A 72,089-nucleotide genomic window follows, 5' to 3' on the forward strand; every position below is an offset into this window, starting at 1 on the left:
ACTTATCTCTGAGTCACTGCCCTTGCCAACACTCAAGATAAGACAAGCTCGCATATTCCAAACAAAGAGGCACTTGCTGTTCATTCTGGGAATTGTAGTAAAGTGTGTTACCGAACTGTTCATATTCAATTTTATTTTTTAATACATGCATTTGATAATTCACTGTGATAGAGACAAAGATTTTCCTCTTTAAACAAGATTTAGATTGCTTTGAAGAAGAGACAAATATTAAACTATGTAGTTAACCATGGAATATGTGGATGTATTTACATCTTAATATGCCAATTTCACAAATCTGTGCAGTGAAATCCCGGCCCCATTAAGTCAATGGAGTACTTGTGGCACCTTAGAGACTAACCAGTTTATTTGAGCATGAGCTTTCGTGAGCTACAGCTCACTTCATCGGATGCATAGCATATTGTGGAAACTGCAGAAACTGCAGTTTCATGGTCTCTGTGTGTATATAATGTCTTCTGCAGTTTCCACGATATGCTATGCATCCGATGAAGTGAGCTGTAGCTCACGAAAGCTCATGCTCAAATAAACTGGTTAGTCTCTAAGGTGCCACAAGTACTCCTTTTCTTTTTACGAATACAGACTAACACGGCTGTTACTCTGAAACCTGTCATTAAGTCAATGGAAATTTTACCATTGACATCAATGGGAGCAGAATTAGGCCAGTGGTGAGTGGTTTTAAAAATCTTGCCTCTGGTGTCCTGTCAGCTTTTTCCCACTGACTCCGCTGGCTACCATTACACCAGGTACACTCCAAAACAGCTGTCTGGAGAGTAATTTGCACTTGAAATGTTTGCAGCTTATATGATTTAAGTGCTGATTTGGGTAGTATTATGTATTAGAAAAGAGTTTTTCACCACCATTTTAACACATTTATGCCCCATTCACAATGGCATCAAAAACATGACAACAGAAAGTATTTTTCCAAATGAGACTAGCTTGCTTTTTGTACGATAGGTGGGGGCAAAAACAATAAAGACAATGAGCCAAATCTTGGCCCTTCCCTGCTGTGCAGTGGAGCCACCAAGCATACAAGACCCACTTGGTTTCCTAGCTGCAAAGCTGCAATCAGCTCCTGAGATGGCAACTCTATATTCAGGTGAATATTATTACTCAGGTGAGTGCTAGAGGAAGCATATAATTTACATGAGGCCTCCAACCTGGAGTTGGTTGGCACTCTGCTTCCAAGGAGTGGAATGTGGTGTAACAGATTCCAGTGTAGGATCAGGGCATGTGGAACTTCTGAGCAATAATTAAGATTGACTTATTATAGGCTACCTCAGTCTTGGGAAAGAGATGGGGCAAATATTGTCCCTGTCTCATTTCCATGTATCATCCAACCCCAACAGTGAATAAAGTGAAAGAAATCTGGAACTCTGATCATTGTGTCTGGCCCAGCTACACAGGACCTGGATGGGACAAAGCTGACCTATCACCACCTTTTAAGTTCGTCTGACCCTAGGACTGACTGAGAGATGGTTTGGACTCTGACATGAGCTGGAGCAGCCTCAGAGTCGCTCTAACTGTGCCAGTTGGTGTAATATCTGGAGGTCCTGGAGCACAGCACTATGCCTGTTCACGCTCCTTCCCGGGACCCCTCCGCTAAGGACTGAAGGGTTGGTGTACCAGGGATTCTCCTTTGGCTGGGGGAAATCCTCAAGGGGTGACATAAGCCCCTGGAAGGGTACAGAGGGGTCTTAGCAGGGGCTAAGCATCTGGCCCCATTACCTGATCATACCCTTCCTCTGCATTATGGGGCAGCCTTTATCTTTTCGGTATCGACGCAGGAGGGCTCTGGGTGCTAGCCAAAACAAAGGGTGGCAATGCATTTCCCCGGGGCTGGGGTGGCCCGGATTCTTAACACGGGGTGGGGTGGGGTGGGAATGGTCGGGTTCAGGTGAAATCACACAAGTGGCGGTGACTTTGCCGGGTTTCTGTCAGTGCCTGGAGCCCCGCTACCCCCCCGTGGCTCTCTTGGCAGTACCCTTCCCCCCTCGCGGATTTACTCTCTGGCTGCTGGGCCCCTTCGCGGGGCACGTCCCCCCGCTCCAGGCTTGTTGTTGTCACGTGGCCGGGGGAGGGGGCTCCGGCCGGGGGGCGGGCCGGGCTCAGCGGGAGGAGGCGGAAAGTTTGTGGAGCGGCTGGGGCTGGCGGAGACTGCAGCGGGTTGGGCGCTGTCTGCTTCTCCCGGCGGCCCCGGGGCATGAGCAGGACCTGCCGACCGCACTGAGAGCCGGCAGGTTGCGCCTGGGCGAGAGCGGGGCGGCGGCCCAGGGAGCCCCGGCCATGAGCTGCCCGCTCCGCGCTGCCCCAGCCGCCGCGCTGGGCTTGCTGCTGCTCCTGCTCGGCCGCCTGGCGGGGAGCTCGGCCGCCGGCGGCCCCGGCTCCCCCTCCTGCCCGGCTCCGTGCCGCTGCTTGGGGGACCTGCTGGTCTGCAGCCGCCTCAAGCTGAGCCGGGTGCCCGAGCGGCTCCCGCAAGGGGTGGTGCAGCTGTGAGTATCCCGCGGGGCGGCAGGGGGACCCCGGCACGGCTCCTGCGCAAGGAGGGGGCTGGGCATGGCCGGGAGGGGGGGACCCTCAGCCCGCTCCGGGCTCCGGCAGGGCGCGGCGGCGCAGCAGCCCCCGAGTCCCCCCTCGGGGACTTGTTGCTGGGCTGGATTTGGAGGGTCTGACCCTACAGCTGCGGGGGGAGGGGAGCTGCCTCCAGCCCTCCACGTCCGTAGGGAGTGGCGTCCCCAGCGCCCCCCTCTGCAGCCCCTGCCCATCTGGGCATCGTCGGCTCAGCCGGGGCATGGGTCACCTAGGGGAGCGTCTCACCCCGTACATGTGACCTCTGCCTCCCTTACCCATCACCCCGCCGGCCTCCTCCCACGCACTTGTCCTGTCTTGGGGGGGACGGGACTCGGGACGGGGGGCATGGTCCTGATCAGAAAATTGTCCAAAGGAGAAGGGGTGCAAGGGCCTTTTGTCACTTACGAGGGGCTGAGTGTTTTTTTTAGTGAGGGAGAAAGTTTTTATAGAGGCGAATAATGCGGGGAACTGGAAGCTATTGGAAGTGACTTGTTCGTTCGCAAGTTGGGGCAGAGTCTGGTATCCTGCCAATAGGATGAAATAAAACTGATACTGAACTGAAATCTAGAAGGTTATGTTGGCGGGAGGGCTGGGGAGGAAGAAAGATGCTAAGATTGAATGTCTGTTTCTGTTTTAAGTATTAAAAAAAACCCAAAAACCCTTCTCTAAGAAAACTGATGGCTGATAGGCATTGAAAATAATTGGGCCCAGAAAAGTTGCATATTGTTGTTAACATCACCAGAGTGCACCCCCCCCCCCGCGGGTATCTAATGAATATTCTTTACAATTACATTTTTGCAAAGCATAGTGTGTCTTTTGTAGGTAGTGTCAAATTGCCATATTCGCTAGTATCATCTTTCCTATTGATCCTTTTTTTTCCTCTAGTGGTTTTAAGAAATGTATTAAGAAGACAGCGTATATCAGTTAATTTAGCAAGACAAACTTGAAGACTGCTTAGTAGCAAATATTAAAATGTCATATTTAGAATACTTAATTTTAGTAACAAACATTTTTGAACAAATCATAAGATATTGAAATTTCCTAAAAGGAAGAAAAAACTGGTACGATCTGGAACTTTTTTACATTTGACTTCTATATTTGTCTTATTAATTTTCAATTACATTTCAAAAACCGATAGAGATAAAGACTAACGTAAACAGGAAGGCTTTCAATTAGTTTTGACTAATTCTTTAAATTGCCTCATCTGGAGGTCATGCTTCTTTATTCATGAAACATGGATGGCTGTATTGACAACATATGGAACTGAACATATGAATGACTTTGGGAGGTGACTGTTTCCATGAGTAGTATTGGAAAGTATCCCTGAGAGAAAAGAAACTTAAGTTTTCCTTTTGGTTGATATGGTTAAGATGTTTCAATTATATACATATTCAGCAATTCATTGTGCTTCCTGTTGAATGTTAATCCTTCTGGTTCTTTTGAGTTGTCTCAGTAAGATAAAATAAATCTTTTGACAAAACTTGTTAATATGTCAGAAAGTTAACATTCCTTTACCTTAGTGCTGTTAACTTAACATTTAGCTTTAACATCATGACAAACTAAAACTAAGGGGAAAGCATAGAACCTTTAACTGGAATTTACTTCTAAAAGTTGTCTTAACATAAATAACCAAATGTGTTGCCTTTTGCAATTATTTTAGTGATAGACACTAAAATAAATTACAGAGGGTTTTCTGTTTAGCACAATTGGAAGTGTAAATTGTTTTTATGTAAGTTCACATTCCTTTAAAGAAGTGAGAGAAAATAAGTTCCATTTGTATAAATAAATACTGGGCCTGTTGTAAGACATCCTGCTGTGATCACTCATTGGACAGCTGTGTCATTTGGTCTTAAACTCACAGGAGTACATCTTTGTAGGTGTCACCAAACCATGTGGTTTGGCTGCTTTTGTGTAAATGTTTCTTTTGTTTGTGTGAAATGCCTTAGAAGTACCCATGTTTCTTTCTTCCTTCCCTTCCCCTTAATAAGAGAGTGCAGAAACATGTGGCATTGTCTGTTACCTCCTCCTGTTCAGTATTTGGAATTTTGACTGCTCACGGTGCAAGATAATGATTTTCAGCTTCAGGTAGTCAATAAAGTTTGAGTTAATGTGATGATTGTTACTCCAAACTATTTACTTACAAATAGTAACAGATTTTGTGTATTTTGTTGACAAATAGAGGGAAATATATATAATCTTGAAAGGCAGTAATTTAGTTGAAAAAACTGCCAAGCCTTATTGGAAAATATTGTAATATCCACTAGACCCAATTCTTAAGACCTTACTAAGGCAAGAACTCCCTTGTGGTTTGGTGGGAGTTCTTGCTTGAGTTAGAACTTCAGGACTAAGCCCATTTTGAATGTTTTCCTCTTCTCTTCTGTCTCCCTATCCCCCAGTGCCTCCAAAAAGTCTGATATAAAGTAATATCTAGCATTATGAAGTGATGGCTCGGTCCTGTCTCATTCAAAGTTCTCACAAAATTAATTGAATGTTGTGGGTGTGCAAAAAATGCTGGATCGGAGCAGGCCTTATGACTACAGACAGTGAAATTAAGAAAATGAGCTTCATTGTCTGAAGGTTGAGTGTTTGCATTCTGTTACTGTGCTGTCAGTAGTTGCTCCATTGATCCAGAAGCTGTCTCATGAAATATAGTGTAAATAGGGAATTTTGACCAGCTTTATTGGGGATTTAGAGTAAAGTGCATCTTCCTTAGTGCCATCTTCACATAATGTAATGGAAGTCCATTGAAAACTGAAAACTGATAAATATTTGTAGTGGCTTTGTATATAAATATCCTTAGATTTCAGTTTACTTCTAGCATATGTGCTCTGAGATTGAAAGAATGTTGCTTTGTTAGAATTAATGTTTCAGAGCCAGAATTGGGGGAGGGAAAGCAAATACTTGCCAGTGCTTTCAGTATTTTTAAATTCTATTGGAATTTTAGAATATGTCTTACCAGGTTCACCTAGGAATGCCAACGCTGTCAATGAGACAGAAGGGAACATCTAAAAGATGATTTCAGCTAGTGTTTGTACTGCATCTTTAGTATTTACATTTTATAAATCCTCTAGTTCTTTACCAGAATTGCCAGAAAAAAATTCCTTATGGTTTTCACAGCTGTTTTTCAATATTTTCCAGACTAAAACTTTAACATAGCAAGCTGATTTATGAGTCACTTTGGATCAGTGTCTTAAAACAGCTACAGCCTGGCTTTTTGTTTTTTAGCTTTCCTGATTTCTGCTGAATTAGCAGCTCTAAAGGCCCCAGTGGGATTGATTAAGAAGCTGTTGCTGGATTTGCATTTTAAAATTGCACTTGAGGCTCAGGTTTCTGAGTTCTCTAAGGGAAGAAGATGATAATTGCAACTAAGTGTTGTAAATTAAGTTAGGGTCTAAAAATTGTATTTATATAGTGTGTGAAAATGGAGAGGTACCACCTCTTCTGTGTTAGGCCTTCTCTTTGGTTTTTCATTACATAACTATTAACACTTTAAAGTTGCAGTTCAGCTTTTCAGTGAAGAAGCACCGTATGAAAGATTGTTAATGCAAAAGTAACTGAGTATGAATAATTTTTCTTTCAGATGTTTCATAAAATAGGTTCCTAAAGGACAGTGTCAAAAAGGCTTGAAACACTGCAGCACATTATAAGTATTACTGTTCTGTTGCAGTATACATTTTTAAGTGAAGAGTGGACTATATAGTTTCTACTGTCTAGTAAGAATTTCTTACATGTAAATTTGGTGTCCATAAAGTGTCTTAATTTAGTCCCCATTATATCTTTCTTGGCTCTTAGAACTCCAGTAGTAAAAGTAACCATAGGAGAGATTTTCTTTCTCCATTTAGTATGGCTTTAGTGTGGAGGAGTTAGATTTGGGAGGGAGAATCAAAAGTGGAAAATATTTTGCAACCTTAGTATTTAGTTTTCAGAGTAGCAGCCGTGTTAGTCTGTATTTGCGAAAAGAAGAGGAGTACTTGTGGCACCTTAGAGACTAACCAATTTATTTGAGCATAAGCTTCCGATGACGTGAGCTGTAGCTCACGAAAACTTATGCTCAAATAAATTCCTTAGTCTCTAAGGTGCCACAAGTACTCCTTTTCTTTTAGTATTTAGTGTTGCCCACTCCTATTTCTAAGTAGAAATAAAAAAAATAAAATAAAAAAACCCAAACAAACCCAGTCCACTTGCACTTTCTTATAAGTGGATTTTAATTCAAGGGCGGTAGTTAGATTTTGTGGGGTTTTTTAAAGTCTGTATCTTAAATTTTTACACCTAGGGCTCATGAGAAACTATAGGTTTAAATTTCACTTAAAATACATTTTCTAATTGCTGATTTTTCTAACTGTAGTTGATTCAAATTCAGAAGTTCTGTCTTCACTCATAGTTCACCTGCAAGGAACAAACTTCCCCATAACATTTCTAAAAAAAGATTAACGTTGAAACTGTGGCCTTATTAAATGCTTTTTACTTTTATTGTATGTAATGTTAACAAAAAAAATTACACAAGTATGTGTGTTTGAGAGAGAAGGCTCAGAATTAACTGGTTTGGTTTTTTTTTTTTTTTTGGTCCTTTTCCAAATAGGAGATAAAAGTAAGTAAATCAGTGTGGAGTTTCTGGATGTATATATTTTAAAAAATAGATACCCACAAATTTTGCATGTGGCATCTGCAGCGTTAAAGACGCAAATTTTGTTTGAAACAAAATTTAAGTTGTTACACTCACGGTTGCCTTGATGGACTCCAGATGGATGTGAGCTTGAGCTATGAGTGAAAGTGTCTGGCTCCAGTGTGGTGATCATGCACAGCAGTGGTTGTAATTGCAGGATTTTTATAGTTTAAAGACTCTGCCAATTTTTTTTACATGTTATAACTCTAGCAGAACAAATCTACTCACGTCTGTTACTGTCTGGTGGGTCCTTAGGCAAACATGTTTTAAATAAACCTTTTGCAGGGTTTTTTAGATGAAACGAAGAAACGCAGGTTTTTAGCAGTGATGTTGAAAGCTCTTTGTTGAAATAATTGCTGATTCCTAATTCTTGTCTAATGATGATGAACAGTAACATATTAGGCTCTAACAGCCATGACTTCATAGAATTTTGACTGTTTATTTGCATACTTCTCATAATCCCTACAGACAGACCAAAGCCAAATATTGAATTAAGTTTAAGGTGGTGGTGGGAGTCCTTAATAACTCTTTTAAAGTAAAATGTTTAATTTAGGTCACTTTTAAAATCTATTACGTTGTTGTAGTAGACTTCTTCAAGATTTGTTTGCGAATGTAGGGGTGAAGATGTCAAATTAAATATATATGTGCAGTTTTTAAATGTAAAATAAATGGATTTTTCTCAGATCTAGGGTCTGATGGATGGCTACTCTGGATTTTTAAACAGTGAAAGAATTAATCTTTCAATTTAAGTGTGACTAACCTTTATTTACAGGAGAACTCAGTCATGCTAATAAGACTAACGTTTGTAGGCTTTTGAAAATGTTAGAACTGAACTGGTTTCCCATCTTCCAGATGAAGCTCCTTAGCTGCTTAGTCCATTTGCTGTCTCTGGACACAGCATACACTGCTCACTCCAAGAGGACACATGTAGAACTTCACTGACATCATTTGCACTTTCTGATTAATAAACCATGCTAACATGTAGCCCTCTGGGGTTCTCAATCTGGCATGGAGAGAGCTGAACTTTATGGCATGAAGTTGTTTCCTTAAATACAAGTTTTTATGCTGAAGTTCTGAGTAGGCTATAGACTGGCTTTTAAATGTAGGTTGGTTTCAGGCCTATTTGTCTATTCACAGCTGCTGATACTAAATATGATCAGTATTAAATTTTCATACATGAGAATAGGGTTCCAGATCAAATGAAAACCTCAATTCTATTTTCATGCTTCCTTGCCTGTTGTATCTAGGCTTTGCAAACTGTTTTAGATTATTAGGTTTAAAACTATAAATGAAACTAACATATCCTATTCTTTTGAGCCTATATTAGAATTTAAGACTTAAGTGCAGCTCTATCTGTGAATTTCTTTTATAGTAGCCAAGAGGTTACTTTACCTACACTTTTTTTTTTTGGTACCACATGGTTTCCTTGACAATGTGTATATATGAAGCTTCCCATAGATATTAAGACTCTTTTGTGCTATTGTCTTTTTAAAAAACAAAAGGGATTGTTCAGTCACAAAAAACCACATATAAACTAAAGACCTTTCTTTCCAGTTATTAGCAGTGGTCAAAGCATTTAAAATCACCTTCCTTGTTTTCACAAAACAATACTTGAGTGAGTTTCTATTGTAATTTTATTGATAGCAAAACTATAATGTAGATTTTTTTAATGTATTTAGAGACTATTTAGATTGCAGGTTCAGTCTAAATATGTATTATGAGAGCTAGTAAAAATATACCTGATATTTCAAAAGTGACATCTGATTTATTTTTGTAATCTCATAGGGACTTAAGTCACAACAGATTATCTTCAATCAAGGCCAGTTCTTTGAGTCACCTTCATAGTCTTCGAGAAATGTAAGTGGTTTGGTTTTTTTGGGGTATAAAAATGTTTTTTCTGTAGGATGGCTGTCTGAGAGACAAAGGTGTGTGCTCTTATAGTGATGTGCTGCAATAAGTGAGTTTATAATTAGCTTTGAATTTTACGGGGTATTTAGCAATTTAAAATATATAGCGTATGCACTCCTTGTTTATATTGCAACAGACTTCCTTTTTTGATCTTGACAGAAAATTGAACAACAATGAACTGGAGACCATACCTAATCTGGGACCAGTCTCTGCAAATATTACTCTTCTGTCCTTGTAAGTAGATTTTGATGGCACTCTTTTTAACTGTAAAGATGAAAAAAAAATAGTGGAAATGTGCATTGATGTTAAAGTTAAAAAAAATTGGAAGTTTATCAGATTGTGGCTGGGCAGTTGCTTATGTGATGTTGCATCAGGTTGTTTAAAAATGTGTGTATGTGTACACACACAAAATTAAACTTAATCTAGTAGTGTTTCTGATGCTTCCCTAAGATATAGACAGATTGTATTATTAATTTGTATTGTGGCAGTGCCTGCAGGCCCCAACCATAATCAGGACTCTATTGTGCTAGGCACTGTACAAACACTAGTAACTACTATGCAAAAATTTGTATAGTGCAGGCCTTCAAAACAAAAGTTTGTGTATTTTGGTTGAAATTCTGCCCTCTTTGAAGTCCTGTCAAAACTCCCATTGACTTCAATGGAGTACGGTGGAATAGGGGTTTCACCCCTTAATTTTAGGACACGTATATGATATGTAGACTAGGATTCAGAATAAATCATTTGCCAGTAACTTTACTACAACTTGTTTGGTCTATCTCGTGTGTGTGAGTGAGAGAGAGAGAATTATTTCCTGTTATTGCAGATGTTACACAAGCTTTTGTTTGGTTTAGTTTGCATGCAATATGTTTATAATGAATCATCATATTACTAAAAGTATGTCACCTGTGATCAAAGGCAGAATTTGTACATTCAGGAAAAGTGGATATCAAGTTAAAACGAAAGGGACTCAAAACAGAGATGACCTGATTTTCATTTTAATGGGAAACTTGTGTAATGCTTATGCAACCATGAGGCTTTTGATCAGCTTTCATAAAATGTGTGTGTATGAGGATACTTAAAATAGTAATGTCTAACTACATTTTAATTATTTTTTTCATAAACTGTCAAATACTTAAATACTAAAACATGGGTTTTCAGCTGTGGGGTTTACCAGCAGGATTTTTTCATGTTAAAGCTAGTATTATTTAGCCCTATTCTTAATACAAATTGCAAGCTGCCTTGCAGAAGAGGCCTCTGAAGAGTTAAAACAATATAGTAAATTTTGGGAAGCTGTTCAATTAATTAAATTGATCACTATTCAATTGCTTACATCTGGTGATTTATAGGGGGTTTGTTTTTACTCTGATCCTAGGTCAGCTAAGTCAGCTGGTGCAGCCGCTGTGTCTGCACTGCTCTGTTTGAATAAGAATTAGGTGACATTTGATACTGATGTGGTTTTTCTACAGATCAGAATCAGAAAAGAATGAAAGAAAAAGCAGATGGTGTCTGACAAATAACTACTGAATTTAAACACCCCCGATCTACTTTCATATTACATTAGTGTTAACACTTTTTTTTTTATAGTGACATCATTCTATAGTTTAATCATTGTGGTGAGTCTCAAATATACATTTAACTATTAAGTGTCATTTTTTTAAAGGTCTGTTTACCATGAGATTAGAAACCTTTGCATAATAAAGCATTAGAAATCTTCCCTGTCTTGTTTTGAAATGTATACAAAGTTGAGAGTTTGTCCTAAAGCATCCTCAACCTCTTTCCATGGAAATTAAACTCTAGTTCAGAGGAACCTAAAATTATCCTTCTGCAGCTGTGAAAAGAAATTTTTGATAAAATGAATTAATCCAGCCACTGCTGGATATTTGTCCCACACCCATGGATCACTAGCTTAGTTTAGTTTACCCAGCTGGCCAAACATGGAGAAATCTTTATTAGATTTGATTTGTGCACTGTGTTCTGATTTTTTTTTTTTTTAAAGTACCTTTTAAAAGTGTTCAACTGCCATGTACTGAAGGTATTGCTTGGGAGCTGGCTGGTTGCCATTCTGCTTTGAAGCCCATGCCATGCCTATGTATGATGTCAGGAAACTCCTGAGTATGCTCAGTGGAGCCCAATTAAAGTAACTAATGTTTACCATATACCTCATGACCACTGTGGAGAATCATTGGAATTAGAAATGGAAGAGACCTATGAAGCCATCTAGTGCATTCCACTATCAGTGTAAGACTAATGCTTAGAGCATATTATGTAGTGCTCAGTGGGCATGGGTAGTCAGAACAGAAAGCTAGAGAATGGTATTTCATGGTTCAGGGGAAAAAACTCTCTTGCCCCCAAGGGTTTTCACCCAAAAGACACCTCACAAGCTAGGGATTGTTAATGGCACAGAGGTCACAACTTCATTAAATAAACTAGTATGTAAATAAACTCTTTGCAGCAGTGGATGGCTGTAGCTGGTTGGTAGTTCTGTACAAGAATGTGCAATATATCATTGTCACACATCAACACATACATCAGTCTAATGGCATAATTTTTGTCAGAGATAAAGAAACAGACTTTTTTTTCTGATCCTAAATTTAGTTTGCAGTGCTGTCAGTTTAAATTTTTTTTTTGTAAACTGAGCTAATTTGACGTATATAAGTCAGTGGAAGGGAACAATATTCAGCAATATGATGCAACTTTCTCAGAGATGGTTTTCAGAGGGTGACTGCTTGAAGCAAACTTCTGATGAACTCTGTAGGAGCTTAGCTTTCATGGAAAAAGGAGATTGTGAAATCTTCCCAATGCAAGCAACTATTGTGTTCCTGAGTCTTGGTTCTTCTCAATAGCAGAAAAAAGGGTGTGTGAATTTACCTTAATGGGAGTTATCCTTCTGATTTGATTACATTTCTCCCAAGATGCGCACAAAAGCTAGCTATCTTGTTCAACAAGTCTTTTAAGAATGCTGCGTAGGGTGCCCTGATATGCTTTTCTTTCCCTGCCAGACTCTAGTGGCCCAGGATCTCTCTTCCAAGCAGTGAAAACTTCTCCTCCCTAGCAGCTGTTAGTACAGTTCTGAAGCTTTAAAATTCTACAGAGTGAATTCCACAGAGGGTATGTCTATATGTACAGTGCTGCAGTGGCGCAGCTGTACTGATACATGGAGAAGATGCTCTATGCTTCGCCTAAAAAAAAACCACCTCTGTGAGCGGCAGAAGCTATGCCCTTGTGTGGTATAACAGGACATTACTTGGCATACTGTGATGTTCCTTGAGAAATCCCTGAGGGGACCTTTTATCAGCAGTAGCACCCCTTTAACCCAACTGTTTCAGGTTTGGTTTTTGAAAAAATGACCATGGTTTAAACCAAAAATGGAACTGACTTCTTTGACCTACTGTTTGTTGTTTCTGACTCTTCAAATTACACATACAATATCATTTATTTTTCTGCAGGAGAACAATGAGCTCTGCATCAATTCAGTCCCTAGTTTCCTGCACATTTGGGTAATCCAAAACTAACACCTACTGCTAGTCACTAGAATTTAATTATTAAATATGTAATGTTAACTCAATACAATGTAAACATTTTTGGGTATACTGGATTTAACAACTAAATTACCACAAATATTTACACTGGCTATACATGGTAATATAGCCTCATTTATCTATCCCTAGAACTAAAATATTTTAGATATTTCCTTATTTGCATTCCTCAAATGCTTGTAAAGCCAGTTACAACTAACAAAGCACTGTTTTTAAAACTTGTGATAGTTTCATGCTACAAAATTTTGAAATTCTGGGGGGAAAAAGCAAGTTATATTTTAATTATTGTTGGCTGTTGATCACTTTATATACTATTTTGTCAAGCTTAGAAGTGAATGCTAAGTGCCCCAACAGTTAGGGACATCACTGAATAAAATTTAAACAAGTTTTTGTTCTGAATCGCCTGAATACTGTCCTGCTGGTTCTTGCTCTACGTGGCAGCCTGAAGTGAACTAAACTGGTGGTGTCATATTAATCAGTCTGTTTAGTGAGGGAGAAGGGACCTGGTATATGTCTTTTAGGGCTTGTTTTCATTGCACCATTACTTGAGTAATAACTCAAGTGATGTAGATAACTTGAGTTCTGTCCACATACAAAAACCGTTAACATGAGTGTGGTGATGCTTTTAACTTGTATTGGTTGACCTGAGTGGGTGTGTAGGTTAAAACTAAAGGGAACACAATTTGCCAGCTAACACAACCACTCTGTTGTGTGGACACAGACTAGCAACACTCAAGTCCTCCAATGTCTTCTCACAATTCCCCTTCCCCCCTGTGCCCAGAAAGGCAGATACGTTTTCCCACAGTTCACTGGGAAAGAATTCATAGAATAGCTCAGCTTACTGCAGTAAGGATGGGCAGCCAGCAATCTGTATTTTTTCTCAGTGTGACTGAGGTAGGTTAACTGGAGAGAAGTAATATGAGCGTCGATAACTTGAGCTAACTCTGTAGTAACTATGTAGCCAGAGTCTTGCATGATTTGCAACATTACTTTTTAATTCTCAATTCTGTACCTAATGGGGTGTGAAACTTTGAAATTAAAAACTGCAAAAACATAGAGGTAATCAGTTTTTAAAAAGTCACTTGGCCACTGTCCTTCATAGCGTGGCTCCCTGCTCTAGAAGATCCTTATGGTTCATAATGATTGCTTAGGTTGGTATAACTTTTATCCCAAGGGATGACAAACTACTTAAGATGTAGCTAAGAAGCTACTTCTGGGGTGACATATGATGTTTCAGTGCATAACAACTTTATAAAGCAGTTCAGGAAAGGAAGGGAAGTATACCATATCCAACACAACGGACACTATATAGTAGGGAAACTCCAGGCATGTAGGATATAATTTTGCCTCAGCAGCATGCTATAATAATTTCCATGTGTTTGAAAAAAGTATAGTGTGATATTTAATTACCACAAGTGGTTAGGGACCTTTATCTTTATATATTAATATTGTCTGAAAAATTAACTTTCATTGGTTTCAGTATTCCCTCATAAGGAAGAGGGCCATCTGTGAAATTGCAAACACTTCTGCAACTCCTATGTTTTCTTTGAAGATATCAAAAATATTGACCAAACTGGAGTCTACTTTATTCATATAAAATACAGCCTATGGCATTACACGTGTGATGTCACCAGCAAAGGGCATCCTTCAGTACCTCAGAAAATGAAAGGCAGATATCAGTGGCTTTGAAGACCCTGAAAGACCTTTATTATGTTGGGTATTTTTTTGCCCTAAACCTGTTATACGTAAACTTGCAAATGGACTTCGAGCTTCAAAAAAAAATCAACATCAGAATTATACTCTAAGACCCAAAATGTGAGGGGTCTTTCAGGGACTTACAAGCCATTGATAGATTGTATAAGGGCTATCGTCTCTCACAATAAGGAAACCACACATTCTGAGATGTGTATTGTATATAGCTTGAAAGACTCCAATTAGAATATCTTAAAATAATGAAGTCTGAAATCTTAGTGAAATTCTTCAAGTAGTAAGCTTAGATTTATTTATTTGTACAGAGCAGATGGGAAAGTTCTTGAAACAACCATTGTAAATCACTGACCTGTACCGAACAAAAGTTAAGCTTGGCTAAAGCTAGACTGGAAAATTAAAAGTTCTGACAAAATGTGAAATAATTTGTAGACTTTTCTATGTCTTTAGTGTCTCCATAGCATTGGCAGGAATGAGAAAATATTTGATTCAAGTGGAATAATATAGAACTTGTGAAAAGTGCATAATGACAACTCTAGGGAGAGTGAAATTTTTTGTTATATCCATAGGATAGGTTCATCATGGACTGGATCAGCGATGCAATCTGTCAGACTAGTATGTTAAAAACATTCTTCGTGTTCTGGGCAGGCTACCTTTAGGAGGGGGTTCAAACAATTAAATACCATGGCCATTCAATTCTGAGCTTTGTGGTGGCCCAATAGAGTGTCAGTATTGATAGAAGTTCTTGTGATGTAGCTACTTGTTTTTACTAGGCACTAGACTGGAACAACATGGTCATTTTTCTGAAGGTTATCAGACAGCCTGCAGACTGCAATTACTTTGAATGCATTACCCAGTGTTGAGAGATTGTGCTCCACAGATTGCCTCAATTACCAATGTGCTTGACAATGTTCAGTATTAAAACAGGTTTCAGAGTAACAGCCGTGTTAGTCTGTATTCGCAAAAAGAAAAGGAGTACTTGTGGCACCTTGGAGACTAACAAATTTATTTGAGCATAAGCTTTCGTGAGCTACAGCTCATTTCATCGGATGCATTCAGTGGAAAATACAGGGGGAGATTTATATACATAGAGAACATGAAACAATGGGTGTTCACTCTCCTCATGGTATGTATGGTATCACTTAAGGTGAGCTATTAACAGCAGGAGAGCGGGGGGGAAAAAACTTTTTGTAGTGATAATCAAGGTGGGCCATTTCCAGCAGTTGACAAGAACGTCTGATGAACAGTCAGGGGTGCAGGGGGGAATAAACATGGGGAAATAGTTTTACTTTCTGTAATGACCCATCCACTCCCAGTCTCTTTATTCAAGCCTAAGTTAATTGTATCCAGTTTGCAAATTAATTCCAATTCAGCAGTCTCTCGTTGGAGTCCGTTTTTGAAGTTTTTTTGTTGAAGAATTGCCTCTTTTATGTCTGTAATCGAGTGACCAAAGAGATTGAAGTGTTCTCCGACTGGTTTTTGAATGTTATAATTCTTGACGTCTGATTTGTGTCCATTTATTCTTTTACGTAGAGACTGTTCAGTTTGACCAATGTACATGGCAGAGGGGCATTGCTGGCACATGATGGCATATATCACATTGGTAGATGTGCAGGTGAATGAGCCTCTGATAGTGTGGCTGATGTGATTAGGCCCTATGATGATGTCCCCTGAATAGATATGTGGCAAGGAGCTTTGTTCCAAGAATTGTAGTTGTAAGAATGCTTGATAGAGATCTTGTAGGTGTTTGTGTCTGTCTGAGGGGTTGGAGCAAATGTGGTTGTATTGTAGAGCTTGGCTGTAGACAATGGATCGTGTGGCGTGGTCTGGATGAAAGCTGGAGGCATGTAGGTAGGAATAGCGGTCAGTAGGTTTCCGGCATAGGGTGGTGTTTATGTGACCATCGCTTATTAGCACCGTAGTGTCCAGGAAGTGGATCTCTTGTGTGGACTGGTCCAGGCTGAGGTTGATGGTGGGATGGAAATTGTTGAAATCATGATGGAATTCCTTAAGGCTTCTTTTCCATGGGTCCAGATGATGAAGATGTCATCAATGTAGCGCAAGTAGAGTAGGGGCATTAGGGGACGAGAGCTGAGGAAGCGTTGTTCTAAGTCAGCCATAAAAATGTTGGCATACTGTGGGGCCATGCGGGTACCCATAGCGGTGCTGCTGATTTGAAGGTATACATTGTCCCCAAAATGTGAAATAGTTATGGGTGAGGACAAGCATTCTTACAACTACACAACCCACCTGCTGAAGTGAAGAAACAGATTGACAGAGCGAGAAGTCACCTGCTACAGGACAGGCCCAACAAAGAAAATAACAGAACCCACTAGCCATCACCTTCAGCCCCCAACTAAAAGCTCTCCAACGCATCATCAAGGATCTACAATCTATCCTGAAGGACGACCCATCACTCTCACAGATCTTGGGAGACAGGCCAGTCCTTACAGACAGCCCCCCAACCTGAAGCAAATACTCACCAGAAACCACACAACAGAACCACTAAACCAGGAACCTATTCTTGCAACAAAGCCCGTTGCCAACTGTGTCCACATATCTATTCAAGGGACACCATCACAGGGCCTAATCGCATCAGCCACACTATCAGAGGCTCATTCACCTGCGCATCTACCAATGTAATATATGCCATCATGTGCCAGCAATGCCCCTCTGCCATGTACGTTGGCCAAACTGGACAGTCTCTACGTAAAAGAATAAATGGACACAAATCAGACGTCAAGAATTATAACATTCAAAAACCAGTCGGAGAACACTTCAATCTCTTTGGTCACTCGATTACAGACCTAAAAGAGGCAATTCTTCAACAAAAAAACTTCAAAAACAGACTCCAACGAGAGACTGCTGAAATGGAATTAATTTGCAAACTGGATACAATTAACTTAGGCTTGAATAGAGACTGGGAGTGGATGGGTCATTACAGAAAGTAAAATTATTTCTCCATGTTTATTCCCCACCCCCCACTGTTTCTCAGATATTCTTGTCAACGGCTCACCTTGATTATCACTACAAAAGGTGTCCGTCCCCCCTCCCCCCGCTCTCCTGCTGGTAATAGCTCACCTTAAGTGATCACTCTCATTACAGTATGTATGGTAACACCCATTGTTTCATGTTCTCTATGTATATAAATCTCCCCACTGTATTTTCCACTGAATGCATCCGACGAAGTGAGCTGTAGCTCACGAAAGCTTATGCTCAAATAAATTTGTTAGTGTCTAAGGTGCCACAAGTACTCCTAGTATTAAAACAAAATCCTTTGCATTCCAGATAGTATTATTAAAATGAGAGGTTTAGATCAGTTTACCGAATATACTGAAATTGAATTTAAATACAAACATTTTATTTTTATGCGTATTATGTACTTTTGGGAAAATAACTTTTGCTAATTTGTACGACTGTGTGCATGTTATTATTTTTAGTCCCAACCAACAGTGATCACAGAGAGAGATAGAAGGTTTAAATTTAAAGTTGGTTGACAAAACTTTCTTGGCCCAGATCAAGTCGAAAGTTGTATTTTCTTGTCAGCTGCTCTAAAATTCTTCTAATTATTAATCTTTTGTGTTTAATAGGGCAATTGTTAGTAATGGTGACGTTACCCTAAAAGCTAAAATCAATTGCTCTGTTGGAAAAATGTAAAAATGATTCTATTTTGATTGCAATCAAAAATTTTGCAGCACTCAATGATTTTTTTTTACAAATACGGTCTGTTGCTCAGCTTTATAAATATATATTCAGAGAGAGAGAAATCCTAGAAAGCTGTGATGAATCAAAATAATGAGTTCTATAAATGTGTTTTTTCTCTCATTGCTTATCCAGCCTGTGTACTTTCAGGGCATTTTTAGGTTTCAGTCTTTATCAGGCCCGGTGAGTGACTTTTTGTGAAATTTAAAAATAAGTTGCCATCAGCATGGAAACTAAGCTTTGACTAGGAGGAGCCAAGGTTGATCTTTGTGCATGTTAGACGTTTTTCTGCTATCTTGCCTCATAGCTAAAGTCAGAATCAATGGCAATCACCAGAGTCTCATCAGTGGGCAGGGTACTCCAATCGTTTTTGGATTACACATTCAGGTGACAAGGGAACCAGTTACAACATGATTGTTTCTTGTGATGTTTAAAGCAATTGCTCCACTATATGATGTAGATAGGACCTAACTGTTTTGGCAATCTGAATTTTGCCACATTCTTTGGTATTTTAAATATGTCAGTGGACAAAAGTATAACAAAGTTATATGGGGGTTTTAGAGTGCTTGGGGCCTCTGATGCTACTAACCTAGCCATCTAACCTAAAAAGGTATTTATCCTCTAGCGAGCCTTTTAACTCTTAAAAATGGAGAAAAAAAGCTGTTTCTTATCTGTAAGAAGTTTTTTGTTTAAATCGGTTAACCAAGTTGCCTGATGTATAGCTAAAAGTGCATACGTTGATCAGTGTTAGTCGGTTTAATTCTTCTGGCTAAAATGAATTTTTAAGGGCCAGGTCCCATTACTGGAAAGAATGAAAAATGGCTTCTCTAGAGGATTACTGGATGGTTTACTAGCTAGCTATTCTCATCCTTGCTTCCACGTTAAAAATCATAAGGCAATCAACAATCAAAAGTTCACATAATTTCAAGGTATTTGTGTTACTGATTGCCTAGATGGAATACCTGAACAATGTCCTTCAGATGTTAGAACTTGCAATGTCTCATCCAGTCCTGATTCACTGAAACACAGCATACTTAAGCACATGCCTAACCTTAAATGCCTGGGTAGTCCTACTAATTTCAGTGAGATTTCTCATGTGCTTAAAGTAAATCGTGTGCTTAAGTGCTTTGCTGAACTGTGTCTCTAATCCAAGTAACCTCCGATATATTTTTGAAGATGATCTTATACTACTACTCTATGTCCATTTCATAAATAGAGATGAAAGTGTGAGTTAAATATTTTGTTTTGAGACAATGGCCATTATGCTCCAAGATCTTATTCTCAAATTAAATTAAGGAAATATACAAAATAGTTTGTCCACCTCCACACTTGCTCAAATGTAGTGTAATGGGCAATGTATAGGGCAAAGTTTGAATCAGGGTGGTAATTTGATGCATCTTTGGCTATGTCTTAATGAGGGAATCTTAACAAATGCCTAAAGCAGGAGGACAAAATCATCAAAGATGATTGTCTGGAGGGGATAGGTGTCAGGGAGATCCAGGGCAACAAACTGGCAGGAACCCAGCTCTTTGCCATCTTGCAGTAGCAAAGGCATGGATGGAAGCAGCATCATTTCACATTCCAAAGGTTATCTGTACAAGTATGAGTTCTAGAAATGACTTAAAATAAAATCTTAAATTCTGTAGAAATTGGTGTCTTAAACCTCCTCTGTTTGCTAGATAATGGCATTGTCTCAAAGCCAGAATGCTGGATGAAAGAAGAGGATTAGGATACATAGGCTTTCTGGAAGAGCTTTGTTTTGAAGAGGGTAGAGCCATGTCAGACTGGGTTTCGGGCATGGCGTGACTTGGAGAAAATCCCAAGAATGAGAGTGGTGGTGAACTGTGAGTGATATGGGAAAAGTTGTGAGCAAAGAGGTAGACAGGAGCTAGATTTTGCAGTCACTTAAATTCAATGTGGTGAACAAGGGAAAAGAAATAAAAAGATTTGAAGAGGAACTGGGTGTGATCAGAGTGGCAAACAAGGAAGATAAACTTTTTTGTGGCAGCAACTTGGATAGATTGAATGGCAGGAGAAGGAAAACGCGTCTGGAAGATGACAACTTGTAGCTGAGGTATAAAATAAACAGAGCCAAAACAAAGGCTTTTGCAAACAGAGAATATCAAATAGATTTCTGAGATATTATAGAGGAAAAACTGTCAGGATTTAGTGAGTGTTTGTGTTGGAGGACAAAGTGAATATAAAAATTAGAATGAGGCTGCAGGTGTAAGGAATGGGGAGGATATTAATTTCAGTGGTGATAAAAAGGGAGGAAAGGTGATGAATTCATTTGCTGCCATGTTAAATTTTACTTGATGGTGGGGTATCTAGGAAGAAGTGTCAGATGAGCCCAAATGGAGTAGGGCAAGGTCGGGGTGAGATGGTAGATGTGGTCATCCAGGAATAAGGCATTAAAAGGAGAAGTGAAGATACAGTCCTAACAAACCTTGATAGGGAATGAGAAGAGAAGGAGCCCCAAGACACACTAAAGGAGCAGGTGGAGATGAGGTGGACATAGAACCAGGAAAGCACACTGTCTGAAGCCCAGAGAGGGGATAGTTTGTGAAAGGGAGCAATCTACTGTGTGGGGAAATGAAGAGCTGTTGCTACTTAGTGCTAAGTCAGTGGTGACTGACAAAAGCAGGTTCAGTGGAGTGGGGAAAGGGTGGCACCAGACTATAGTTTAGCAAGGGAAAAGTTAAAATTGTAGTAAAGCATTGCTTTCTCTGATAGGGTGAAAATATAGGGGGGTTGTTTTGTTTTCCCCTCATCCTTTATTCTTTGGCCACTTTTCCTGGTATGTGTCATTTCATAGCTCCTTTCCCTTCCTCCCCTCATCCATGCCTGACTTGGGCATCAGTAAACCTTTCCCTTCCAGAAATTCATGGCCACTCACATGACATACAACCCTCTCTGCCCCTTCCTTCCTAAGAAGGAGCCAGGGTCATTCAATGGACTAGCCTGAGAAAGAAGGGGACTTAATGTTAATTTTGTACTTTTGTGCCTAGATACCACAAATATAGGCATAATAAAAATGCATAGAGCCAGGGCTGCTGTGAAGTCTGATCTGAAAGCCTGTCAAGAACATCACAGAATGTGAAGTTGGAAGAGATCCTCACAAGGGAAGCAGCAATGTGGCTCAAGGAGTGTGAAGTGAACTGTGTGTGAACCAGACAGCAGACCTGTAGACTTATCAGCTAACTTGAAGGGAGCCAGAATGCTGTTCTGGCTCTACTTTGGCAGGTGCTTCTCTGGGATATGGGTGTCTCTTCAGGATATAAACATAATATTTTAATGACTGAAGAGAGAATGTTTCACCTATAAATGTCTCGGGCTGCAGTGAGGTGCACAGTTGTGAGAAAGGTGCACAGTCCCATTTATGGCAGTAGGGTGTTAACTTTGAAACATGACAGTTTAAATGACATCGTTAATTACACTACTGATAATTTTAGCAGAAACATCCTAGCTAATGTGCTTATTAAGTTGAATCCTATAACAGTGGAAAAGACATCGTAGATCATTGTCTCTTTCTCTCCTGTAATTTTGTGCAGTTCTATTTGCCACAAAATACCAGGCTCCAGTCACTTAACTTGGGAGTTTATTGCACAGAAATTGTCCTGCTTTTTTTTCCAGCTTAAATTTTTCTTTTTTTATTGTCCTCCCATTATTCCCTGTCATATCATGGGCCCCAGATCTCATAGCATAGTGGGAGCCATCACTCGGAGACTTGGAGGAAGAAACCAACCATGGAACAGGGTAACAGCCAAAATGAAAGAAGCAGGCACCAGTGAAGGTGGAGAGGAGAAGAGGCTGGGGGAACCAAGAGGGGAGATTGTGTGCCAAGTGGAATGTGACTAGATTTTTTTTTTTAACCACTTTTTCTCCCACTGCCTGCCTCCCCTCCTCATCTTCCACACTTCTCAATAGGATCATGAAGTAAGGCCTGACTAGGAGTGTAGCAAAAGACAAGGACCAAGAACAGGATCTAGGGAGAACTTTACTGATGGAACGGGGAACAGTAATGTGTTGCATATTGGAACATTGGACAGAGTTCAGCACAAGTGTGAAAAAGAGGACACCAATTCTCTCCCTGTTGTAGTAAATGTCAGCCTCCATGCAGTAGGAGTCTGTAGCCTAGATAAGAGTTCAAAATTCCACAGGTGTTTCTTTAATATATGGCATACAGGTTGAAAATATTTATCAGTAGGTATTTAGACATACAGTCTTTGGGATAAAAAGCAGTGGTTTCCTTCAACACATTTGGGATATATCCACACAGCAGTTAAGAGGTGTGATTCCCAGTGCAGGTAGACAGATTCACACTTGCTTAGTGTGAGCTAGCTTGCTAAAAATAGCAGTGTGGACACTGCAGCATTGGAGATGACTCAGGCTAGCTGCCCAGGCTTGGAAATGGTGTCAGGTGGGCTTGGACTTGGGCTTTTAGCTGCTACTGACTCAACACCCACAGTGCTATTTTTAGCACACTAGCTCAAGTCTATCTACCTGCCCTGGGAAACACAACTCCCAGCTACACTGTAAATATATCCTTCAAATACTTTTTGTAATGGCGTTACAAGACAGATATAGAAGTTGCTGTCCCATTTTTTTATTTCCCCCAGAGGCAAGGAAACTGTACAAGTCAATATGTTGAATATGCTGTAGCTGCTGTTTTGTATGGGATGTCCCCTGACTTCATGATTGATTGGGTTGCTATAAACTTCATGGACATTAGTGGTGTAGTGAAAGTCATGAATGCTGAGAGGATAAATGTGCATTTTTTTATAATCCTAACCTAAAACTAATTCATTGCACGTTCTAAACTGTTACTAATGTTAATATTTTGAGCATTGGTCTACACACAAACTTGTATGGATCTAACTAAATCCAGTTTGAATTCTCACCTTTTGTTGTTTTTTGTGCAAGCCTGTGTGTGTGCACTTAAATAACAAAAGATATGAGTTCAAACATCAATGCTAGTTATTTTGGTGTGTGTGCGAGTAGATTAGCCCTGGCATCTTTGCCTCTTCTTCAGCCACCACAAGAAAAGTCTGTGGCACAGGGAAGTTATACTATGTTTACAGTACATCATTCTACATAAATAAGTTTGAATCTGATTGGTTCAGGTATACATTTGTGGGAACTTGATGTTCTGGTTCTGCTGTTACCAGAAACACTCTAGTTACTGTGGTCTTCTGTTGAGGATCTGTAAGTGAAGCCAGGGCAGTGTATGTACAACTGACTTTGTCTAAGCGCAGTAACATGGCACTTTGCAGTGGACTGCTGGGAAGCAATCTTTTGCACAAAAGATGTCAAACTTGTACTTTTAGTACTTCATTATGTCAAGATATAGGATATTGTTTGGTTCTCCTCTGAGATGTTAACTAGGCTTGTGTTTTCAAAAATGTTCTTTGTGACTAATATCAAAAATAACTTGAAGGATAGGAGTCTGGTATAATGTACTATTTTTAATTTGCTACAAGGATTATAAAGAGTAAATCAAATTAGAATGGTTCAGTAGGCTTCCAGCACTGGATAGTCAGTCTCTTTCCGCCACCCCATATCTTTATTTTAGAAGTTTTAACAGATAAATATCAGAGACAATACAGTAATCCTTACAACAGTGAGACATTATACAGTAGTATAATCATTGGATCTCTATTTAACAGATGTTGCCGTGTTACAGAATGAGCAACTTTACACTACCCGTTACATGTCTTTTCTAGTGATTTTTTTTTTTATTTAAATTGAGTGAAATCTCTGATTACATACACATTTCACACACCAGGCATGCCTATAAAATGTCAATATTAAAAAAAGTGGGCAGGTGTACAGGGGTTCTTTTGCAGGTGAATATACCTAAGTCCTTTTGTCTTGGTATGTAATTGACACATCATTTTTTCCATAAAGAATGCCTCCCATATATATAGTTATTTATTTATTTTTTGGAACCATTGCTCTAGAGTTGGACTATTTTTTTCCCCAGTGGGGAGCTATCAGCCTAGCAGCTATTAGCAGATGAAAGATTAATTCTTCATTTCCTTTTGTATGATTGTTCCTGCTAAGAAGCCCCAGGAGGGATTACCAAAGGATCATTTGGTAATAAATATCTGATACTTGGGGTTACAAACTTCATCACAGTAATGGCTGGATGTGTCTACCACATATGCATAAAATCATCTTCAACCACAATTTCTCCAACATTTATCGTCATTCAATCTCTCTATGTATCTATAGCTATAACCTGACTGGTTTGAAGTACCATTTGAAATAGCATTTTAAAAAATGTTCTTTTATTATGCTACAGACTAAGTTAGCTTAGTCATTTTTTCTAGATATAAGCCCATTCCTTTGGTGTAATTTGTTCAGGTAGTTTTTAATTCACTGTGGGGTTTTGTTTGTTTGAAGAGGGAGTTGGATTAAGAAGTGGGGGGCAGTCAGTAGTAAAGCATTCATATATCTTAAAGTATATTCCACAGTCAAGAGGCAACATAATGCACAGTGGGGGCTTAATTACTGTGTCTTTGACCCCACATAAGAGTTGTAATAAAAACATTGACGTGTAGCCCTATTTTCGTGAACAAATGAGTTTGCTTTCTTTCCCCCTTTTGTGACTCCACTACCATGCCGCTCACCCCCACCCCAAAAAGCAAGCAAACAGAGTTTCTGTATGCTGGTCTATGTCAAGTAATGGGCCAGGTAGTTAAGGCAGTAATCTGAAGATAGTATTTGGGTTTTATTCAGTTCTATTAGAAATGACTGAACTTTGTGATACAGGGGCTATTATCCTGCCAGTTGTAAGGAATTTCTGTTTTATGAGCAATACTGACACAAAGACAGCACTGTGTAAGCCATGTCTATAACTGAACACTTTCACACTGCAATTTAGGAGGCGTGCAGTTCAGGAAATTGCTGGCTTCTGCTGGAGCACACTTTTACTGCAAGGAAAATTTTATTCATCACTCAAGTAATTGGCAGTTTTAATACCTAGTTAGTAATTACCTTATAAACAAACTAATATATAAATGAAAGGCTCTATGACCTGTTATCTAAATCATAGCCTTATTTGGCCAGTGAAAGTGACACATGATGGTTGTGGTTGTTGTTGTTTTTTATTAAAGTAATTTGTTACCATTTATTATAAATACTTCCAGCTAAGAGGTTTAAAAAAAAAATGCAGTGTACCTTTACCAGACAGCCTGAGGAATGAAACATGATACAGGAGAGCAATGTTGGAGAGGCTGCAGGATCATTTACTCTTAATGGGAGGGCCTATTAATCTATTACTTCTGATTAAGTTTGAGTCTGGATTTTTCTGTCCTAATGAGTAGTAACCCCTTCTCATGTGCATAAGCAACCACCCCAGAATCTGTGGCCTACCACTTGTTTTAAGGCCAGTATTGCTAATGTATTTTCAGAAACTTTATACTTGTTCATATCTTAGCTTAAGCCACTTGACATGCAATCTCTAAATCAGGGGTCTCAAACATGCGGCCCACGGAGTTATTTGCTGCGGCCCGCCAAGCTCCCTGCGCCCCCCCACCCTGTGCTTGCTCCCCCGAGTTATTTCCTGTGGGCTGCCAAGCTCCCCTTCCCCCCAGCGCGCTGCATCCCAGTTCCTCTGCCTACCTCCAGGCGCTTAGCGCTTTTCAGCAGGGAGGGGGGAGGAACAGGGAGCTGTGTGCTCAGGGGAGGGGGCGGGGATTTGGGGAAGGGGTTGGAATGGGGCAGGGAGGGGGCAGAGTTGGGATGGGGACTTTCGGGAAGGGGTTGGAATGGGGGTGGGGAAGGGATGGGCAGGAACAGGGCCTCATGGAAGGGGTGGATTGGGGGCAGCGGTGGGGAGCGGGGGTTGTCAGTGATGCAGCCCTCCGGTCAATGTACTAGTCCTCATGTGGCCCTCCTGGTGGTTTTAGTTTGAGATCCGTGCTCTAGATGGTGGGGGGAAAAGATCCCAATTTTTGAACACTGCTAAAACTAGGTATAGGAAAAAGAAAAGGAGTACTTGTGGCACCTTAGAGACTAACCAGTTTATTTGAGCATGAGCTTTCGTGAGCTACAGCTCACTTCATCGGATGCATAGCATATCGTGGAAACTGGCAGTTTGACAGCTATGCATCCGATGAAGTGAGCTGTAGCTCACGAAAGCTCATGCTCAAATAAACTGGTTAGTCTCTAAGGTGCCACAAGTACTCCTTTTCTTTTTACGAATACAGACTAACACGGCTGTTACTCTGAAACTAGGTATAGGAACTACTTCAACTAGATCTGATCGAGGTAGACTGGAACCTAACCAGCAAAAAGCAGATGCTGGCAGATGGTTACATTCCTATAACCATTTCAGCTCCATTCTCCACTTTACCTCCCCAGCTCTGTACAGTGGATATCCCAGAATGTATTACCCTGTGTACTGTTGCTTCTGATCTCTATGCATGTCTCTTGGGCATGCTGTCCCTCACTGAAGCGGTATAGGATTGCTGCTCAGATTTTCCTGGAATAAACCAATACAAAAACAAGGTTAGGTAGAATGGCAGGTACGAATGCAGAAATATGGTTATGATAAAAGAAAAACTGTTTCTTATAACAGGCTCTGATGCCAATGTCTCTAACCAGTTGCAAAGTTACTGTTGTAATGTACATGGAGACAGGAAATACCATTAGTTGTGATGACCACACACAAAATCCCAGACACTCCTATATGGGTTACATGTACTAGTTTCTTTCTTAATTACTTGAGATGAATTGAGATATCAACTCCACGTACAAAATAGCTGCTCTCTCTCAGTGGTGGTGCACAGTGATCAGTCTGTCTTCTAATCTAGCTCTTTGTCCTTTTTGGCCGTTTGGGTGGATGAACATTCTTGTAACACTTATTTTAAAACAGCATTGTGGAGTGACTTCGTTAAGCCTTGGCCTGATTTCAGTGCAATGCTGAGTGTCCTATTGCTCAGTGTCAGTACTGTATAGCTTTAAAAAAAGATGTGCTCTTGTTCAACCACAAGTCTTTTGGAAATGATGCAGGAATTACTGGATGAAATTCTATATAGCCTGCACTGTGGAGGACAGTGTGGATGATCACAGTGGTTCCTTTAGGTCTTAAAACCTATGAATCCCAGTAATCAGATTTCAGAGTAACAGCCGTGTTAGTCTGTATTCGCAAAAAGAAAAGGAGTACTTGTGGCACCTTAGAGACTAACCAATTTATCTGAGCATGAGCTTTCGTGAGCTACATCCGATGAAGTGAGCTGTAACTCACGAAAGCTCATGCTCAAATAAATTGGTTAGTCTCTAAGGTGCCACAAGTAATCAGATTGCAATACAAGTAGATTCTTTTTCTGTCTTGGCAGTGTGATTAAGGAAATACGGATAAACAAGTTTCTTCAGAACATGCAGAATTGTAACTTGGTATATGATGTTAGCTAATCATTTTACTGAAGAGAACTTGCTGAATAGTATCTCTTCTCCGAAAAGTTAATTTCTCTATGGGAGAGTGGAGAACTAGTTTTTGCCAGGTTGATGTATAGTTTGCAAATGTTTATCACCAGAATGGCAGAATCTTTGACTAATATCCTAAAATTGCAGGACCAGTAACAAGATTGGGAGCATCTTGCCTGAACATCTGAAACCATTTCAGTCTCTAGAAACTTTGGACCTGAGCAACAATAATATTTCAGAGTTGAAAACTGCATCATTTCCTTCTTTGCAGCTCAAGTATCTGTAAGCAAACCTTCATTTTTAAATTTTTCCAAAGTGCTTTCAAAATGTTGAATATGCCATCAAATTATCTTAGTTGTCATTGCAGACCATACCTATCCTGCCTCTGTGCCGAGGCGGTATTTTTTTTTCAGCTTGATACTAACTTTAAATATTTAGTCCCATCTTTACCTGTTCACAACATAGATCATTGGTATAGCCAGCTAGACTGTTCCAATGGAGCATTTAGTTCATAGAAAATAAAAAGTCAAAGTACTAAGGCTAAACTGGTTAACAAAATATCTCTTGCTGAGGCCTAAAAATGTTACAAAATAAAGTTAAAAAAATCTTCAATTGGGTTTAGTTATATTGAATTACATTTGGAGTTTTATTAATTTCTTGAATCTTTACAGTATAATTGATTTGAGAATTCAGTTAATCCATAGCTGCATTTAGTCAGCATAGTTAAGGGGCATATGTTGATAACATACTTGCCAATTCACTGTTTTCTGACAGCAGCAAACTCTTACAGAATGGAACATAACTCTTGGCCCTCCAATTCCCCATTGGTGAGGACTGTGGTTAGATCAGTAATTAATCTGTTAAATTTAAGTGTTTACCCTGAGATAGGCACTGTATGATAATTATATCATACTACTTGGTATTAAAATTCCATTAAATAACTGTATATCTAACCTCCTATACATTGTCTCAACAGGTATATTAACAGTAATCGAATAACCTCCTTGGAGCCAGGTGCCTTTGACAGTTTGTCTAGCACACTTCAAGTATTGAAACTGAACAGGAACAAAATTTCAGCCATCCCTCAAAAGATGTTTAAGCTGTCCCATCTGCAGCACCTGTAAGTGCAACCTACAGTTGGCTGATTGTTTTCAGGTCTTGCAAATGCTGGCAGTGCTTGAACTTTACCCCTTAATTTAACCAGACTCGAAGCGAGGCAGACACTGAGAACCTGTACTGCAGCTTCTAGTAACTGCAGCCTTATAGTGAAAAAAATACTCTCACATATGGGTGAGATGGGAATAGTCTTTGTGCTAAAATTGGATTTGCCTGATAAAGAAAAATACACAAGGGCAGCAAAATACTCCATTAATTAGACACCTGAGGAGATACAAAGTGAACTAAGGGCTTGTGAAAAAACACCCCCCCCCTTAGTGCAGCAAGTTTCAGTGCTGTAAAGCATCCGTATAGACAGTGCACCAGCACTGGGAGCCGCGCCCTTCCTGGAGGTGGTGTGTTTTTGTTTTTGTTTTGGTTTTTTAGAGCGCTGGGAGAGCTCTTTCCCAGCGCTCTGCCGCGACCACACAAGCCACGTTCAAGCGCTGCTGCGGCACTGCTTTAGCGTTGCCAGTGTAGACTAGCCCTAACTATACATAATTAGGAGACAAGATCAGCCTCTACATATTTTCTTGGCAAAAACAGATGCAGGGAAATCATTTGCTTTCAGAAAATGATAGGACAGGGAGCAATACCCTAAAGTTAGACGCCATCATCTTGACTAATGATACACTTCTGTCAGAACTTTTTTTTACCTTTTAAGTAATATCTAAAACTATTATAAATGAAAGGAATTAGAGAAGAGGCTTTTTTTGTTTTCTCTGAGCATTTGATAGTACTTTGTGTCTAGGGAGTTTCGGTGTTTCTCCTGTATAGAGAGATTTCAGAGTAGCAGCCGTGTTAGTCTGTATTCGTAAAAAGAAAAGGAGTACTAGTGGCACCTTAGAGACTAACCAATTTATATGAGCATAAGCTTTCGTGAGCTACAGCTCACTTCACTGGATGCATTCAGTGGAAAATACAGTGAGGACATTTATATACACACAGAACATGAAAAAATGGGTGGTGTTATACACACTGTAAGGAGAGTGACCACTTAAGATGAGCTATTACCAGCAGGAGTAATAGCTGGAAATTGGAGCTATTACCAGCAGGAGTAAACTGCTGGAAATGGCCCACCTTGATTATCACTACAAAAGGTTTTCTCCCCCCCCGCTCTCCTGCTGGTAATAGCTCATCTTAAGTGGTCACTCTCTTTACAGTGTGTATAACACCACCCATTTTTTCATGTTCTGTGTGTATATAAATCTCCTTACTGTATTTTCCACTGAATGCATCCGATGAAGTGAGCTGTAGCTCACGAAAGCTTATGCTCAAATAAATTGGTTAGTCTCTAAGGTGCCACAAGTACTCCTTTTCTTTTTGTATAGAGAGAGTTCCTCTGCTGTGTGGGTTTCCTATACGTCTGTCTTAGTTTGCAAATATGACTTTGAAACCACAAAAATTGGCAGGGGGACTTACATGAGTTTGGCGAGTTGTAGTGTGATACCCAAAATAACTCTTAATTGACTGGATTTCAAATTGAGAATGCCTCTTTAAGGGACAAAACTTCATTTGATTAGCTCTTAAGAAAAAGTATGTAATAAATAATAAAGGCAGCTAGGCAGGAGGATACACTGTTGAGGAAGGTGGTTGCATACCATCCAGACATATTGAAAAGCAGTTTAAATCAGATCTCAATGGAAGTGAGGGTAGACTTGAAAATTCAGGGTGTATTTATGATCTCCATGGTCTTCTCGATCTTTAGATCCATCTGAAACTGTCGTCATTATCTGTTCTGATGTGCAGGGATTCGGATGAATGGAAAGCCAATCCTTATACAGGTGGATTTAGTACCTTAGGTAGTGTGTTTACTTACCACTGCAGAGGCAAAGGAATTATGTGACTGTGCGTGATCTCATAATCATGCCCACCTTGACTTGCAAAGCTAGGCAGAGGAGGAACAGGGAAACACCAGTGTCTGCTATTAAGTGTGGCTCCATTAGGGCTTCTGTACATTAACCCCTGATGCAGAAGTGCGTGATAGAGCAGGTTTACAGGTTTGGTGGTTTAGTTCCTGAAAAGCTAAAAATTTGAAAAGTGAACTAGGTTGGAGGTGTAGAGTTTTGTGCCCCTGAGTGGGAAGGGTGTAGAAGCAGAAATCTCCTAGGGAGGGAGAGGCAGCTTGGCAGATCAGTAGTCTTTATGGAGAAAACAGAGGACCAATCTTGGTCCCTTTGTAAGGATCCTTCTTTATTTAAACCCCTGATTACACTCTAATTGCTACTAACTAAACGTCAAGAACTTAAAAATGAATGTAAACTTCAGAAGGTGATTCATTATCTCCTAAACCAGCTTGGACCTTTTAAATTTAAAAATCAATGTAATAGCAAACACATGTCCTTCTATAGTTGAAATACATTAAGATTAACTGTGTTACAGTAAAAAGGTCTCATTTATCTTGTTTACTGTGTTTCATGTGTAGTGTGGGTGTTTAAAGTCTGATGATGAAGAAATGTTACAGGCATCCCGGAAAACTTACTCTGTTGTAACTGTAAAATTTATTGATGCAGGGAGCTGAATCGCAACAAAATAAAAAAAATAGATGGGCTTACTTTCCAAGGACTTACTGCTTTGAAATCACTAAAAATGCAACGAAATGGGGTAAATAGACTCATGGATGGAGCTTTCTGGGGTCTAACCAACATGGAAGTCTTGTAAGTATAAACTTTCAGTCTTTTCAGAAGAGACATAATTTGTGTAATTCAAAATAAATAGACATGCTTGATCAAATTTTGAAGATATTTTCAAATTAAAATATTTTGGTTTGACAAGTAGTGAGCATTAATAATATGTAAATGCAGTTCTCGCAACTCTGCATGCCTTTTTTTAATATATATTCATTCTATGAAAACCAGGTATCTAGCCAGTAACATCTCACAATCAATCTCTGATCCATGATGAAGCATGCACTTCATTTATTTTTTTACCCTAAATTTTGTCTGTGTGTGTTTTGTAGGCAGCTGGACCATAACAACCTAACAGAGATTACCAAAGGCTGGCTTTATGGCTTGCTGATGTTGCAGCAGCTCCATCTCAGCCAAAACGCCATCAGCAGGATCAGCCCCGATGCCTGGGAATTTTGCCAGAAACTCAGCAAGCTGTGAGTAGCTTTTATTCTATTCCAGTTCTGAGAGCAGGGTACATGCCAAAGCATGAGCTGCTTACCACTGATCTGTGAATTTTTCATAACAAAGTTTCCAAAGTGACAACAGCTTTTTTTTGTGTGCAAGATAGTCCTATTTTGTTGTGAAAAGTTGAAGCCAACCATGACAGCTTCAGTTCTCCCTGGCAGTTGTGCTAGGGCTTTGACACAGCAATTTTCGAATGAAAGAAATCCATTTGTGAATAGCAGGAAATAATACACAAGTTGTATAATAACCAAAAATTGTGTAGGAGGCTTTGTGATAGCTGCAACTAAGAAGGTTTTTTGTTTAAAAAATGAAGTGGTAGGGAGAAATGAGTAATAAATACTCAAACATTGAAACAAATTTTTCCATCTTGAACTTGCAGAGATTTAACATTTAATCACTTCGCAAGATTGGATGATTCAAGCTTCGTTGGTTTAAGCCTACTAGTTGGACTGTATATTGGGAACAACAAAGTAAACTACATTGCTGATTGTGCCTTCCGGGGACTTTCCAGTTTACAGACTTTGTAAGTTGATGTAATTTATTTTTAGGTCAGAAACCTAGGTGGTGCGTAAATATTCCCCCCCACCCCCCTTATTTTTTTCTTGAATTACTTTTGTTTTGAAGGAAGTGTAAAACAAACTTTGTAGTTCTAATCTTTCCTAGACCTTAGTAGTATGGTTTCTTTTTTTGGTAAGATTTCATCAAGGGTAATAGTATCTGTTTTTTCTTGCAGTACAGGTTATGTACAAATTTATACATTCCCAGACCTTCCTATTTGTCATAGTGATTTCATAAGGAAGCTTCTTAAAAGAATCTCTGAAGGCAGAAAAGGAAACTAATAAATGGCTGTTTCTATTCTCATGGCAGGGAGCATAATACTAGCTTTCAGCCATGGCATCGTGGCACCTGCTGTACATGTGCACCCCAAATGAGCTATAGGCACATGGATGACCCTAGTAATTGGCTGGAGACTGGAGGCGGGGGACTCAATCCTCCTCGCTCCCCCACATCCAGTTTGTAGCACCCAGAAACATTCCTCTCCAGGTCTTGCTTGTAGGGGAATGTGGAGGTCAGTAAAACTGTCCATCTGCCAACATGGCTCCCAGTCCCTGTCCCCTCCCCACAACCTCATGCCTTTTTAAGGGAAGGATTTGTGAGGAGCTGTTCTGTCAACTCCTGGGTCCCTTGACTTTGCAATCTGACCACCCTCTGTCCTGTGTCGGTCCTTTTTAAAAAGTTGCCTTTAAATCTAATGAGATGAATACCCTAAGTGCTAAATGTCATAATTTGTATCTAAAACATTAACCTGCCATGCCCCAGAGACTCTTGCAAATCCCAGTGGAGCTAAGAGGGAGTGGCAGAAAGGCTAAAACAGCACTGACAGCTTAGGCACCATGATTATAGGTTCCTCCTAATTAAATAAGAGTTTCCCTCTTGGTAGATGTCATGAGGGTAGAAGCCTAAGCCCAGACATAGATATATTCAGAGGGTCATTAAAGACTAGGGGTTGATGATTATCAAGGCTTTGGGTTATTTAGTTGTCATCCTTTAGCATTTGTCTGAATACTGTCTAGAAATAATGCTGTTTTACTAAATTTGTGAATGGGGGGAGAGGTGAGAAGTGTGTGAATGAATTAAAATGGTAATACTCTGGAGGATGTTCAGCCTCAGTATATTACTGACATTTCCAATGGCCAGAACAGTAAGTTAGAGCTTATTCCAAGGGCTGGGAAAGCGTACATTAAAATTTTACTTCTAGGATTCAGACTTTCTGTGTATTCTCCTCCTGTGACATGGTTCTGAGATTTTTTTCTAAAATCCTATCCTACAGAATCCTGATTCTCTGCTCAGACACCACTCCTCTTTCACAGATCTGGTCGCACATCTTTGCTGTGATGGCCCAAGGGTGTAAAACTTGTTCCCTTTGACATCCATCTGTTGTCATATTTAACTGACTCTTTAAAGCTTTTGTCTTTAGGTGTGGTTTTATTTTGATATGACAACTGTTGGCCCCCTCATTTCTTACCATCCCCACTTTCCTTTTTCCCTTCTGATATTTGGATGATCTTGAATTTCTTTTAAATAAACTGATTCTTGTCATCTTTTAAAGTAGTGGTGAAAAAGGTCAGGCCCTTGAACTTCAGACATTCTAGAAAAAGAAACAAATTGGATCAAGCATCTTTTAAAATTGATATTAATATTGCACAATGTTCCTTAAACAGACCATTCTAGAAATTGCTTTAAATACCATGTACTACTGAAGAAATATATACCTTGTTTTGGGGGGGAATTTTCCTTTTGTGATTGGGTCTGATCTCTTCAACCAGGGATCTGAAGAACAATGAAATCTCATGGACTATTGAAGATATGAATGGTGCATTCTCTGGACTTGACAAACTTAGAATGCTGTAAGTATGACTGACCTGATTTTGGATTTTCTTAGTTACTTAAAAATATATATATTGGCCTGAGCTCAGATAATATATACTGTGGGGGAGCCCAACCTTGGCAATTTTATTAGTCTCTTAAATTTGTGACTTCCTTACTGTTCTGCTCTTCATTGAAGCCTTCTTTTCTAGAAAACAAAACACCAGCTCTTTAGTCAAACAAAATCTGAAGACTATGATCCTTCTTGAATGTTATCAATATGGAGATTCGTGCAGTTGCTGCTTAGAAACCTTTCACACAGAATTAGTATTGCTCATAATAGGAAATGAAGGGAGGTGTGTTTTCAAAGATTACAAAAGCACAGTGCCTAAGGGAAGTCTTTGATAAAGTAATCCAGCATCTAGTGGCAATGGCTCTGCTATAATGCAAAGATGTCATTCCAAATATACAGCTATGGAATGAAAAGATGCTTAAATTTATAGATTTTAAAAAACAAAATTCCACGTTACTGAACTGTACACATTAAACATCTTTGAAAATCATATCATGATCTACATAGTTACTGAAGCAGAATAAATGGGTATTTTTTTAGAGATGAGGTATTTTGTTGCAGCAAGAAAGGCAGAATGGAGAATGTTAGTCACAGTTTAGTAATAAGTGCCTAAAAAAGCAATTGTATAAGATTTTCTTCATAGTTCCAAAAAATGCCCCCATTTTACTGCATCTGTTTTCAATTAAGTATTTATATTTCCAGGATACTCCAAGGAAACAGGATTAGGTCCATTACAAAGAAAGCATTTTCTGGTTTGGATGCACTTGAACACCTGTAAGTAGCTGAAATTCATATTTAACCCAGCAGTGACCAAAGCAAATATCAAGATTAACCAAAACAAATATAAAACTACCAAGCTTACCTCATGACTATCTGAATGAAGCAGATTTACCTTGTTCATCAGTAGTGTGGTACGTCTTAACAAGAACTTTTTGTCTAGGAATTCTGCTCCAAGTGCTATATTTTTAAGTGAACATCAGGATACTATAGAAACTTGTCTTTGTTCTTTTGTTTACTGAGCTGATAGCTCCATTCTGTACTGATAATATAGAGAAGTATAGCTTGAATCTTTATTTTAACCTTTATTTGAGCTAATAAAATGGATTTTTTTTTCTGAATTTTTTTCCCTCCCCCAGGGATCTAAGTAACAATGCGATCATGTCAGTGCAAGGAAATGCATTTTCGCAAATGAAGAAACTTGAAGAATTGTAAGTTCTTGCCTCCAAAATCTCCATATTAGAAAATATGTAAGCCATAAAAGATACCGACAGATTCAATATTAATCTCGCACTGCAACAATTCTAAAGTCATGTAACAAATGGTGCATCAGTAGATTTTCTCTGTAGGAGCTGCATATAAGCTAGGTAGCATCAGGCAGCAGGTGTTCATTTTCTATTCCATTTGGTACCTAGAGCCCTGAGTTTAAATTGGTTGATCCCTAATACATGAGATAAGAAAGACTTATTAATGTACTGTAAAGTGAGTACTGGTATCACTGAACTGCCACTTACTGGACCAGTAAAATGCCATGTCATAATTCTTTAGCAAAGAGCCATCTGCAGATCCGTATTGGCTCCCTCTGTCCTGAATCAGCAGAGGAGCAGTTGAAAGTAAAGTCATAAGAGGGCTTTTCTGAGGGAATGCTGTAAAAGCTCTTTCTCTGTTGAGCTTAGTGCAACAGCTGTTACAGCTAACTCTTGCTGAAGCAGAAAAGACCTTTGTTTTCTTTCCTTGAGTCACAGCTAATCTCTTGTCTCCGGTGCTCCTGTCTCATTCCTTCTCTAACTTTTCTTGTCTCAGCCCTGCCCAGTCTAGTCTCTGGAAACAAGATTGTGCAACACGACAAAACCGGATAAGTCAAAAAGAGAAGCTGCTCTTTCTGTGAGGAGAAACTACCTGAAACTTTGCTGGGGAACAAATGTGTGTTCCGTTGTGGCTCAAGATTGCTATTCTGGGTCAGACGCAGAACCGCTTAGAGGCTGTCCCTCTTCTTCCTTCCCAATACCTGACAACATTTCCCAGTGTTCAGGCCTCAGAGAGAAAGCAGTCAGCAACCTTCAGACAGTAGCATCCACCAAGGGAAATAAGATGCTTAATTACATCATGCTCAGGGAAGTTCTGAGCCCTACAGGGATGTGGACATTCCCTCTGTTTATAGAGCTTTTTCTGATGTCTCCCATGCCCGCTCCCCAGAGTTCTCAAGTGTGTATCTCTCATGGCTGGTAAATAACTGGGCAGATGATAGGACATGCTTTCCCAAAATTGGCTGAATTAACTCCTTGTAATATGCATTCCCAGCAATTTCACCCATTCAAAGGACCCTAGAGAAGGTTAGCATGGTGAGGGTATTACTGATGTTCGCTGCATCATGGTGGTCAAGAAGGCCATGGTTTTCTTCCATCCTAAAAATAGCAACAAGACCACTCTTCATTAAAAAAGACCTGTTTCTTCTGGATCCAGTTCTGCCTGATGATTTGGCATTTCTAGGTTTTGAGCACAGAGCACTTGTGTGGAAAAACTTGATTTGAAAAGGGAATGTTCAGAGCTGGTAACATCCTCCTTTTTTCTTCTGGAAAGTAGTTAGCACAGAATTTCTATACTAATAAATGGGTGTTTCACTACAAGTACATATATTTATCCCCCTGGACACGCACAAATTACTACTGTCTTTCCTCCAACAAGGTAACTTTTAAGACTTTTATCATTAGCTCTATCTAGATCCAAATACTTATGAGTAGTCCTCAGGGAGAAGTTTGATTTCTCGCTATTTTTGCTCCAGATTTGTAAGAGGTCTCGAATTAACTCTTCCAAGTAGGAAAAGTTCAGATTTTTAGTGGAAGTTTAAGTTGGTCTATATTCACTCACAGAATGTTCTTTTGAAACTATTAGTTTGGTTTCTTTCCATTTCTTCTTTTTGAATGTTACCATTCTCCTAGGTTTGGTAGTACTATCAATGGAGGACTAAGTCTGCATTTGTGGTCCTTCAAATATCTTCCTAGTTCCTTTCTAAGATGAACTGTAATTTCCATCACTCCAATTGTTTTGAGATCTGTATTTTAGCACTAATCCTGTGGAGAAAAGATTACATAAATTGAGTATTTATGGTTCTAGCTATTTGAACTGATGTGAAGCTGTGAGTTTTTAGTGCTGTTTCTGACCTTGATCTGAGATTAAACAAACTTTTGTAATGTACTATCGGCAATTGGATGCCTTTGCAGTTCAAATGCTTACAAAACTGGGTGTTTAAGCTCCAGCAAATGTTAAGACTTAGAGTACAAGATCTCCAGCAACATCTTAGGCAAAGAGGGCAGGAGACTTGGTTGAAAGCCAGGATTCTGAGGTGAAAATCCAGGCCTAATGAAGTTGGGGCAAAATTCCCAGGGGCAGGATTTTACTTGTTGTCTCATAATACATAGTATCAGAAGATACTATAAAGTGGATCTTTTGGTCTTCATCTTGGCAGTGGGTTTCTTGAGGCCATGGGGATGAGTATTTCTGCTGTTCATATCTCAACATAGGGATTGGTGTATACCCACTACTCACATAAATACCACTGTTACCTTACTCATGCTCCTTCTTTTGTCAGTTCTTGTACAGTTCTTTAGATAGCTGTACCCCAACAGACCTCAGTTGGGATACAACTTGTAGTTGGGCTGAGCTTCCCCCCCGGAAGTTTTTTTTTTCTGAGGGTTTTTGAATTATGTAGGTTTTGGAACTCCTCTCTTCTGAGTGTTCTCTCAGGTGCCCTCTTTACATCACTGCCCTGCCCCTTTATGTAACTGTCCTTGTCCTGACTCAAGATGGGGACATGCAATTGTAAAGAGTCACAAATGTGACTTTTCAAAGAACAGAATAAGAATGAAAATGTTTGCTTTGTAGACCTGAAGTCCAGTAATGGTGTCATGTGAGAATTGGGTGACATTAGTTTCTTTTATACTAAATCATTTGTGTTTAAAATTAAGTTTTACAAAAACCCTATTGACTTGTACTGTTTGGGTGGATCTGCATTTTGTATAGAAAACATTTAATGTAATTGTTTTCCTTAGGCACTTAAATACATCAAGTCTTTTGTGTGACTGCCAGCTAAAATGGCTACCACAGTGGGTATCGGAAAACAACTTTCAGAGGTTTGTGAATGCCAATTGTGCCCACCCTCAGCTGCTAAAAGGCAGAAGTATCTTTGCTGTTAGCCCAGATGAGTTTGTGTGTGGTGAGTATAACCACTTCTCCTCACCTTCATAGGTTTTGCTTAGTGAATTTATTTTACACTGCTTTATCTGGCATGTTTTGATTTCTCTTGTTGGACTGAGAAGGGTTGATATTTTGTTTTTAATGTTTTGTCCTCTGCTTCCCAAATTTTTATCTGCAGGTACTCAGAGCTTGTGGTTTCACTCCAGATGGGGAGTAACATTTTTCTGACTTAATTTCATGTATTGCATACTTGCATGTTGCATACAAAGGAAAGATCAGTGGTTTGTGGTGGTAAATTTATGTGCTGCTAGAGTTAAAATATGAATACTCTTTAGGTAAGCACTATTTCAAAAATGTGGTGCGTCTTGATATACTTTAACTGACATGCCTATTAATATATGCAATATATTTAATTATATATGCAAATTGCATTCGTGCTTTATTAAATCTGAGATTAATTGCACTAAAGTTATGTATTGAAGAATAGTTCTCATGGTAACCTTGACCTCATCTATATGGGCTTTAAAACAATATTTTCAACTTTAAAAATCATTGTGACCGCATATATGTTTCTTGTTTACGTTACTAACACCTCACTCTTATAAATGATTTTGATTTATCTTCTTGACCTGCTGCTCACAAACCAGGAAGAATTAGTAGGGGAAGCAAAAGTGGATGGGAACCTGGGAGGCAGTGACCATGAGATGGTCGAGTTCAGGATCCTGACACAAGGAAGAAAGGAGAGCAGCAGAATACGAATCCTGGACTTCAGAAAAGGAGACTTTGACTCCCTCAGGGAACTGATGGGCAGGATCCCCTGGGAGAATAACATGAGGGGGAAAGGAGTCCAGGAGAGCTGGCTATATTTTAAAGAATCCTTATTGAGGTTACAGGGACAAACCATCCCGATGTGTAGAAAGAATAGTAAATATGGCAGGCGACCAGCTTGGCTTAACAGTGAAATCCTTGCTACTCTTAAATATAAAAATGGACAAATGACCAGGGATGAGTATAAAAATATTGCTCGGACATGCAGGTGTGAAATCAGGAAGGCCAAATCACACCTGGAGTTGCAGCTAGCAAGAGATGTTAAGAGTAACAAGAAGGGTTTCTTCAGGTATGTTAGCAACAAGAAGAAAGTCAAGGAAAGTGTGGGCCCCTTACTGAATGAGGGAGGCAACCTAGTCACAGAGGATGTGGAAAAAGCTAATGTACTCAATGCTTTTTTTTGCCTCTGTCTTCATGAACAAGGTCAGTTCCCAGACTGCTGCACTGGGCAGCACAGCATGGGGAGGAGGTGACCAGCCCTCTGTGGAGAAAGAAGTGGTTTGGGACTGTTTAGAAAAGTTGGACGTGCACAAGTCCATGGGACTGGATGCACTGCATCCGAGAGTGCTAAAGGAGTTGGCGGATGTGATTGCAGAGCCATTGGCCATTATCTTTGAAAACTCATGGCGATCCGGGGAAGTCCCGGACGACTGGAAAAAGGCTAATGTAGTGCCCATCTTTAAAAAAGGGAAGGAGGAGGATCCTAGGAACTACAGGCCAGTCAGCCTCACCTCAGTGTCTGGAAAAATCATGGAGCAGGTCCTCAAGGAATCAATTCTGAAGCACTTCAAGGAGAGGAAAGTGATCAGGAACAGTCAGCATGGATTCACCAAGGGCAAGTCATGCCTGACTAATCTAATTGCCTTCTATGACGAGATAACTGGTTGTGTGGATGAAGGGAAAGCAGTGGACGTGTTGTTCCTTGACTTTAGCAAAGCTTTTGACACTGTCTCCCACAGTATTCTTGCCAGCAAGTTAAAGAACTATGGGCTGGATGAATGGACTATAAGGTGGATAGAAAGCTGGCTAGATCGTCGGGCTCAACGGGTAGTGATCAATGGCTCCATGTCTAGTTGGCAGCCGGTATCAAGTGGAGTGCCCCAAGGGTCGGTCCTGGGGCCGGTTTTGTTCAATATCTTCATAAATGATCTGGAGGATGGTGTGGACTGCACCCTCAGCAAGTTTGCGGATGACACTAAACTGGGAGGAGTGGTATATACGCTGGAGGGTAGGGATAGGATACAGAGGGCCCTAAACAAATTAGAGGATTGGGCCAAAAGAAATCTGATGAGGTTCAACAAGGACAAGTGCAGAGTCCTGCACTTAGGACGGAAGAATCCCATGCACCGCTACAGATTAGGGACCGAATGGCTCGGCAGCAGTTCTGCAGAAAAGGACCTAAGGGTGACAGTGGACGAGAAGCTGGATATGAGTCAACAGTGTACCCTTGTTGCCAAGAAGGCCAATGGCATTTTGGGCTGTATAAGTAGGGGCATTGCCAGCAGATCGAGGGACGTGATCGTTCCCCTCTATTCGACACTGGTGAGGCCTCATCTGGAGTACTGTGTCCAGTTTTGGGCCCCACACTACAAGAAGGATGTGGAAAAATTGGAAAGAGTCCAGCGGAGGGCAACAAAAATGATTAGGGGACTGGAACGCATGAGTTATGAGGAGAGGCTGAGGGAACTGGGGATTTTTAGTCTACGGAAGAGAAGAATGAAGGGGGATTTGATAGCTGCTTTCAACTACCTGAAAGGGGGTTCCAAAGAGGATGGCTCTAGACTGTTCTCAGTGGTAGCTGATGACAGAACAAGGAGTAATGGTCTCAAGTTGCAGTGGGGGAGATTCAGGTTGGATATTAGGAAAAACTTTTTCACTAGGAGTGTGGTGAAACGCTGGAATGTGTTACCTAGGGAGATGGTGGAATCTCCTTCCTTAGAAGTTTTTAAGGTCAGGCTTGACAAAGCCCTGGCTGGGATGATTTCATTGGGGATCAGTCCTGCTTTGAGCAGGGGGTTGAACTAGATGATCTCCTGGGGTCCCTTCCAACTCTGATATTCTGTGATTCTATGAATCCAATTAACTTTTCTGTAGTTACGTTTTTACCTTTTGCATTGCTCACAGGTTAGACAGTGAATACTAATTAGAATCAGTTTTATTTCCAGGTTTGTAGTGCTGCAAATACTTCAGGGTAGCTTTTATTGTTTCCTGTCAACTTTGGGTTGAAAGTATCCCTTCATAATAGTCTTTCAGTATGTAAATTATACAGTAGCTTAACACACAACATTTTGTATTAATATGCATTTGCAACAAAAGTGCTGTTCAGATGCTAAATACTGCATGTCAAGTATTGTCACTTTGTTGTCTAATCATGTAATGAAAGACCCTATTCTCATGCACAAAGTGGCAACCTTAATTCTTAATTTCTTGACTGTTTTAAGATAAAAATTTGGTACTTAATCTGGCGTTCATATATATATTTGCTTGCAATTTCCATTAATAGAGGAAAAATTAAAGTTGACAAAATACTTTATTTTGTCCTGGATTTAAAAAAGTAAAATGGAAATTTCATCTTTCTTCACTATAATTTTGTTACCACAACAAGTTCAACATTGCTTAATTTTTATTAATCCTACCCTTATACCTATACAACCTCACGGGTCTTGGTGGGATTGCCTAGGTATAAAGGAGCACAGAATGTGTTTGGTGTCAGGGTCTTGTTGCTGTTTTAATAGCAACTATTAACATTACCGTCTTATAAAAGTGTTTAATATTTCAATATTAAATTAAGAGTAGCTAATGTATAAATTTCTAAAGCTGATGTGGACAGAACATAAAGTAAACAAATTAATAGGCAGCTAACGAAGGACATACCTTCTTTATGAGGAAATCATTCCAGTGAGGAATTTGATATCTGAAAATAGCACTATCTATTAAGAACATAACATAAGAATGAGCATAATGGGTTAAACCAAAGGTCCATCTAGCCTAGTATCCTGTGTTCCAACAGTGGCCAATTCCAGGTGCCCCACAGGGAATGAGTAGAACTGGGGCAATTATTGAGTGATCCATTCCGTGTTATCCGGTCCCAGTTTCTGGCAGTCAGCGTCTTAGGGACATCCAGAGCATAGGGTTGCATCACTGGCTAGCTTGGCTAATAGCCATTATTGGACTTACCCTCCATGAACTTAATTCTTTTTGAACCCAGTTTTACTTTTGGCCTTCAGAACATCCCCTGGTAATGAGTTCCACAGGTTGACTGCATGTTGTATGAAGAAATATTTCCTTATCTATGTTTAAATCTCTTTTTCATTGGGTGACCCCTGGTTCTTGTTATGTGAAGGGGTAAATAACACTTCCTTTTTCACATTCTCCACACCATTCATGATGAGACCTCTATTATATTGCCTCTTAGTTGTCTCTAAGTGGAACAGTCCCAGTCTCTTCAATCTCTCTTCATATGGAAGCTGTTCCATAGCCCTAATCATTTTGGTTACCCTTCTCTGTACCTTTTCATAACTGCATGCAGTATTCAAGATGTGGGCGTACCAGGCATTGACAGAGTGGCATTATATTTTTTTTGTCTTATTATCTGTCCTATTCCTAACATTCTGTTAGCTTTTTTGACTTTCACTGCACATTGAGAAATTGTTTTTAGACAACTGTTTACGACGATTCCAAGAACTTTCTTGAGTGGGAACAGCTAATTTTGAACCCATCATTTTGTATGTATAGTTGGGATTGTGTGTTCCCGTGTGAATTACTTTGCATTTATCAAGTTGAATTTCATCTGCGATTTTGTTGTCCTGTCACCCAGTTTAGTGGGATCCCTTTGTAATTCTTCGCATTCAGCTGTGGACTTAACTGTCTTGAGTAATTTTGTATCATTTTCAAACTTCGCCACCTCACTGTTCACCCCCGGTTTCCAGATAATTTATGAATGGATTAAACAGCTCAGATCCCAGTACAGGTTCTTGGGGATCATTGATATTTGCCACTCTCCATTGTGAAAACTGATCATTTATTCCTGTCCTTGGTTTCCTACCTTTTAACCAGTTACTGATCCATAAGAGGACCTTCCTTTTTATCCCATGACTCACTTCAGAGCCTTTGGTGTAGGACCTTGTCAAAGGTTTTCTGAAAGTCTGAGTACATTATATTTACTGGATCACCCTTGTCCATGTTTGTTGACACCCTCAAAGAATTATAACAGATTGGTGAGGCATGATTTCCCTTTACAAAACCAATTTGATTCTTCCTCTTGTTCTTCTATGTTTCTGATAATTCCATTCTTTACTGTAGTTTCAGCCAATTTTCTGATACTGAAGTTAGGCTTACTGGCCAGTAACTGACCAGTCACCTCTGGAGCCCTTTTTAATAATCAGCATTACATTAGCTAGCCTCTAGTCATCTGGTACAGAGGCTAATTTAAGTGACAGGTTACATTTAACTAAAGGTAATTTTTATCAGTGACTTAATAGTTTATAGCTTGATGCCAGCTGTGAAAGATTTCAAAACTTTTTAAAAAAGCACAATAGCCCTTTCCTCTAAAAGGAGAAAACCTAAAAGGAAATTAGTACTACAATAAGTTTAACAAGAAACATAAATTGTGAAACAGGAATAGATGCAATTCTTTAAATAAATTAAGTGGTGTGTGCCAGTTAAATCTTTAAAATGCAGCAATCACAATGTCTCTAGATATGTGTTCATAAAAAGACACAAAATTAACAATATATTAACTGCACGACGTTATTTATAATAGGAATAAAGAGACCCCTTTTCACATGTCAGATAAGTCTGGCTAAACAGGAGGGTTTTTTTACTGGGCCTAGAAGGTTGATAAACTTGACCTTTATTGGACCAGGAAAAAGAAGCAAGGGCAAAGAAATGAATCTTTTAGTACATTGCTGTCCCACCTTGTCATGTGAAAGCACACAGATGAAATCTTAACTTAGAGGGCAAGGCCAGTGGAGTTGGTGGGGCTTGTCCAATGAGTTGGTGATTGAGGCTGTTGAAATGGAGATGCATTTGTACCATTGGCCTACGCTTTCAGCATCCAGGTCTTGGGCCGAAAGTTGCAACACATTGTGGTCCCCATAATTTATGGCATTTATTTGTCAGCTCTGTTATCTCTTCTGTAATATTGTTTTCTAAAAATTGTATGAATTTCTGGTGATGAACTAAAAGGAAAGAGTTATTGTTGCAGTGTCCTTTCCCTGAATACAACTTCCAAATTGAATAGAGGCCACCTTGTTTGGCTCCGTAGCATATTTGTTAATTTAACATCTCAGTGGGAAAAGGTGCATTTCTGCAGTGCTTAGTATTCTATCAAGGTGTGCTTCTTTCTTCTCCTTTTGTATATTTCTGATAGAATGATTACACATCTGAAGAAATGCTCCTTACACAACAAGTTATTTTCTTTAACTTTAGAATGATGTACACTTTGTATGTTAATTTAAAATCTTCGGTGCCAAGTTGGAATTTTGAAAACAACTCAGAGGAAAAAAATTTAAAATTTGTTAATGGGATGGACACATGGAATGAGTGGTCCATAATAGTGTAGCTCAAACATGGCCAAATTGATGTACTTCACACTTTCTAAAATTATGCCTTTCAAGATGAAAGAAAGCATGAATAATTTCAGGCCAAAAGTAAACTTTTGAGAAAACTGTTCACAATTGAAAATAAGTGCAGAAGTGACCTGTATTAACTGCTTAATTATACAGTAGTCTTACTATAGTGATTTTGTAACCAAATACAACACGCTTAATAGCTGTCTTTTTTCCATTGCTTATAAGTCAAGTGCTGAAGTTAATGGCTTGAAGAAGATGATGAGAAATATCCTTCATGGATTTTATTTTAAAGTGTGGTTCTACTCTGAAAATGGGCTATGTGAAAATGGCAGAATCTTACTCAACAGATCAGTTCCTTTTGTATATTGTATCACATCTGCTTATGTTAGTGCCTTCCCTCCCCCAAACGTTTTTAATACTTTTAACGTCTGTTAGCAGAGCACAGACATCATAGCCACAAGAGAATGAGCTGCATCCTATTCCACCTCTCACATTATCAGTATAAACATTTAGTATGTTTCGGTAAATTATACCGATGCAAAACCACTGAACGCAGTGTGGTGACGTAGATGTCACCAAGGATATAATTTGGCTTGTGGAACTTATTATAGGTATGATGCACAAGAAAGAAATAACCCAACAAGACTCTCAGATCCCAGGTTGCATTTGCAGGACTGGCTGTAGAACACATTTTTACTTGTAAAATTAAGTGCGTTTTTACTTGTAAATAATTGAAGGATAATAAACGTGGAATCCCACAAAATACAATTGGTAAGTGCTCCCCCGTCATACAAAACCCCACACATGATCATTGTATAGTATGCTTAGCAGATTTTCAGCACTGCTGCATTTGAAAATTGGAGCAAAGAACTGCAAATCACTGGAACCACAACTTCTGTGTGCGGGTTGGGGGAGAACCCTGGAGTGTCTGGTGGCAGAAAGAACGATGTTTTGGTGAAGAAAAACTTATTGCAGCCTTAGGTGTAGAAAAAAGGAGTCTTGGCTTCGTGACTGAAAGTCAAAATAGCTTTTACAGATGTTAAACTGTAGTTCTCTCCTTTTTATATATAAACAGCACATAGTCTGCTTTAGATGTGCTTTCTCTTCACTAAGAGAGGGCTTAGCACAGTAAACTCATAAATATGACATCTTTAAATGCCTGGAGATAAATGAAATCTAAAACTAAACCACTGTATCTCTGCTTTATAAATACTTGTCTGACTTCTCTCAAACCTATAAAACAAGGCTTACAAAATCTTTTTCTAAGAAGAGTCCTGGGGACCCGGGTATTTGCCTCTTTTCATCAGTGTCACAATTTTTTCCCCTTTCCCATCTTTACAGATGATTTTCCTAAACCACAGATCACTGTCCAGCCAGAAACTCAGTCAGCAATCAAAGGCTCCAATTTGAGTTTCATATGTTCGGCAGCCAGCAGCAGTGACTCCCCTATGACTTTTGCATGGAAAAAGGACAATGAATTACTGCATGATGCTGAAATGGAGAATTATGCACATCTCCGGGCACAGGGCGGTGAAGTGATGGAATACACTACCATACTTCGGCTACGCAATGTTGAATTCAGCAATGAAGGAAAATACCAGTGTGTTATTTCAAATCACTTTGGTTCATCCTACTCTGTCAAAGCCAAGCTCACAGTTAACAGTAAGCATCCTGTTTTACCTGTGCATTTGAAGAGGAAATCAGTGTAAAGCAAATTACAATATACAGTTTTCTTTTCCCACTGCATTATTTTTAGAAAATGCTTTATATCCTAATTTCAGCTCATGAAAGCATGCTGCTTCCAAGATATGTTTATTATTAAAGCTGCATCTAAAGGGCCCAACCAGAATCTGTCCCTATTGTGTGAGGTGCTGTACAAACACAGTTAAGAAACAATCCCTGTCCTGAAGAGCTTGCAATCTAAATAGACTAAGGAAAGGATAGGAGAGGGAAGAACCCCAGTCCACCTTTTACAGGGGACAACAACCTTCTCTACTGAGGTACGCAGACTGTGACTTGGCAGAGGTCAACTCTGCTACAGGCTTCCTGAATGAGGATGAAACCCACGTCTCCTGATTTAAACATAAGACCATCTTTTCTCTAGATACACGTTTCGGTCTTGTGAGGTTTTTTTCCAGACCTTCATGCACCAGATCATCCTATCTGCAAAGCCTTGCACATCGCTGTTGTTGAAACTGGTATAAATTTTATACTTATTGGAGTTGGGTGTACTGAAATTGAGAAAATATTGTGCAAAGGAGGAAAAATAATTTGCCCCAAAATTGGAAACAAACCTACTTGTATCTGGTTAAACTTTTTGTTTTGTTTTTTGCTTTAGTGCTGCCTTCATTTACAAAGATGCCCATGGACCTAACCATTCGTGCTGGGGCAACGGCACGATTAGAATGTGCTGCAGTTGGTCATCCAGTACCGCAGATTGCTTGGCAGAAAGATGGTGGCACAGACTTTCCTGCAGCACGCAAGAGACGTATGCATGTCATGCCTGAGGATGATGTGTTCTTTATTGTTGATGTAAAAATTGAGGACACTGGAGTTTATAGCTGTACAGCTCAAAACACTGCTGGGAGCATTTCAGCTAATGCAACACTGACAGTACTAGGTGAGAAACTGTCGATATGTAATGATATAAGTCTTTTCTATTGAAGTGGTGTGACAAGTTTTGCCATACTTTTAGATGTTACTTAATAAAATGTGTTATAGGGCTTAATAGGGAGATGTATCAATTCACTACTAGTGAGTGCTTTTGGAGGCACATGTTTAGCTGAAAAATGTCTTTTCAGATGAGTTCTGTGGTAATGTATTTCCTGAAGTCATCATTTGTGAATCAATGGCCATTGGTTAGAAATCCATACTTATAATTTTTAATACACAATCATTGTTCTAATAAATAATAAAATAGTTACATTTTCCATTTAAATGCATAGTTTAAAATAGAAATGATTTAGTATACACAGAGAAAGGAGGAGGTTGCTGGGATTTTTTCCTGAGAAGTTTAGTAATAGAAAAAAGGAAGAAGTGATTTTTTTTTATTTTTATTTTTTTAAATTCAGAGTTGGCATCTCCACTAATATATTCTAGAGAACACTATGCTAATATGTAACTTATTTCCTCGGGTTTTTTTCTTTTGTAGGGCTAGTGAGCATCTAGTTGTGATCACTAAATGAGCTGACACCAGTCTTTTAGCTCAGGCTCCTGGAATATGTCTCCCCTTCTCCCCCACCAGTAGAAAAACTATAAGTATAATTAGGCCTTAATGATGCTTTCAATTTAGTTAAATCATTTCCCAAAACTGTTAGCTACCTCAGTGTTTGTGTAGAAATTTGCTTCTAGAAGGGTGCTTGGCAACACCCTAGATATTTTGTCTTAAACATTTTGGGGTGATTGCAAAGAGCATGTGTATTTAGCAGATGCATAACTGTGTAGTCATTTGTCTAAAACAGGGGTGGCCAACCTGTGGCTCCAGAGCCACATGTGGCTCTTCAGAAGTTAATATGTGGCTCCTTGCATAGGTGCAGACTCCGGGGTTGGAGCTACAGGTGCCAGCTTTCCACTGCTCAACCCCAGGCCCTGCCTCCACTCCAGCCCTTACCCAACGCCCCTGCCCCTTCCTGCCCGCTCCCTCAGCATGCTGCACCCTTTCTCCTCCCCGCTCCATCCCAGAGCCTACTGCAAAACAGCTGATCGCGACGGACAGGAGGCATGGGGAGGGAGGGGGAGGTGCTGATCAGCGGGACTGCCGGCGGGCACCAGGGTAGAGGGGGAGGGACTGTGATGGGGGCTGCTGATGTATTACTGTGGCTCTTTGGCAATGTACATTGGTAAATTCTGGCACCTTCTCCGGCTCAGGTTGGCCACCCCGGTCTAAAACATGCCATCTTTCTAAGGATTAATGTTTAGAAAAACACACATGTTAGAAATTTTGTGATTTTAATATTACCCCAACTCATTTGTTTTGTTTTTCTCTGGGTTGGGTTGGAACCACCTATGTTTTCTTATAAAGGTAATTTAGATTTTTTTTTTTTTTTTTTTTTTTTTTTTTTTCAGAAACACCATCATTTTTGCGGCCCTTGCTAGACCGAACAGTAACAAAAGGTGAAACTGCAGTCTTGCAATGCATTGCTGGTGGTAGCCCTCCGCCTCGGTTGAACTGGACTAAGGATGACAGCCCGTTGGTGGTAACAGAAAGGCACTTCTTTGCTGCAGGCAACCAGTTACTGATTATTGTGGACACAGACATTGAAGATGCTGGGAAATACACTTGTGAAATGTCTAATACGCTTGGAACAGAGAGAGGCAACATTCGTCTAAATGTAATTCCCACTCCCACTTGTGATTCTCCTCAAAACATTGCTCCATCATTGGATGATGATGGATGGGCCACAGTCGGTGTAGTGATCATAGCAGTGGTTTGCTGTGTGGTGGGCACTTCCCTTGTGTGGGTGGTCATCATATACCACACAAGGAGAAGAAATGAAGATTGCAGCATCACAAATACAGGTGTGTAAACTGAAGCTTGGCAGTGCAAAGGAGTCCTCAAATGTGTTTGTGGTTGTTCTCCAGTAACTTTCTTCCAGAAATGTTTGTGTGTTTTGACTCAAATTCAGAAGGGTGAATCATTTGTTGCCTTCATCATGTTGCTGGCTGGTTTAAAAATATTTCAAAGAAACCTAAAATATACTGATGGTTTTATGCATATTCCCCCCCCCTCTTAAATTACAGATGAGACCAACTTGCCTGCTGACATTCCAAGTTACCTGTCATCCCAGGGAACATTAGCTGAAAGGCAGGATGGGTATGGGTCATCAGAAAATGGAAGTCATCATCAGTTCATAACTTCTTCAATGGGGGGATATTTTTTACAGCAAAGAGATAGTAATGGTAAATACTTTAGATATAAAACTTGGCACTCTTTTGGTTACTAGAAATCAGACACTACAATTCATTACGTTAGTTAGGAAGACAATGACACCAGTGAAGCATCTTCGTTAGTTACCATGTAGACCCTGTGACTGACTTACTGATTGCTTCAACCCATTAAAATAATATTTGAATCTGAGATTTTACTATGAAATACAGGAATGAGAAATGCTTGTGCTGATAACAGAAACTTGGTTTTACTGATCCACTTGACATATGGCCTTGTCTACATAGAGAAGCTTCTTCAGTATACCTCAAGTATGAATTTAAACTGATTATACTTACACCAAAACAAGATGAGTCTACGCATGAATTCTACGAGTGTTAGAGTACCTTTTTTGTTGTTTCAGTTAGGTCTCTTGGAAAGATAACTTAAGCTATACCCCTCCTCATCCTCCAAAAGCACTCTTTTATACAGGAATAGTAGTGTCCATAGGGGGCATTATATTGTTTTACTATATAATTTAACCAATGAAACTTTCCCGTGTAAGCAAGGCCTTAATTTTTGAAAGCATCTCAAAATGATCATTGTGGTTTAGAGGAGTAATCTACTCTGTAACACTTGATGACTTGTAGCCATTATTTGGACCATGGCTTCAGTATTCAGAGCAGAATCTTTTGTTGCAAATGAACTCATTGCGTGATTTTTTTTTTTTTTTTTAAATGAAATCCTGGCTCTTCTGTTGTTTATTTTATACTCCTAGAAGATAAGCAGGCCAACAGAGTGGTGACATGCTGAGAAATCTTGACATTGCCATTCTGTAGAGGGTTAGGGCTAAGGTGTAGCAGCCTTATAAAGCTGTTTAACTGAACTCTTGCAAACTCCTGCCCCTCCAGGAAAAGTGTGCTTAAATTCCACTGCGGGTTTCATCGCTGTAGTTGTTTGCAGAAGAACAAAACTCCACTAGTAAAACTAATTGTGTAGGATGAAGCCTAGAAAAAGGAGTCTGTTAGCTGATACATCGTGTCTTTATTTTTAAGGCATTTGTCATCTAGATAATGACAGTGAAACAGACCTGGAGGTTGTTACAGATCCATTTTTATGCCACTATCTGGGGACTTCAGGGACTGTGTATTTAAAAGGGAATGCTTATGGCTCTGACGTTTTTGAAGCATACCATACAAGTAAGTCAAATAAATATTTTAGTCCTGTTTCAGTCTTGCCTTATAAGATTCCTAGTAATACTGATTTCTCCTTTTTATTAAGGCTGCAGCCCTGACCAAAGAACAGTGTGCATGGACCCATGTGACTCTAGTTACTTAAAGAAAAAAGAACGCTATCCATATTCACTTGGAACATTATCACATTCACCAGAAGATCCCTTTGACCAGTATGTTGGCAGCATTGGAATGCAGGCTACAAGTAGCAAATTGCTTGACTCTACTTGCATGCCAAGTGAAGGAATTGGAGTGAAAAGCTTGACTCTAAACGCCGACATCTTTGATTTGAACAGAAATCAGGAACCATCCGCTATTACCACTAGTAGCACTTTCATGGGTATGTTTCAGCTACTGCATTTCTTAAAGCTGCAAACATCATTTGTATACACATGTTCCTTATGACTTGCATGTACTAGAAAACATGTTTATCCTTTAGTCAGAACAGTAGTTCAGGGTGGTACTCGGTGATTGCTTATATGATTGTTACATATTGTGAGAAACGTAACTAAAAGCTGGTCACATAAGTAGCCTAACTTTTTTTCAGAGAAACTGAGCACATGCAGTTGCCCCTGAGTTCAGTGGGATACTACAGTTTATCAAATATATGCTGTTTGAAAATTTTGGCAATTTAACCAATGAAACTTTCCCATGTAAGCAAGGCCTTAGTTTGTGAAAGCTAACTTTAGTATTACCTCTTTTCCTCCATTATTTATGTAGTGCCAGGAGCATGCAGGGCACTTCATACTCAGACAAGGCCTCTGAATAGACAGTGCACCAACACTTGAGGGGCTCAAAGGCAGGGCCAGCTCTAGGTTTTTTGCCACCCCAAGCTCCAAGAGTGCAACTGCCCAAGCAACAATAAAAAAGAAAAAGGGTGGCCGGAATGCTGCCCCTGGAATTCTGCCGCCCCAAGTACGTGCTTGCTTTGCAGGTGCCTAGAGCTGGTCCTGCTCAAAGGAGAAACAAAAAGCAGTGTGACTATATGGTGAAGTTATGAACAAGCCTTTAGTTTCTTGATTATTATTTTTCTGATGGATTTAAAAAAAAGATTCCGTACATTATAAAATATATTTTACTATACAAGGGGAATAACTTCTGCATGTATTGCTTAGTTGATAACATCACAGTTTCTGGTAACTGCACCTGTATTTCCCCTCCATGGTCCCTCAAGGGCACGCACGTAAGGTTTTCTGCTCCCAGCTGTCACCTGTCTTGGGTGAAGACCCACGTGTGTCTCCCTCTTGACTGGAGTTTTAAGGCTTCACATCTCCCTGCCTTGCACTATGATATTCCCAGCAAGCCAGTCGGCTTAAAGACTAGTGCCTGAGCTTTTTGCTTTCTTTCCAATGGCTATGAAAAGTGTATTGCCAAAGGTTACAAGCTATCACGCTGCTCTTTCTAAGCAAGCACACTTTTTCTTAAGATAAAAGCATTACAAAAAATAAAAATAATAAAACAATAAACAGATTTAAACACACACTTAGCATACCAGGAATCACCCATCAATCTTATGGGGTCCTAGTAGGCTAGTGTCTTTCCAGCCCTTCCATGAGGGCCTCCCTTTGTCCATTTGCTGCATCAGAAAGAAGCCATAAGTCAGTTTAGGTTCATCCTTTTATATCAAAAGCTCCTCCGTTGTTTCCTAGCGTCTGGAAAACCCAGCATGAACTAGTATATACAAACCACCCCAGGGGGTGGAACATCTCTGGAGTCGTTTAGTCTCAGAGACTCACCTTAATCACCCCCCACTGTTTTTAGTTCCTGTGGTAGCCTCCCCCATGGAGTAGAACACAATCATGCATGAACAGTTCACAACTGTAATACAAGAGAGCACTTTTTAGGACCATATGTCACAAGCAGCATTCAGTTACCTCCCAGAAGACCTGAGCTTGGTAATGACTTAAGATAGACCCTTCTTTGGTAAATGCAACTGATTGCAACCCTACTTCAAACCTGCCATATGTTTTTAAAAGTCTACATAGCATAACTTATTGAAGCCAAGTGTCACTAGGAGCCACTTTTTGGGGGGTGGTATGTGTAAGTGTGGTACCTTAATCAACAGATCTATGCCATGTGCCAGTCATATCTAATTATATTTTCTGTCTGTGGAAAAAGTGAAGACTTTCAGTGTAATGGTATTAGCTGTGGAGTCTCCACATGGAAAAGGGAGACGAGAAAATGTAGTATTTTCTGGCTAGTGCATCAACAGAATTGTTTAATGAAGATTCAGTTGAATGCCAAATTCTACTTGGGTTACTCCTGTACTAACCAGCTGAGAGCAAATGGGGTATAAATGAAGGCAGAATTTCACTGGCAGGATCTTTGTTACTGATGTGTGACACAAGCCAGAAAGAACACTGTCTGGCATTCAGATTGCAGGGTGTGTAGTTTTTATATATATAAAATTATAAACAGATCTTAATATCAGTCTAGCTAAACAGAGTGAATGTTTGAGTCACTTTTCAGAGTACGCCAGTCCAAAAAGCATGTTGAAGAGATTGTTCTTGGTTATGCATTAGAATGACTTTGTGACTTGTTTTCATGTTTTTGTTTGTATTTTGTGTTTTGAGAATGAGGAAATTCATGGAAACATAAACAAGGAAATTAAAGGGGGTGGGTTCTTCTGAATGGTTATCAACCAAGTTATTTACTTTGGAAACACTTTTAACAACTCATTTAAGAGTTTTAAATGGATACATATGAGTATATACGGCTTTTTTTCTTTTGGATGGGGAATAATAGTACGACTTAGAAACAAAGCCAAATCTCATTTCAGAGAACTTGAGCTGTGTCCTTGATTTGTATTCTCGTGTACAGCCCTTGGTAAGACATAGAGCTGTTAACACCAGCATTTCTTTCCTTACAAATTTCTATCTTGCAGGAACATTTGGAAAGTCTCTATGGAGGCCTCAACTAGACTCTTTTCCAAGCTGTATGCAGCCAGCAAGTTGTCAACCCAAAACCTTCCATAATAATAATAATCCTCAAGCCTCATTGGACTTTGACTCAGAGGCAGAGGAAGATGGAAAGGACAGGATGGTTTCTCATGAGGAAAACAGCATTTGTACTTACAAACAGGCCTTTGAAAACTTTAGGACTCCTACTTTCCAGTCTTGTGACCTGAATACATAGCTGCTTTTGGACTGGCCATTGATAGATGGAACCAAAGGAAATATTTTTGACATACTACCTCAATGTGGAGCTTTATTTAAAAGGGGTGGGGGGAATCCATGTTTTTAATGGAGCTATGAAATCAGAAAGAATGAATACGTTTTTATACAGATAAAACATAATTGCCAAAATGTTATAAAATTTTATACAGGGAATACATTCCTTAGAGAAGTACTATATTTCTAATTATTTTATAGCTTTGTTTTATGCAAATGGTATCTCTTGTAAATTAATGATGTAAATAATACTATGTATATTTTCTGTCAGACTTCATTTTATTGAAATGAGTACTAAAGCATCCTAAACTTGTACCAATATCTGTACCTTTTTATGAATGGACGTTCCGTGCTGTTTGCAGGTACCATGCATCTTATTTGCACATCACTTTTAATAAAATATGCTGCCTTGTGGTCTTGAGACACAATGGAGTATGAAAAATGCAAGGTGGAGGTATGTTGATAGAAATTGAAAATATATGTTGTGTATATAACCCTCTGGCCCTCATCAGTTTTTCTAAAATGTAGAGCATATGGATTCACTGTATTAGATACCTGCTGTCCTTAGAAGTGGTTCTGGTCATGCAGCTTCCCCAAATTGTCCCACACGCGCACAAGACTGGCTGTATAGTCAGCTGTCTAGCCACATGTGCATACAAATGACTTGAGTGTACACATCTGGTGATGGATATGCAGATTGGACACACAAATACACAGCGAGCAACTTAGTTTAAAAAAGAAAAAAATCAGGCCCTAGACGTTTGCCTGGTAGTATCAGTCTTCTCTCAATAAATGGCTTGAAGATTAATTATTTCCCAAATATTCAGTGCAGGTCAGAGTCTGTGTTTTCCCCTATGTTTTCTCGCCTGCTCCCCCAATCACTTCCACACCCAGCGTAAAAAGGTAACCAAGGTACAAGATAATTCTTCCTTGGTTTAACTTCTGCTGCTCTTCCATTTTTGTCTGCTCTCTTCTCCATATAGATAAATGTGAACTGTACTTCATTCCTCACTCAAGTTGAACAGTTGTTATAAGTTTAAATTCTTGCTAGATTAAATTTGAGAAGCCCAATATTATTAGCCACCCTATACGAAAGAATGTGATGGCAATTAAGACTAAATGAGAATTTTCCCTTTTGTTTTCCTTGATACTGATACCCAGTATTTAAAAAAGCTGTGAATTCTTTGGTCAGCAATGTATTAAAACAATGTGCCTCCGCAAGTTTTACTGTTACAGGACTTACGTTTTCAGATCTGCTCACTTAGAAGGCGCAAATTTATATAGTTGTCAAACTTACTTTTAAACTAAATTGAAAGCAGCTGTTAGACCAGAACATCATAGACAGTTTTCAGAGGATACGTCTGGAGCAAAAGGTTTCCCTGCCTAAAGTAGCTGAGTTAAGGGCTTTTTGTTGTTTGTAGCCAGAAACCTGGTACGCAGATTGCAGAGTAATTTCCCTCCTTTAATTTAGGCGCCAGTATTAGAGACAGGAAGTTAATCCATCCTTAATCACTGGTGGTCTGAATGTAGAGAATGGATTTTGCATGCTTTAGTTTATCATATTGCCAGATTTCTGAATCTGATTGTTAATTTGCCTTCATTGCAGCCAGATGTGGCGATGTGGTGACAGACATTGGTATGGGTATTTGATGATGATTAACTGCATTTTTAAATATATTCATTTATCCTGAGTTAAGCACAAATCTCTAAGTCAATAATGCTTAAAATCTTAAAGTAGATTCACTCACTAAGTCAATAGTTTTTTCCCTTCTCTAGTTTTTCTCTAAGTGTCATAACTTGGATCTCTAACCAGACATCATTTCCCGAATATCTAGAGAAAGAAAGTAAAAAAAAAAAAAAAAAAACCAATCTATTCTTAATAAGAAAAGAAGTACTTGTGGCACCTTAGAGACTAACAAATGTATTCGAGTATAAGCTTTCGTGACCTACAGCTCACTTCATTGGATGCATTCAGTGCAAAATAGAGTGAGGAGATTTTATATACACAGAGAATATGTAACAATGGGTGTTACCATGCACACTGTAACGAGAGTGATCAGATAAGATGAGCTATTATGCCATCATGTGCCAGCAACACTCCTCTGTCATGTACATTTACCAAACCGGACAGTCTCTACGTAAAATAATAAATGGACACAAATCAGACGTCAAGAATTATAACATTCAAAAACCAGTCGGAGAACACTTCACTTCAATCTCTCTGGTCACTCGATTACAGACCTAAAAGTTGCAATTTTTCAATAAAAAAAATTTCAAAATCAGACTCCAACAGGAGACTGCTGAATTTGAATTAATTTGCAAACTGGACACCATTAAATTAGGCTTGAATAAAGACTGGGAGTGGGTATGTCATTACACCAAGTAAAACTATTTCCCCATGTTTATTTTCCGCCCCCTACTGTTCCTCACACGTTCTTGTCAACTGCTGGAAATGGCCCACCTTGATTATCACCGCAAAAGGCTTTTTTTCTCTCCTGATGGTAATAGCTCACCTTACCTGATTACTCTCCTTACAGTGTGTATGGTAACACCCATTGTTTCATGTTCTCAGTGTATATAAAATCTTCCCACTGTATTTTGCACTGAATGCATCCAATGAAGTGAGCTGTAGGTCACGAAAGCTTATACTCGAATACATTTGTTAGTCTCTAAGGTGCCACAAGTACTTCTTTTCTTTTTGCGGATACAGACTAACACGGCTGCTACTCTGAAAACTATTCTTAATGCTGTTCATTACAAAATAAAATGTTATGTTTAAAAATCCAAGTTAAAAGGCTGTGACTAAAAATAGTCTTTGGAAGCATGTTTTTTGTTTTTGTTTTTGGTATGTACAAAATGGGAAAAAGACAATATTCTTTTCCTTCTCCACTACTTCAAATATTTTTATGAATTGAACGGTTAGAATATATGAATGCCCCAATCTTGCAATAACATAGAACTCATTATCAGGTCCATGCCCACATTTTAATGCTTCCTGTCTGATGTAAAGATATTTCAAATGGTATCCTAAAAATACAGGTTTCAGTATTTGTGGTCTTTTTTTTCCTTCTCGGTAACTTAAATATCACTGACATCAGAATAAAAATCCTTGTCTTTGGTCTTCCAATGACACATGAGTTTAAATGTCTAGGACGTTGACTATATTTATGGTGGTATAGTGAAACGTCTCATGATATACTGACATTTTTGTAAATTGCAAGATACAGTTTTTAATTGGTTTTAATGTTGGAGGTGTAACCAAACTGGGCATTCAGTGTCTGCAGATGTAGTGTTCATTCTGAGATTCTGCCTGCTTTTATTTTTTATTTTTATTTTATTTTACCCACTTAGGTTCTGGATTCGTTTGGAGGAGCTTTGGAAAACTTGCCTCTCCTGGCTAATCAAACGGCAGTGATTGAGTCTATTGTCATTTGAGAAAGTTAACACCACCATTCAGGGCAGGGTTTCAGTTTCTTTCAAAATAACGTATGTCTAATTGCGAATCCTGAGGATTATAATCCTGTCTGCAGTCTTAATTTCCCACAATTAAAAGGGTTGAGAAGGATGTGGTGGAAAAATAGTCACTGATTTCAGCTGGTTTCCTTTATATTGGTGTGGCTTTTGCCCTGGTATAGAACAAAGATTCTTTGTGGCCTCCATAGCTTAGTGACGCACAGAGGTCAGGTGTCCATGCTGATTTCTTCTAGATTTTTCAGCAGCTGTTGATAATATCTGACCATGACTTATTTGTTGGCCTGCCTGCAGTCCCCAGGAAGGGAAGATAGTGATGATTGTGTGGTTTGGTTTGGTTTTTCCCCTTCTCTGCCAGATAAGAGGTTGATTTGGGGTAATTGCTCATCTGCCCCAAGGGATCTTCTTGTACAAATTCCTGCCAAATTTTGTTCTCTCTTCATCCTGTCCAGTGTGTGAGACAGACCATTGAGGCTGCACTGCTATCAATCTGCAAATGATGCATTTGTCTGTTTTTCGCTGAATGAAGAAAATGTAATGGCTGAAAGCAGATCTTGGTTGAGAATGGGTGCCTGAGGCTCAGTCTAGATAAGACAGGAGTGATGCTGATTTGGTGGCAGGAGACAACTAGCTTGTGGGCAGTGATTGTGTCGAAGGAGGTTTGTTCTAACAAAGATTGAAGTTCAGTGTTAGAGCTACTTCTGGAACACCTCTTCCTGCTGGTATCCCAGATAGCCAGAAGTATCTTTACCAGCTGCCTTTTGCCATGAAGATTTTAATAACTGTATTAACTATGTCCATGCCTAGCTCCATTGCTGACAACATTTTGTCTAGCACAATGGATATTAATGTTTATCAGCCAGTACCTTGTAACAATGATAAATTTTATTTCTTAGGGTGAGGCATTAAGATTTTGTTTAATTGTGGATCATTAACACCACTTCTACTTGGTTAAATGTCAGAAGAATCCTGTAAACAAGCCAAGCCTCGTTTCTCTTTCTCCATTGTAATTAGCTACTTTGTTGGCTTAATCAAAATGAAGTGCACTTGTACAGATACCTCCTGTGTGCTTGTATGCTAATATCGTTAATATGGTCTTAGGTTCCAGAGTCTGGCTTCTGTCATATCCCAATGCTATTTTTTATTGGTGTAAACTGCTTTTTCCATTAACCTTCCCCAAGGAAAAGGGAAATGTAGCCCTCAACATCAGGGCTGTGTAAGAGCACCAGCAGTCTCCTAGAGATTTGCTGTAAGCAGAGAAAATTTAGTATACTCTGCCTTGGCAGAAGGACAAAAACTGTGTAAAGTGGCATTTAAAATGAGTTTAATTTTACATAAGTATGGCCACACAGGAGGTGGAAAAGTGAAATGGTGCCAATGATGGAAAATATGACTAATCAAGAAACAATATTAACCCCAAGGCTAAAATAATATCTTGACTTTATGGTCCTATAAAGTGATGCGCTGGATGGTGGTTGTTTTTTTTTTTTTTTAGTTCTAATGTACCTTAAGTATAGTTGTATCCTTAACCCAGAACATTCTCCAGAAACTTCATCTAGAATAATATTCATACTTTTAAATTAAACCTAGAGTGGCTATAGTTGTTCCAGCCTTGCAGGAAATAGGTAGAATGGTCCATTTTAAACACAAGAGCTGAACTGAAGTAAGAATGGTATATTGCACAGTCCTCTCTCAAATTGGCCAGCTGAGGAAACTACATAAATTTCATAAAAATGGATTTGTGGATACGTTTCTCAGATTACAAAAAATCTACTGTACAAACCTGGTGAGACATTTTATTTTATTTTTTTATTTATTTATTTTTAATGAGGCCTTTCACAAAGGAGGAATTTTGAGTCTATGTGGGCTTCTTGTTTAAGTTTCATAATTTCCTCAGGAAAAAAGTCTGCTTTTCTAGGGCCAGGTGCTAGATACATCTAAGTTACATTTACTGTCCCTTCTGAAAAGTAATAACTTTTTTGTGTGTAACATTTATCTTATCTGTATCTTTAAGCATGTTGCTTATTTCCAGTTCTTTGTAAATCCTCCACAGCCATATGCTATTCGGAAACAGTGGAGTCTAAAGTGGACATTGGTTTCTCTCGCTTCCCCCACCATTCTTACAGATGTTGCAGTAAATCAGTTACAGGACTGACATAGCGTTTGGCTGCATGACAAATGTTCCATAATAATGCAGCTCAGTAAAATGTGGAATTTTTGAAGTACTGTGTGTAACATTTTCAGTCCAGTTGTAAATTCCCAGCCATGTCAGCACAGGTGGAAAAGAGGTCATAAATAAAGTTTGTGTGCTATTCCTAAAGAGTTCCCTAGCTGTTGACCAGTTCCATGATTTAATTCAGCCACTTAAACTTGAAAAAAAAAAAAAAAAGTGCAAACCTAAGCAACTGCAGGCATACCGTATTTGTGTATAGAGATGAATGGGTCCAGGCTAAGCCTTGCTAAACTTCCTGGAAACATATTGGGTAACGATTGTATAGTCATTTCAGTTACCTGCAATGAACTTCAGCATGACAAGGAGTATGATAAATAATAAAATGCTGTCTTAACGTTTGTATTGGTTTACATGGGTTAATGATAGGAATTCTCTTGTAAACTCATTTGTCTCAATATAAAGCCAGTTCTTGCAGCTGGATCTGCGAAGGTGGACCCCCATTAACTTTAATCCATCTATGCACTGATGTAAAGGTCCATCAATGTGGATCTCTGTCTGGGGGTGGGGTGGGGCCTAGAATAGGCAGTAAATGATTTCTGAAAAACTTTTGTTTTCCCTGCTGCCTAATGAGTTGGGAGTTTGAATTGTAAATGATTTGTGTATTTCATGTTATCAGAGATGGGCTGCCACACTCACTTATCTGTAACTTTAAGCAATCCAACAGGAGTTGGAAACTGACTTGAGCTGTGAAGTTTGGAACCAAATAAAAACCTCCCCTGAGTCTGAGTATGTGTGACTCGCCAGGATGTGGTTCAAAATGTTATAAGGAGAGAAGTATGTTCACTTTGGATCTAAATGGGACTTCCCCAGTCCACGGACAGGAAGGTTGGGTCTGGGGTACTGATGTAGACTCCCCCAAATCCCTTCTTACAATTGTCACTAAAGAAATATATGGCTAAATAGCTGAGCCAACATTTCTACTTAAGTTACAACTAAGTCTTCAGTTTTAACTTTGCCCTTTTGTGTGTGTGCATTATGTTAAAGTCTTCAATTGCATGATCACATACCATTTCTTAAATACAGTAGAATGCTATTTTATGGACTAATTCAGGATTGAGGACTCGATAAAATTGAACTTCCAAAAATTGCAGTGCATAAGTTAATTTATTAATCATTCAGGGATACTGTACCGAATGAATGGTAACTATAGGCTGTGCATGATTTTTCTTTAAGAGATCTGCATCTTTTCTGTGTCGTCAAATCTGTGTAGCCACTTGAATATTGGCTGAAGGACTGAAGTCACATTCAGGAGCAGAAAGATGACTTTGGTGTCAGAAAAATAGTTCATGTAACTATCAATCTTACGAACGACCATTTGTAAAATCAGGGTTTTTCTATAGAAAAAATGTGTGTAATACAGTGTTTCCTACAACCTTAGCTATGCATAGGTAACATCTTGCTTTTTTCTCCGTTGTTCATACATGAACTTAAACACATTTTATTTATAATCCTGAATATATCTACTGACTTGTGGCTTCATTTTAAAGTGATTGATAGGCTTTAAAGATTGCATAATGCCCGTGCTCACTTGCTAATTGAGAGAGTAAGAAGGGAGTTAGTTGAACCTCTTCTCTCTACTGTCACACTGGTTATCACTGCTACAGACCAAAAAAAATCAGGCCAATGTTTCAAAAAAAGGGGAGTGGCTAAAGTTAGGCACCCAACTGGCAATTTACCTCCTTTAAGGGAATATTCTTAAACCTTAGCAGGCTTCAAGATTGAGCTACTCTTAAAAAGGTGTCATTAAATTAACTTGGGTCCTCTTGGTGGCTTCTATGGCACTTTTTAATTAGTTTTCCAACATTCTTTAAAAAAATCCTCTTAAAAATTAAGTAAAAATGGTTAAATTAAGTTTACCCAACAAGATCTTCTCCTTGTGTTCGAGTCTTATCTCCTCTAAGCACAGCCATACTAAGTCAGACCAATGGTCCATCTAGCCCAGGATCTTGTCTCTGACGGTGGCCAGTACCAGAGCTTCAGGGGGTGTGTATATAACAGGGCAGTTGGAGTGGTCTACACTTGTCTTCCCAGCTTCTGTCAGTCAGAGGTTTAGGGTTGCCCCAAGCATAGGGTGTGCATCCCTGACCATCTTGGCTAATAGCCATTCACAGTTACGAATTTAAGTTCCCAGGTTTGTTTTTTGAAGTGCAGGTTTCCTTTCAGGATGAAGACTGATAAGTCAGGTATAGAGTGATCTCGTGAAAAGGGTTTGCACACAGGTGATACAGTGTTGTTTCTTTTAGTAGTTTTCTGTGATGGACCTCTCCTCCATAACTTTAGCTAGTTCTTTTTTGAACCCATTTATAACTTTGGGTCGAGAACATCCCTATTCCTCAGTCTGCATCCTCATAGCTGCATGTGCCAGGAGGCCCCTCCTCCTTCCACCTCCAACATCCTTTTGCAGAGTTCATCAAAACATTGGGAGGTCTCCCTCAGCTTTTCCTCCATCACTCTTCTTATTGGGGATTATTTCAGGGGGTTATTCCCTGTGTTATTGGCCTTAAATATTATATATATTGAATACCATGTGATATTACTCAAGTACTCATGTATAAGTACCTCTGTCTACATCCAGTTGGTCTGTTCTCAGTCCTAAATATAAATCAAGGCTAGATGACAGCAGGTCATTCTTTGTCAAGGATCCTCTGTTGTGGAACTCTTTAACAGAGCAAGGATGGTGAATATCTCTGGCTGTCTATATGACATTCCAGCAGACGTATTTATTTTTTTATCATTTTTTGCATTAGCTACCCTATTTTTCTGTTTTCTTCCTAATAGTTGTGATTTTACAAACAGAGTGATTGGCTTTGCTCGAGTCCTGTCAGGCTAGGTCTTGAATTAACTGACTGGATATTTGTTACTACTTGTACATTTTTAGTATGTTAGTTATTTTCACTTGCCCTTAGATTCTTCACAATAGGGACACTCTAAATGGATTAAATATATTGCAACAAAATGTCTTCAATACCTTATGCACTGTTTTAACAGAAGAAAAGAAAGAAACTTGTAAATCAAGGACAGAACATTTGAAAATAAATCAGTGAGATAAATTTGAAGAGAAAAATTTTGAAGTTGCCACTGAGTCTTAGCCTTGTTTAGTTGTCCTCAGACCTGATGGACAGAATGCTTTTTCATAATATTATATGTACATACAGGAATATTAGTATTATATACTGAGTTTTAAACCGCTCTTATTTCATTATCAAACTGGCTAAAACTGCAAAAAAAAAAAAAAAAAAAAATTTCAATGTGAATGTGAAAACAGGCATGCTTTTTCAAGTACTCCCCCAAAGGCATAATATATTTCTTTCTACAATGTAGTTTGGGAGGAGAGTCCAAGGAGCATGAGGTGTAATTGAAATTAATTCAGTTTGTTATAAAATGCTCCATTATGTAAGCATTTTGTAAGTTTGAATGGGATAATTACGTTGAACTGCTGGAAACTCTTATGACTTTATACTACCACCCACAGAAACAAGTAAGATAAGGTTCATATTGTATATGGAGACCATATAGAGACTGGCAAACACTTTACATAGAAAATATTGCTCCCTATCAATAGCCTGAAATACTGATCTGTAACATTGAGGCAGTTGCACGATGCAAAAGATGGAATTAAAAAAATATTGTTTTGCTGCTAAGAATGAAAAAGGTCTGAATGTTTGCAAAGGGCTTAGTTTCCTTTCTGTGAACTCTTAAGGGGCCTAGTCTCTTAACGTTCTTTTACAACAGCCAAAATATCTCCTTATTTGCTAAAATAGATATACCTGGTGTCCTGATGCTTCAGGAGTTATTTACTTGCAATAAAATCTTGGCCTGCCTTAAAGGTTACAAATATGCTAATTGACCACACCTGGACAAATATGCAGGGGATGAGGTAATAGCTGTAAAGATTTTTTTGGTCATGGTTTCACCCCTTTTTATTTACCTATCCAACAACAGTTCTGTGGAGGAACTAATGCCATGGCAGTGCTCTCTGCTTCAGTCTTGTAGTCACCTGTGAAATGAGAAATGAAAAACATAAAAATTGTGAAAATTCTCACTCTTCCCACCCACCCCCCATTCCATTTTTTCTGGCCATCTCCAGGCTATACTTTTTCTGGTTGGTAAGTCAACACTTTTTCTTGGACACAAACCTCTCTCCCTTCATCCATGCCCTAATCCTTTCCAGATTAGATTTCTATCAGTGTTCTCTTAATGGAACCAGAAGTGGAAACGAATTCCAGTTTCATGGCCCCACATGGAGAACATCCTGCCTGAGGAGGACTTCAGCTGCAGGGTTGGATATGCCTACCTGACACCTTGCCTCTCTTACTGTGTGATACCTTTGCAGTTGTAGTCTGCAATGGAGCATGAGAGAGAGCTTTGTTAGCACCATAAATTTTCCATGTGATGCCATCAATGTGGTATTCACTCCCACAGCTTGGTCTCAAATCCTCTGACTGTAGAGTGTGCTGCAAGGCCTTGCTATTGATATAGGCTTTTAAGGGGCGGAGGGCAGAATGACATGGGTCAAGAGGATATAGTTTGGGTTTGACCTTGATTACTGGTTGGTTATTTTCTAGCTGCTGATTTTATCTTTAGTCGTATTTCTAATTTATGTGTCAGGCACCTAGGGTAAAATCTTGGTCGAACTGAAATCAATGGAGGTTTTGAAATTAACTTCAGTGGGACCATTATTTTGTCTGTTGGTGGACAATTCTTGAACATGCAAAAAAGTGAGATTCAGTGCGCTAATTGTCTCCAGGAAATAATTTGACCAGCTCTATAGTTAACTTATAGTTAATTTGACAAGGAAAGTGGAAATAATTTCTCTCTAGGGTAGAATCTTCTGTTTGTTCTCCCTTTTTTCTTAAAATGTACACAGATAATTTTTATTGGTAGTAATTTGGTTTTATTGAATAACCAACAATTTATTACTGAGCTCATGCTATATTGCTTTTCGAACTTTTGGATACCTATTTCTTTTACGCATAACTCTTTTAAATTTATCACCTCTTAAGAGCACTTAAGCAACTGTGATTCAATTAAACCCATGTTCAATGGCTGAGCCTGTGTTTCACACTTGGCTGATAAAAGAAAAAGATGGTCTATGTTAGAATTATTGATTGACTTGTTTGTTTATGGTTTTAACCTAAAAGTCTTTAACGATCACTCTAAATTTTTGTGTGTGTCAAGTGCTAATCTAATAGAACAAAGCTTGAAGTGCAATCCATATTGGGAAAAGTTAACAAAATGCCTTGTTCTAACTTTTTATTTGTTTATGTTAATGAATTTAGAGTTCTCAAAAGGTGACTCTGTGGCAGCTTGAGAGAATGATGTCCTTTCATTATGCACACAAAAAGGTCACACAGAAATTGGGGCAAAGTTGGAAAAATCCGGTTCTCCTGATTTCTGTCCAGTGCCCTAGCCTGGACAAAGGCCCACACTGTCCTCCTTACTGATTCATTTAGCTAAGTGAAATTCAGAGAGGATGCAAGGAAGTTCTGAGGGACCTAACCAAGCTAGGCAAATGAGTAACACGATGGCAGATTAAATTCAATATTGGTAAGTGCAAAGGGATACACATTGGATGGAAAAACAACTATTCCTACATCTATCTGATTCTAAATAAGCTCCTATGGGGTGTTCAGTGGGAAGATTAGGGTTTTGTGTTTTTTGGGGGGGGAGAGAAAATAAGAAGGCCAAAGTGACAGTCGAGTTAAGGAATGGTACTTGAGGCATGCACATGCTCGGCCACTGTGCTGCTGACTTTCACAGATGCATCAGGTTGGTGTGTCCTTCAGGTGATCCATCTGGCCCTGTTTTTATAAATCCTGGCAAACGCTTATTTTCTAAAACTGGCTGGGACATGGGGAACGTTTTCAGGGATGTGATTATTCTATCACAACAGCTATTGTGATCCCTAGAAACAAAAAGAGAAGAGTCTGGCTTGTGTTATCCCTTCTGGGTGAGGTTCCTGGACTTACCAAACATCTGTCTTTCAGTTTATTGTGCTTTCTGCCACAAGTGCTGAGAAGGGGTCAGGTGCATTCAAAAGGAAAAGGGGCACTAACAAAAAGGCAGGAAAGAGCAGTGGTTGTAATGATGGGGAGAGAGCTGGGGAAAACTTTCCATCAAAACATTTTTCAATGGAAAATGGCTGTTTTAGATAGAATGGGAAGTTTCATTAAAATGTCAATTTGTTTAAATTCAGGTTTTTGATGAAAACAAGAAATGTTTCTACAGAATTGGGGGGAAAAATTGGAGAAATTCTTTGCTGGGGAAAATCCTCGATTTCCTAGCCAGTTCTAGATGGGAGTGTATTGTGAGGAGAAATAGAGTAGTTGTGGTTGCTTGGATGGAGGACATGTGAATAAAGTGCAAGTTTGGGGGCAGAGAAAAGAAAGCAGAGATACCAGGTGAAAGAAACCACTTCTTAAGGAGGCCAGCCCTCAAATCTTCTCCAAGCCTCAGTTTACTTCATTACTGTTGTCTCTAGCCCTCTAACCATCTTCAGGAAATAGTCAGATTGCTGGTCTCTTCAGGAATGCTTGGGTGTCTGTGTCCCCATCTTTAGTAGCTATTATAGGTAGTTTCCACCTGGCCCAAATGAATCTCTCAGCTGTTGTCTACTTGCAACAGGCAGAGTCTGTAGTGGGTGGGTTTCCCAGGTTTGAGGCAAAATCCTTTCTATATCTGTTAGAGATTTTTTTCTGCCATCGCATGCTGGAGTCTGAAATTTCTATGTTTAAGTATGAGACTTCTGTACCTGAAATTTTGAATCTGAGTACTCTTCATCACATGTACACTAACTTACTTGATGGGACTTTTAAGGGAATTTGATCCATTGTAACATATATATCAGCTAGCTGGTTAAGTCCTGTTATATGCTGTATCTGCATTCAGTGCTGTAATGTAGTGGTGACCAACCTTATTACACAGAAGGGCCACGTAAACCTAGGTACAACCTTGTGTGAGCCAAACAGATTTCTATGTATTTTAATAAGATTTAAAATCACCTGTATTGATCTATATTTTGAGTTCAGCTTGTTCTGTGTGTATTTAGATAAGTTGTTCTATGTACAGCATTGCCTGTTTACACACTTATGCAAACTAAAATGATGTAAACATGATGACAAAGCACTAATGAATTTGCTATTGTATATTGTGTTGAAGCAGGCGACAGACTTTATAAAATGCTCTGGTGGGCCATGAATGAGCCAGAGTCTGTAGGTTGGGCACTCCCGTTATAACATAACATATATTGTGTCCTTATCTTCATCTTACCATGTAACTCTGAGGCTCAGTCAGCTGCAGTCTCACTAACACATCAAGATACCTACCAGTGGCCACTACATGTCAAAGTGGAAAACTGCTCACCCACCACTCTGCTGGGTTTCTTCTTCACTTTCCCAGTCATCCTCAGCTCCAACCAAAGCTGCATGTCTTTGTCAGGGGCAGGGATACGGACATCAGACTCTGCAGGTAGAGGGGATGTGGAGAGGGGAGGTTGTGTTGTAAAATGAAGCGAGGGGAGCAAGAGGTGCCCAGGAACATACCTTACCCCACAATGTTAGTTACCCTATAAGAAAGTTTTTGGTAGAACTTGGCTGAAAAATCTGATGAGAGATTTGAACACTGAAATATAAACTTGTTTGGTTCAGTTTTATTTTTTATAATATATTTCATGTTACTGGCCCCATAATCAGTAAGATCGTTTGCTCTATTTACTGGGTCTTTCCTCTATTTTGACACTGTTCTGGTTTTGGAGCAAGCAATTCTGATTATGCTCTATATTACCCTTTGTATTGTATTGCTGCTTTCTGGCTGTACATTCGGTCTCTAATTTTGTACATAATGAGCAAAATACAAAAAACCCCAAACAATACCAAAATATGTTATCTTTTGCATCTCTTCCATGCTTTTTGTAGATGATATGCACATAATTTGTACTGCTGCAACCGTCCGAGTTTCAGCAAACTGCCGTTGGGATTGTAATTCCTTTATGATCTTTTTTTCTTTTATTTTTGATCTGAGTGAGTACCTTAGTAGGATCCCTTGGAAAAGCTACAGGCATAGGTGTTTACGCCAAGTTTCTGAGGAATTAACAAGAGCCATTTCATGTATCATTGAGTACTGGGATTATACATTTTCAACTAGCAGATGTCCCTTTTTGAGCATAAATCTCATGAATGTATTCTCCTTCGCAACTTCCATCCTAGCAGGCAGCAGGGCAGACACTGTTCTCTTTGGAAAGTTTCACTATTGGCCTATAATACACTGGCAGTAGTTTGCATAAAATTAGCCTATTAGGTACAATCAATTGATTCATCTATCTAGTTACTTACACCATGCTTATCACCATAGTGTCTAAGTGCCATACAAAATTGTCAACACATTTAATTTTCTTTCCTTTGGTCCTCTCATATGGGCATGTAATTGGCAGTTTCTTAGGGTTATAGTTGGGATGGGATATAGAGGGCATTAATTATAGTGGGAAGAGCCATGGCAAAGACATAGCCCTGATGCTTTGAAGTGTATTGGACGAAAAGCTGAGATTACACACTATACCAGTCTCAAAAGAGCTCTCTTCCCTGGATAGTATTTCAAAGAAAGATGTCACAGTGACAGACAACCTGAAAGCTTACACTGCTTTGAGGTGCTAGTATCGTTCTAATTAGGTTACAAACCATGGCAGTTCTCATTGTTTTGGAAAAGTGGCAGGTAGTGAAATGTTTTCTTGCACAAATGAGTCTTCAGACTTCCTGTAAGGAGAAAGAGAGCTAATTTTTCCCCCAGATGCTTGCGTTGAGGTCTGCAGTTTAATAATATGTGTGTGCAATATTATACAGTATCTGTGTAAGTGAATCAGTTAGAGAAGCATCTGCTACATGATCAGTGGGGGGGAAAAGGTAATTAACAATGGTTGGCAGCTACATTTCCTTTTTGGAACCAATTTTTGTATGCATCATTTTCTTAGAGAGCCAAAAGCAATACATATTGAATCCAAATTTGGTTCCATATCTGAAGTTTAGCCAGGTAGGTTTGAGTTATGTACAACACTGTATTGGTCATTCAGATGCTTATATGTACTCATTTTCAGTACCATTTTCATTCATCCGTGTCAAAGTTTTAGAAGGAACCTGGAATGATGAAGCAGAGTTTGCCTGTAGTTGCAATGTAGCATATCTATACTGAGGTGATGTGGGCATTGATTACTGTTAAGAAAAGATCCAGAGGCTGAAAGTGCAATACAATAAAGATGGGGTCAACAATTGTGTGTCTGGCATCATCTGAATTATTTATCTCTTATGAGGAACTGGAATGCTGGGAAACAAGTCACAGTGAGTTACATGTGTTATCAACGCTTGTCAGGAGACTGGAGAGGACCACACCAAGAACCAGGAAGCCAGTGTCATGGAGTCTGTGTACTCCTTGGCAAAGGAAGGTCAGGTGACGGGGTGGAGATAAGATGGTTCACCACACAGTGCTCTATTTACTTTCTGATTCACTGTGGATGGTGATGGATCCACTCCAAATTTGGGAGCCAGCATACATGAGCACCACCTTTGTTGCCTAGACACTATTGTTTACTAGAGAAGGCAAAGTTACCAAAAGATTGACTGGAGTATGGGATTTCTCCCATGATGATGTTTTTTACTAGGTTGAACAATCCACTTAACTTGGCTGGTCTTCACCCTTTATTCCCTGCTCTAATTCTAATAACTTTGCAATCTGATATCCACCTCTTAAGAACATAAGAATGGCCATACGGGATCAGACCAAAGGTCCATCCAATACCAGGTGCCCCAGAGGGAGTGAACCTAACAGGTAATGATCAAGCGCTCTCTCTCCGGCCATGCATCTCCACCCTCTGACAAACAGAGGCTAGGGCCACCATTCCATACCCATCCTGGCTAATAGCCATTAATGGACTTAACCTCCATGAATGTATCCAGTTTTCTTTTAAACCCTGTTATAGTCCTAGCTTTCACAACCTCCTCAGGCAAGGAGTTCCACAGGTTGACTGTGTGCTGTGGGAAGAAGAACTTCCTTTTATTTGTTTTAAACCTGCTGCCCATTAATTTCATTTGGTGGCTCCTAGTTCTTACATTATGGGAACAAGTAAATAACTTTTCCTTAGTCACTTTCTCCACACCACTCATGATTTTATATACCTCTATTATATCCCCTATCAAATTTCTCTTGTCCTGGCACTCAACCACTATTGTTACTGTTAGCAGGACAGGAAAGACAGCCAATGAGGGTACAAACTTCCAGATTCCTCCACTGTAACTTGTTGCCCCCAACTGGGGACAAGCCAAAATGACTTAAATCCACGTTTGTTTATTTTTTAAAGACAGTTGGCCAGTTAAATCTATTTATAAATGCCAAATTTTAGAAATAGTGGTGGCAGGAGTAAAAAACAAAAAAGCTTGGTATAAAATGATCTCATTGCTGCTGGCAGTTGAGTTCAGAAGAGAGATTTAGTTTTAGATAAAGGGTTTAGCTTGGATTTAATCTTTCTCCAATCTCACTACCAGTGTAACAAATCTCCTGGCCATCCATTCCTTCAGATTCTAGACCAGGGTGCAAGGCAGATAGTATCCTCCCATGTGTCCCATTAAAAGTGATGTGACCTTTCTCCTGCATTAGGTTATCGCATGTGATCATGATTTTAATCAGTTTGAATCTAAATTAAGCACGGTAGACTTGATCCAGGCCATAAAAAGGTACATTTAAAGTGTGTAAGCCAAATCCTCAACATCAACGTTAAGTACAGTGGATCTATTCCAGCTAATGACTCTCTGTGTATGTGAGAGTGAGTGAGTGAAAGAGAGAGAATTGCCATTGCAATATCTATCAGTGACCGGTCATTAGTCACTCCATTACCTATTGTGGAGACAAAGACTCCAATATTGAAACAAAGGGCCCAAAAAACCCAGAATGTGTAATTTGAAGGAAAGTATACTTCCCATAATGGGCTGTAGTTTGGCTCCTTGTTTCTCTCTCAAATACTCCTGAAAAGAATTCTACAATTTGCCTTAAATGTAGCAGTATTTTTGGAAAATATACACTATGCTATTAATGATGTTATAGGGATGGGCCCTGTGAAATCTATTCCCTGAGCAGATTCTAATCTTCTTTTTGTCTGTCTTATTCTCAATTAAATTCTGAAAACACAATGTCTTTGCCTAATGCACATGGAAGTAGGTTCTGAGACACTGGGGCATCTCAGGGGGTCATCCCCAGTGCTGCTGATTCAGGAGGGAAAAGGAGAGAAACTCAGCGAAGTGGAAGCGACAGTGTCAAGGACTGAACTGTAGAAGTGAAGTACATTTGACCCAGAGGGAGCAAAGGCTGGGTCGGGATAGGGGGAAAGAGGATCAAAGGCACTGTCAGTACATGGAATGCCAGACCTCCATCAGGGGGATGGAAATGGAAAAGCCAAGGGCCCTAATATATTTGTCTCCCCATGTCTTATCTATCAGTCCCTATATGTTCTCTATCCATCCTCCATTAGTCAATCACATTCTTACAATAGCACAAAGTGCACCAGTTACGGATCCTTGTCATGCAAACCATAGGCTCTTTCCTCACTTGACTCTCACTTTGAGTATGTGATTGTGTTTTGCACATTTTATAGAATACATTTTTTTTACTGATAAACTTGAAGCGGTTCCCATCATATACAGGATTTACAATTTGGTTCAATGGCTCTCAGCACCCCCACTATACAAATTGCTCCAGCACCCCTGAGTAAAGGACCATAAAAATGGAACTGTCTTCAGCTAATGGATAATGATTACAGTTATTATAACAGATGGTCCCAGGAGGAGTCAATGGGCAGGTCTACGCTACCACTTACATTGATTTAACGTACGTCACTCAGGGGTGTAAAAAGCCCCTCCCCATTAGCAATGCAAGTTTCACGCTATCCACACTGGCACTATATTGGCGGGAGACACTCTCCTACCAACATAGCATCTGCTTCTTGCTGAGGTGGAGTAATTATGCCAAGGAAAGAGCTCTCTCCCATCAGAATAGCGCGTCTTCACCAGACACGCTACAGTGGCGCAGCTGCATCAGTGCAGCTATGATGTAGTGCTGTAGGGTAGACTTGATTTTAATTTTTAAGGAGCAGCTACTGCAAAGGATAGAGCCCTTTTATGAATGTGAATACATCAAATAGTAAAAGTAGTAAATAAAACACAATGGGCGAAATTCAGACCTAGTGTAACTCCAGCGGGCTTAAGACTGGAATGGACACATTGTGTCATC

The 72,089-nt window shown here is 39.4% G+C and overlaps 1 protein-coding gene across 1 annotated transcript; it reads left to right on the forward strand.

The window, feature by feature from the left end:
• The first annotated feature begins 2,112 nt into the window (after positions 1 to 2,112).
• LRIG3 (leucine rich repeats and immunoglobulin like domains 3) lies at positions 2,113 to 54,565 on the forward strand. Its single transcript, XM_037887666.2, has 19 exons — positions 2,113 to 2,507; positions 9,035 to 9,106; positions 9,317 to 9,391; positions 27,682 to 27,816; positions 28,511 to 28,654; positions 31,203 to 31,346; positions 31,649 to 31,792; positions 32,203 to 32,346; positions 34,151 to 34,231; positions 34,966 to 35,037; positions 35,400 to 35,471; positions 38,310 to 38,473; positions 46,197 to 46,517; positions 47,194 to 47,475; positions 48,921 to 49,373; positions 49,596 to 49,754; positions 50,775 to 50,918; positions 51,001 to 51,291; positions 53,836 to 54,565. Exons 1-19 carry the CDS (start codon positions 2,302 to 2,304, stop codon positions 54,084 to 54,086), a joined length of 3,354 nt encoding a protein of 1,117 aa, XP_037743594.1. The 5' UTR covers positions 2,113 to 2,301; the 3' UTR covers positions 54,087 to 54,565.
• Positions 54,566 to 72,089: the final 17,524 nt, after the last annotated feature.

Source organism: Chelonia mydas, chromosome 1 (genome assembly GCF_015237465.2).
Source record: "Chelonia mydas isolate rCheMyd1 chromosome 1, rCheMyd1.pri.v2, whole genome shotgun sequence".
Classification (NCBI taxonomy): Eukaryota; Metazoa; Chordata; order Testudines; family Cheloniidae; genus Chelonia; species Chelonia mydas.

Bases quoted from the DNA above. Each gene is read 5' to 3' on its own strand.
- LRIG3 (XM_037887666.2), top strand. From the start codon at position 2,302: ATGAGCTGCCCGCTCCGCGCTGCCCCAGCCGCCGCGCTGGGCTTGCTG. The intron at 47,476-48,920 runs GTGAGAAACTGT...TTTTTTTTTCAG, and splicing joins TGCAACACTGACAGTACTAG to AAACACCATCATTTTTGCGG. The intron at 49,374-49,595 runs GTGTGTAAACTG...CTTAAATTACAG, and splicing joins TTGCAGCATCACAAATACAG to ATGAGACCAACTTGCCTGCT.